This window comes from Spea bombifrons, chromosome 1 (assembly GCF_027358695.1).
Source record: "Spea bombifrons isolate aSpeBom1 chromosome 1, aSpeBom1.2.pri, whole genome shotgun sequence".
Classification (NCBI taxonomy): Eukaryota; Metazoa; Chordata; class Amphibia; order Anura; family Pelobatidae; genus Spea; species Spea bombifrons.
This window is the reverse complement of record NC_071087.1, coordinates 45,670,669-45,741,369: the sequence shown is the minus strand read 5'-3', so window position 1 is coordinate 45,741,369 and position 70,701 is coordinate 45,670,669. Positions and strand designations below refer to the sequence as shown.

The 70,701-nt window shown below is 41.2% G+C and overlaps 3 protein-coding genes across 3 annotated transcripts in view; 1 reads left to right on the top strand and 2 right to left on the bottom strand.

The window, feature by feature from the left end:
• Nucleotides 1-1,494: 1,494 nt before the first annotated feature.
• On the bottom strand, nucleotides 1,495-3,532 carry LOC128486201 (outer dense fiber protein 3-like). Its single transcript, XM_053461510.1, has 6 exons — nucleotides 3,421-3,532; nucleotides 2,962-3,165; nucleotides 2,649-2,750; nucleotides 2,272-2,393; nucleotides 2,041-2,181; nucleotides 1,495-1,736 (listed from the first exon to the last, which is right to left on the bottom strand). Exons 1-6 carry the CDS (start codon nucleotides 3,527-3,529, stop codon nucleotides 1,644-1,646), a joined length of 771 nt encoding a protein of 256 aa, XP_053317485.1. The 5' UTR covers nucleotides 3,530-3,532; the 3' UTR covers nucleotides 1,495-1,643.
• Nucleotides 3,533-20,047: 16,515 nt separating this feature from the next.
• On the top strand, nucleotides 20,048-55,277 carry MCUB (mitochondrial calcium uniporter dominant negative subunit beta). The gene is made up of 8 exons (XM_053461509.1): nucleotides 20,048-20,245; nucleotides 46,006-46,081; nucleotides 46,817-46,987; nucleotides 47,419-47,523; nucleotides 51,167-51,327; nucleotides 53,693-53,896; nucleotides 54,643-54,759; nucleotides 55,019-55,277. The coding sequence occupies exons 1-8, from the start codon at nucleotides 20,192-20,194 to the stop codon at nucleotides 55,094-55,096; spliced, it is 966 nt and encodes a 321-aa protein (XP_053317484.1). The 5' UTR covers nucleotides 20,048-20,191; the 3' UTR covers nucleotides 55,097-55,277.
• Nucleotides 55,278-64,664: 9,387 nt separating this feature from the next.
• The window catches only part of FAM241A (family with sequence similarity 241 member A), a 16,497-nt gene continuing 10,460 nt past the window's right edge, over nucleotides 64,665-70,701 (bottom strand). Inside the window, exon 2 of the mRNA XM_053461512.1 lies at nucleotides 64,665-65,636. Coding sequence (XP_053317487.1) covers nucleotides 65,391-65,636 — 246 coding nt within the window. The 3' untranslated portion in view covers nucleotides 64,665-65,390. The remainder of the gene's footprint in view (nucleotides 65,637-70,701) is intronic.

The window sequence follows — 70,701 nt, the reverse complement described above, 5'->3', positions numbered from 1 at the left end:
CCCTCTCTCTCACCCCCCTTCCCCCTCTCTCCCCTCTCAGCCCTCTCTTACCGGTGCGTCCAGCCGGGGCAGCGGGTTGACGTCGCCTTCCGCTGCAGCCGGAAGGAGGTGGAGTTGGCAGCGGGGGTTTGTATGCGTCCGTTCCGTATACTTTCCCCGGCTGTCAGAGATCAGAGTTCCCCGCACCGGTGCGGGGAACCCTGATCTCTGACAGTCGGGGAAGGTCTATGCGACGGACGCAGACAACCCCCGCTGCTAGCCACGCCTCCTTCCTGCTGCAGCGGACGTTGTCTACGCGGATCGCGTAGACGTCAACCCGCTGCACCGGCAACACAGCAGGAAGCACCGGTAAGTGTGTGTATGACGGGGAGGGGGGTGAGACAGGAGGATCCAGGTCCCCTGCAGCGGTGCGGGGGATCTGGATCTTAGTCTCCTAATCAGACCTCTATTTGAGGTCTGATTAGAAGACGACCCCGATTAGAAGACGAGGGGTATTTTTCAGAGCATTTGCTCTGAAAAAAACCTTGTCTTATAATCGAGCAAATACGGTATTTAAAATGAAATGATTTGATTCTGCAGCAGAAGAGGCAGGCACTGGCAGACAGACACATTCATATTCTGCAAGCTCTTCATTGGTGACTAAGCTACAATGAGCTTCCATTCCTGAGCTGCACCAATTTCTACTCCACTTTGGTAACACTTCCAGATGCAGAATAAGAGGTGGAATAACCATGCAAATACTGAACCAAGATGTTAGGATTACTGCGGATGGATATTGATCATTTTCTGTGGAGGGTATATAGGGGTATATAGAAAACAAATTAACAGTGTGGACTATGAGACCAGCTTGTTAAAGCCCATACATTGTCTAGGTGGCTCCATAAATGACTGCTGTTCAGGATAGAATCCAACCTTATGTTTTGGGTTTTTTTGTCCCATTTTGCTTTCTATCTGCCCCTCTCTTTCTCTTGCCTCTGCTTCCATTTTATTTCCTTTGCTTCCTCCATTGCCTGCCTCTTCTTTCAAATGCCATCAGTGTCCCCTCCAATGTGACCACTTGAAGAGGGATGAGGAAGTAGAAGGTTAGTGAGGCAAGGTTTATTTAACCAAGGGTAGGGCAGATTAATCAAATTACCGGTAAGTTTTCTAGAGCTCATGGGACCCATGTATATGCAAATATTCGTCAAGCTGTTTATCTCAAGTGAATATCAAGAGGTAATTGAGTGTATAATGTTAAAGCTGCTTCTTCCCAGGAGATGTAATCCAGAAGTGAATGTTTTCTTCTTGAATTTTGTGTGTAGCTGTACTTCTGCTCCACAATAGGAACTCACTGAACCCAAGAATGCTCTAGCACAGTTCCCAATTTAGTATTCATTTTGACAGATGGACTCAATACTTTATGTATCCACAGGTAATTTCATAAACCCACAGCTCATTCACAACTCACATTTCAGTAATTAAACAAAAATGAAATCCAAAAGTTTTACATTTTGACAGTACGATTGCATTTAATAGGGGAGATATCATCAGTACACCAGATGGTAAAGCCGTCTATTTTTTAAGTACCGCTCCTTATCTGTGCCTATCGCTCTCACACCAAGGATGGGCCATGGGGAGAGCTGTTGATCCATCATGCTTCCTTGTTAGTTTGCCGCATCCACCCATAGTGGTGCAACATAAGGAGAGTGGCGGATTCCGAAGGAGAAACGAGGTGCTTGAGGCAGGGTCAGTACCACCTACATGGAACACAGAAACAGTTGAGAGTTACAACTCCACTCTGTAGTATGAGACCAGAAGTGTAATAAATGTTTATATAATATAATAATAATATATATATTTAATAAGTTAATATACTGATCAACATTTGGACATTTATTAACCCTGTTGCTTAACTTTCCTATTCTCACCCAGTATTTAACCTCAGGAGTCTATAGTTCATTTACATCCATCCCTTGCTCCTACTACCCCTATAATGGTGGTAGTAGGAGCAGAGGATATAAATAGTGTAAGCAGTAGAGATCATATTTTCCATTCTCCTACCTTCTCGGGTTTATAGGCTCCTGGGCCAGGTTTTTGAGCATTGTCGCCAGGCAGGGTGTTTCTAGCTGTCATGCTATACTGAGGAGGCCTGTACTTATATGCGATCGGATCCACAATTCGATACGTTCCTGGTCCAGGTGTCTAAATAAAATAGAGAAACTAGTGTTGAAGTTGTAAAAATAACATCAAGAAATGCTGCCCAAACAGAAGTGGTAGGTAAAAGTTCCATACTTTTGCCAGGTCTTCATAGAAGCTGCCAATCTGGCTCCTGCCAGTTAAGGAGTAGTTTGGAGCAGATGATCTGGTAACTAAATGTGTACCCAGGACAGGAGGAAGATTATAAGCTGCTGGACCTGAGGGGGGAAATAAATGCTAAGTATGAGATTTACAAATTTTAAGGAGAAATAACATCTGCAAATACGTGTAAAAAAAAGGCCAAAATGATGTCTTCACCAAAATAACTATATACTTATATTAAGTTTTGTTGCAGATAATGCATTTGAAATAGCAAGTGTCGAAATTTAACATCAGGGTTCATATCAATAAAGTACGATTATCACACATAGTCAGCCACTATGATTGGGATCCAGACAATACCGTATATATACCTGGAGACTCGTCATTTCTATGCATCTTGGTTCTTGGTCCCAGTGAGTACCTTGGTGAAGAGGGATATAAAGATATCCCGGCATGCTCAGGGTCATAATTGCCTGTAAAAAAGAAGAACACATGGTGGGTGATTTATAAAGGCGATGCTGTAGTGAAAATGGGGATAAAACATGCAAAACTGCAATTCTGGCAATATCTTAACTATATCCAACATTTTTTAGAATGTGATAGACACATTACATTTCTATATAAATAAAAAGAAGCAAGACTGACCGTGACCTTTGCTGCCTTGCCCTAAGGATTGTACTTTACCTGGTCCAGGGGTGAGGAAAGCACTCAAGTTCTTGGTTCTACCGCAGATGGAGTAGGCAGGGATGCCATCCTTTCCCCGCACTGTGATGTTTGCTGGTATAAGATATCCTGGTCCAGGAGAGCAGTCACTCACGGGCTGGCAAGAGCGTCTACCAAAGCTAAATGCCGGGGCTTTACTTTTGCGTAAGTCATGGTTAATATAGCCTTTTTTGGGGAAAAATAGTCACACATTATTATTATTATTATTATCTTTTATTTATATAGCGCCAACAGTTTACGCAGTGCTTAATACAATACATATATTCAAGGGATATGACAAGACAAGAATTGACAGACTAAACCGAATAGACAAACCGATACGTTTGGTGGAGAGAGCCCTGCTCGCAAGCTTACAATCTAAGTTATGTATCACATGAGTAATTGGAGTGGGGGTTGGTCATAACAAGCCACATAACTCACCTGTACTCCCTGGCAGGCCATATTTAGGTCCAGGGCTGCTGTACATGGCTCCTATCGGACCTCTTGGTCTGTGGGGACTCCATGGCCCTTTCTGTACCTCAGCACTCATGGGTTAGCCCTAAACCACATAAAAGCAATTTTACAGTGTAATAATATTTACAGATTAAAACAAGCAACATAAATGTATTAGCAATCACCCTTAAGTATACACAATAGGAGCAGCCTTTATAAGAGTAGAAAGGGAAAGAAGCGAAAATACTTCAGAATATGAAATTAAATAGATAATGCTAGTTTTGCCACATACACAGAGCTATCTGATAAGTATGGTAACTACTTATGGACCTTTACCTTTCTAAGTATGTTGCTGTAAGTGTAATCGTCTTATCATATAAGCTGGGAGTCACAGTTCATGAAGTAAATCCCAGACCTTTTAACAACAGTAAAAACAGTCACATTACATCACAGCTTTGTGACATCATGCCACTCACACGCCTATTGTTTGTCACTCTCCTCTCCCTGATCCTACTTACATGAGGTTGTAAGGGACATAAAACTGCTAAATAATAAGACCATATTAAAATAAAGACACACACACTGAAATTTGGATGAATCAGGCCGTGGCTTTTATTTAGTTTCACCAGTATAACAAAAACCCATATACCGTAACTCACTCTGTAACCATATAATATAAATAAACACAAGCCCTTGGCATAAGCCCCAGAGCACCATATAAACCTTTTAACCTTGCCAACCGCCCTGAAAGCCAGCCAGCATACCAATAATTACAGTTCACCCAGAGGGCAACTTTACCCCGATAAAAGCCACGACAATAAATAAACATAAGGGTGGGTGGGAGGGAGCAACTTCATCAGCTCTTCCATGCTGACTCTTCGGTTCACCACTTCGCTACCGCTCACCAGACTCTTACGGTCAGTGCAGATAATCGCTCAGTGGATCGCCAGGTAAGTGACCGCTCCCCTCAGAGTGCGCCTATTTATAGGTGCAATTCCAGCCCTTTAGCGCGGCGCGAGGCACCCGCGCGGACACTAAAAGGCAGCACGAGCCGCTCAAAAAGAGCGGCAACACGCTAGCGCAGGCGCAAATGCAGTTAAAGTTATATAACCTATTTTTTTTTTTTTTACATAACCCATAGCCTGACCTTTCTGTGACCTATCTGACCTGCCCTACACTGTGTATCATATCCCTGTCCCCAGAACCTCATGTCAGCCTGCCCTATTTGATCAGGCTTTATCATGAGGTTGTAAGGGACATAAAACTGCTAAATAATAAGACCATATTAAAATAAAGACACACACACTGAAATTTGGATGAATCAGGCCATGGCTTTTATTTAGTTTCACCAGTATAACAAAAACCCATATACCGTAACTCACTCTGTAACCATATAATATAAATAAACACAAGCCCTTGGCATAAGCCCCAGAGCACCATATAAACCTTTTAACCTTGCCAACCGCCCTGAAAGCCAGCCAGCATACCAATAATTACAGTTCACCCCAACCGCCTCAAATGAACTATTTTTCATTTGAGGCCCTACCCCACCAAACCACGGCCTGTTCTACCATACCCTGAAGGTCCACATTAAAAATGTCATTCCCTATATCTGACAAATGAACCCCATCCTGCCTATAGAGACCCACACTACCACCCTCTAACTCCGTATGTCTAAACGATAAACCACCCTCTACCAACATAAATTTTTCCATCGCTCTATTGCATTTGCGTCTAACCCTCTCCAAAGCTTTCAATTCTGGCCTTTGAAGCCACAGAAGCCGAGGGATTATCTCTGACCATATCAATAAAACATTTTGAAAACATTCCTTAAGATACAAAATTAAACTTTTACAATAACAAATTAACTCTAATGACTTCATTTTACCCATATCGTTACCACTACAATGTATAATTATGGCACTAGGCCAAGGAAAACATGTAACACAGTCATCTAAGTATTCTTTAAGTTGCTCTACCCGCAAACCCCGTACACCCAACCAACATATAACTAAATCCTTTTCATCAAAACCTAAATTCGTGCCATATCTTCGTACCGCCGCTCTTCTCTGCGCCCAATACACGAAAGAATGCCCCACAATCCAGACTACAAAAGCCTGATGACCTGCAAAAAATTCACAAATAACATAAAACCACATATCATTATAACAGGTTAGGACGAACATATAACTTAAAACGATCCGATTGCCATCTCCCTAAACGTTTAATAACTGAGTCATCCAATCCCAATAAAGCTGCCTCCGTCGCAGCCCCAATTCGAAAAGAATGGGACGTATACCTCTCATCAGCTAAACCCAACTCCTTTAAACCTAAACTTAAAACCCTACGAAACTGGAACCTAGTTAATGGTAAACCAGACTGATGTACAAGCCAATTACCCGTAACCGCAGGCCTAACTGCATTAAAAAGCTCAGCAGCCGCCACTGGGCAGATATCAACATCCTGCAACCTATTCAACGACACCCAAAAACCTTTACGTTTCCTATCTGTTTTAGATGTTTCTATAAACAATCTTAACTGCTCAGAACAAACCACATTTCCAAACTGTAACCCAGAACCCCCTTCCTTGTTATGCGCCACCAGCTCGCTAACTCTAAATGCACCAAAGAAAGCTACAACAAAGGCTGCTCTAAACAATCTACATTCGAAACTATTCCAACAAATTTTATGCAACACACCAACTAAATCCCTTAAAACTACTGACGACAACGGCTTCCTATTATCCAAAACTCTACTCTTAAAACTATAACCTTTTAGCACTTGCCTAACCAAAAATTCCTTAAATGCACACTTCTTACCTGCCAATTTAAAAAAGAAAGTAACACCTGCCAGATGCATGTCAATACTAGACCTAGCCATCCCCTTATTGATCAAACTAAACACAAAAGCTAACGCTCCCTCAATACTACCCTCAAAGATATCCCAACTCCCCTGCTGCACAAAACCAGACCAAGCCTTCCAAGCCTTGGAATAGCAGTTCCACGTGTTTTGTGATAAAGATTTCGCCAAAAGCTCTCTTAGCTGGGTGAAGTCAAATCCCATACATATGCCGGAACTACCATTCCCACTTCGTCCGCTTGCGGAGCCAAAGATCTGAAAACCTTAAAATTGAAACGAGACAGCGAATCAGCCAGAACGTTCCTGCAACCTGGTATATGTCTGGCTTTAAGCCAAATATTACTTTGTAAACATAAATAAACCAACCTTCGTAATAAGTTGATAACTGGAATAGACTTAGCATGCAAAGTGTTAATCACCCACACCACCCCCATATTATCGCAATTTAGCAAAATCCTCTTATTCGCCCAATCCTTAGACCATAGCTCAAAAGCAACTATTACCGGAAAAAGCTCCAATAAAACCATATTTTTAACCCACCCTGACGATACCCACGAAGTAGGCCACTCCTCCGCAGCCCATTTCCCTCTCCAAAAAATCCCAAAACCCGTTGAACCAGCCGCATCTGTAAAGAATTCCATCGCATCACTATCAATAAATTCTTCCTGCCAAATAGCTGAGCCGTTAAAATCGCTCAAAAACAAATCCCAAATTTTTAAATCCTCTTTAATCTGTCTAGTCACCCTAACCCTATGATGCGGCTGCTTCTTACCCGAAATAGCTCGTGCTATATGTCTAGAGAAAATTCTACCCATCGGCATCACCCGAGCTGCAAAATTAAACATACCCAACAAAGATTGAAAATCCTTAACTCTTAACTTATCACTACCTATAACCTTTTTAATAAACAATCTTAATTTAACAATCTTATCAACCGGTAACCGAAAACACATCTTATTCGTATCTATCACTATCCCTAAAAATTGGAGTTCCGTAGTTGGGAAAACCGTCTTATCACCAGCCAACGGAACACCAAAACAGCTTGATAAACTCAAAAATGACTCCAACATAGACAAACAATCATTGGCACCAGCCTTACCAATAAATAAAAAATCATCCAAGTAATGCACTATCGAGTTAAAACCAGAAAATTCTTTTATAACCCATTCCAAAAATGAAGAGAACGCTTCAAAATAAAAACACGAAACTGCACAACCCATTGGCAAACATTTATCAAAATAAAATAAATTATCAAATTGAAACCCCAATGAACAAAAACAATCCGGGTGAATTGGTAGCAAGCGAAAAGCCGCTTCAATATCTACCTTAGCTAACAGCGCATCCTTACCCATAGCCCGAACCCATTTAAGAGCATCATCAAAAGATGCATAATGCACTGAATAGTCTGCCTTCACAATCTCGTCATTCAATGAATCACCCTTAGGAAAGGACAAATGATGAATGAGCCTAAAAGCACCCGGTTCCTTTTTAGGCACCAAACCTAGCGGAGATAAACGAAAGCAGGAAAAGGGAGGCTCTACGAAAGGCCCTTCTATTCTTCCCAAACTTAACTCCTTCCTTATTTTAACCCTAACAATATTTTCATTGTCCACAACAGACCGCAAATTATCCACCCAAACCATACCTTTCTTACCATAAATGGGAATTCTAAAACCATCATTAAAACCGTCAAAAATCAACTTAGCCATCCGACGGTTTGGGTACCTGCTTAAAAAGGGGAGCAGATTTAGTAACTTCACAGGCGTCACTGCCTTTTGATACCTCTTTTCCTGCATTGTGCAAGTTCTTCCAAAAACATCGAAATGCTGGATGATTCCCAGCACAAACTGAACATTCATGTTTAAATTTACAATTGTTGGGCCATTTGCACTGACTCTCATTAAATGCCCAGCAAAATCCTTTCTGCCTATGTTGCTGTTGCAAATTACCACTCATTCTGAAACCAGCATTCTTCTGGGGCAACATAATGCTCACCCATGAACCCATTTCAAGCTTTTATGTACTGACATTTTTTGCCTGAATGTTTCATCATAATAGAACCACGCCAGACCACCAAAATTCTTATAGGCTTCTAATACTGCATCTAGATGTTGAAACAGACCAGCGCAACTATCCTTATGCTTCTCACAATAAACGCTAGAGAAGATGCAAAACGATTGTAACCAATTGTTAAATGATCTTACTACCGGCCTGCGTCTTTCTTCATCTTTATCATTTTTCATAAGAAATTCCTTAGACGCAGGCAACAATGATAAAATGTCCACATACTCATCGTTCCAAATTTTTTCTTTGACTACTTTGCTCAGATGAAAACCCAGAGGTGACACTTCACATGACATCACTTCTTTCATGCAAGCTTCATTCACTACACTTGCTCTAACACCAGCAGAATCCTTAACCCAAGCCTGAGCTGGACCATGATTTTTTCCTTGAATGTCCTTTAAAACATTCACCAAAGCAGCAACAGCATCATTAAGACTTTTTACAGAAACACCATTAGACTCACCCACAGCATCCCCAGCTCTGCCTTCAGCTTCATATTGTTGATCTTGATCAGCAACCGGGACAGCCAGAGACTGACGCCTGTCCTGATAATTCAGCTGCTTACTGCAGCCCTCACCCGGATCTTCTTCACTCCTGGGCCGCTTTGAAGAAACCTTCACCCGAGAAGCGGGCCTTTTCTTCTTCTTGGGCAAGTCCGGGACACTTGGTGAGGGTCTGTCACGTCTATCATCCGTGACAGAGACCCTGTCCCGTAACCTGCCTGCCGTGCAGACCTCTCGCGTGACGGCTCCCTCTCGCGGGACACTTGCCGGTAGAATTATAATATTTCGCTCCTCCTCCGGCACTTCTTCTTCAGCCCCACCAGGGGTCGCTTGACTCAATTCTTCAGGAACTTCAGAAGAATAAAGGCATCTACGAAGCCACTCCTCTCCTCCCCGCTCCGAGACCCGCTCCTGTAGCAACTTCATCAGCTCTTCCATGCTGACTCTTCGGTTCACCACTTCGCTACCGCTCACCAGACTCTTACGGTCAGTGCAGATAATCGCTCAGTGGATCGCCAGGTAAGTGACCGCTCCCCTCAGAGTGCGCCTATTTATAGGTGCAATTCCCGCCCTTTAGCGCGGCGCAAGGCACCCGCGCGGACACTAAAAGGCAGCACGAGCCGCTCAAAAAGAGCGGCAACACGCTAGCGCAGGCGCAAATGCAGTTAAAGTTATATAACCTATTTTTTTTTTTTTTACATAACCCATAGCCTGACCTTTCTGTGACCTATCTGACCTGCCCTACACTGTGTATCATATCCCTGTCCCCACAACCTCATGTCAGCCTGCCCTATTTGATCAGGCTTTATCATTACTATTACCCTTTTAATTTGAAACCATGTGTCCAAAAGGAGGTTCAAGCAGTTATTAAATCCAAGGGTTCCCTTACTTTTCCACCAGCACTACGAATGTTTAATGGATGTGTTCAGTAAAGACATGAAAGATTATCATTCTTTCTGTGTTATCAGCTTTACCACAGTGTTTGTCTATACTTGTGATTTATATGTAGATCAGGTCATATTTACGAATATATGCAGAAAACCCGGTAATTTCAAAGGGTTTACATACTTTTTCTTTCCACTGTATATATATATATATATATATATATATATATACTGTGTATATATATATATATATATATATATATATTAAAGTAGCACAGCAAGGATTTCTGCTAAAGACAGGAGACAATTTATTCACAGATAATTGGTTTCATAGATGCAGACTCGATGCTTCAGCCCCTCTCTGGGGTTTTTATCAAGAGAACCCTCAATACACAACATTATGCCTATTTATAGAACACAACCACATCAAAGGAATAAACCCTCAGGCAAGAAAATAGAAAATAAAGCGGTAGATCAAAGACCACCCTTGATGAGGAGTCCCACAACGACTTTGGTATGAATGTGCACCCAGGTATTGATATATATATATATATATATATATATATATATATATATATATAAAACTACTGGAATGGAGATTGTGAGCTAGGCCTTGTGCAATATTCGTGCCTGACTTCATAAATGCTCTACTGGATGAATGGGCAAAAATTCCCACAGAAAAACACTCTGAAGAGTGGAGGCTTTTATAGCTGCAAAAGTGGGGGGACAACTACATGTTAATGTCTATGTATTTAGAATGCAATGTCATAAAAGTCCCTGTTGGTGTAATGGTCAGGTGTCCAAATACTTTTGTTCATATAGTGTATATATAAAGGGCAGACAGTAAAGGGCTCATGAAATAGGCATTTAAAAAGTCAAGAAATCCTTTTTACAAGCCCTTATTTTCAGATGTCCTTTCAAGGGGAGCAGGACACAAAGACATGTGCAATCCATCACCTCCTCTGATATTCAAAGCCAATAGTAACCATACATGGAAGCATTTTAACATACTTTAATGAGATGCGGTTTGTAAATGAACTGCATTGTAGGGGGTGCACACCATCAGAACCACTGGCATATTTAGTATTTACATTGAAGGCTGCCTTTGGACTGGTTCTGCACAGTTCTCCAAAGTGTAACTGGTCCTGTTGGGAAGATGCGAAATCTCACTTGTAACCCATTTATTCAATAGAGGCATACTGGGAGACTGACTGGATGATGGGCCCTGGGTTTTGTAGCAGTAGCAGAGGAAATTCTGTCCTCTGTACCTGCCATCCTAGTCCTAGTCAATTGACCACTGATCAAAAGTAAGGTTTCACTAGGAACAGTTGACCTTCCCCTTTGGTTGAACCTCTGTACACTCTGTACCCATATTTTGCTGCCTACTAGATCTACTAGGTCATGGAGCCTGACTGTAAGGAGGTTCTAGGGCCATATATGATAACAGTCTAAAAGCTCTGCCAATGTTTATTAGGAACATCAAAGACTAGAATGTCAAACCATAATTTTCTAAACACCACATTTCATTCTGGTACATCTCATGTCAGATCTCATATAACATTAACCTCTAATGCACCTATATTTTTAAGACATACAAATTCCCTATATATTTTTAAACAGCCCATTATTTCTTGTATTTATCAACGTTATATTAATACAGATTAATATCCGCCGCTAACCAACACATGGACCAGTTTCCATGTTTAAAACACCTGCTCAAGAAAAACATCATGATCAACATGTATCATCTGAAATTATTGAGTTGAGGGACTCTGCAGGTAAACTACATCACAAAAGATGTTCAACAGATGATAATGTGTTATGAGTGGCCACTGATAAAATTAATGAAAATAATACTATCTATAAGACACAGAAGCAGGCAAGATAACACAATCTCTGCCTTGCGCCTACAGTAAGTAGATGACTTGATACTTTTCATGGTTGGACCTTCTATTTAGGAGCTACAGGATTCAGGCTTGGGATACATGTGGCAGACCCAAAGCACAGGACAAGAAAATGGATATATAAGACCTTTCTTGCTCTGTTCCATACGGTAGAGGATTTGTGTGCAAATTCATGTGGCCACATAGACCCAAAACGTCTTGTTTTTTCTCACTCCACTAGTTACACACATCTAGTTACCCCTGTGCAAACCCAATGCCACCCAAACCCTCAAACAATCCCTCACATTCACCAAGTCAAGAAATGTATAAATAGTGTAATGGTTAAGAATTATGGTGGATACAGTGTTTTTGATAAATACAAACATGTATTGTGCATGTACAAATGCATAAATATATAAATATATTCTCCTCCTATAACCACTAGGATATACCTCTCCTCTCTTTCTTCCTTGCCTTTAGCCCTATTCTTTAGCTCAACAAATGTTCAAATGCAGCAAGATCTCAAGGGTTAATATATAGGACATTTTGAAAGGTTTTTCCATATTCTCTGTCCTGGTTTCTGGCTATAATAAGGTTTTGCTACCACAATGTGTGCATTTGTGCAATTAGAATGCTTTCTCTCATTCAATTGGACACAATGGTGTGGGATAGAAACAGCACATGTTGGGCAGTGATAACAAGACATGACTATAGGAACCACACTCCACTAATCATGATGATTCTTTGTGTGCTGCCTTTGTGTTCGTGATGCAAGACAGGGCCCATCACAAAAACAGCTCACCACGAAAACGTAACCTTCAAATATCTTGCTTAGAAGCCGTACACCAAAGATCCATGGTCAACACATCTAAGGAACGACCCAGTATTCTTAGTTGTAAAGAATTACTCCTTTAATTTCTCCTGACATTATTAGCCCAAATTTTACCAATGAAGGCGCAGTTCATTTACATGCATAGAATTAGGCAGAATATATCATCCCTCACAAACTACTTGATCAAATAGCCAATTCTGAACCCTGACTCTGATCTGGTAGGCTTTGTACTGAGCATTTAGGCTAAAAAAACAATACTCTGAGTGATTTTTCCACCAACGTGACACATGCTACTTTTATTCAAAGGCTAGGAAGAAGTGTTTCTTCAAGTATCTTTGCTCTCTGCATTATGTCCGCCACTCTACAATGTATGGGCTAGAATCCATACGAGGAAGAATAGTCACATCGGGATTTCAAGAGTTCATGTTAGCTCACTAAGCACACTCTGTGTGTTTTTATTTTTTTCAGGCTTTATTTAGGAAGCATCATCCATTAACTTGAGTGGGCCCCAATCAAATCTATAGACACCAAAGTCTATGGAGCCCCTTCAAGTCAACGGAGGATGTATTACAGCTTCCTAACACTGGAGGCCACTGGAGTACACGAGTATATATAGACATACCCCATGGGTAAATCTTTACCATATTACCCACCAAGAAAGGGATAAGCGGGAGGGGTGGTATGGTTTCTGGTTTGTGCATCCCATAAGAGTATTTTAGTTACCTTTAACCTCTCACAAGTTTCTTTAATTACCCTCCACCCCGCCGTGCACAGGTTTGGGGAAGAGGGGGCAATTGTTCACATTTAAAGAAGCATATCCTTGAATGCCTGTGCAAACAACTTACATATTAATGAACATGCGAGATGTTTTGAAAGTATTGACATGTGATTTCATAGTGAAGAGAATCAAGAGAGAGTTATAAACAGAGCCGGCCCTTACGTGGATCCTGGTGGGTCCATACGACCCCAAGGCATGTTATTATGGGTACCTGGGCATACAGCACACTGAACCATGGGCGGATCCGGGGGGTAATGAATGGGGCACAGACTTCAGTTATTATTATTAAGGAGGTGAGTCATGTACTGCTAGCTGCATTAAAGAAAGGCTGAGGCAACATCATCATGGTAGGAAATTCCAATCATAAGAATAATACCAGGGGAAGTGGAGGACAATATGGGTAAGGAGCATATCGCTCTTAGGATATTATTCTTATGATTGGAATTTCCTAGGTATTTATTGTTGATGTCTATAGTGCCTTATATACTGGTCAACTTCATAGTGAGCGATATTTACCATGTATATACTTTTTCATAGCCATAAAATGGATAGGTGCACTCTATATAGAGTAAGATACAATTTTAAGGCAAGACAGGAGGCTTCCTATTTTGCATTACTTCCTTTACTCTCACAGTAGCAGCAAAGAAAGAGTTAACATAACAAGTGGAAACAACCAATAGAAATACATAACATAAGAGGTATATAAACCCCTAAGCCCTCCTCCTCTTCCTCTTTCTTTGCTGCTCACCGTAGCTGCAGGTCAGTCCTCCTCCAATTTATACTACATTAAGTATTCTTTCACATACTTTTATACATTTATTGCCTAATTATTATTATTTCAATTTTCCACTGTTGTATTATCTGTTTTAGTACTGGGGTTGTCTTAGTGTCCGGGTCCACGGACCTTTTTTGGTTTCTTATTTCAGGTTATCCTTTTCTCCCCTCTCTCCCTCGGTCTCCGGACCCTCGGTTCCCCGGAGTTTTCCGAACCCCGGGCCTACAGGCCTTTTCCCGGAGGTGTCGTCCCGTCCCTTCCCCCCCCCCCCCCCATATCTTTCTTTCCTCCGTTTTTCGCATCTACCGGTTCTTTCCCCGTTTTTTCTCTCCGCTGTCTTTTCTCTCTTACCTTTCTTCGCTTTCCGCCTTCTCCGTCTTCCGTCCTAGTGCCTCCCTTCTGCACACCCGCGTTTCGCGGGCTTTTTCCTGCCTTCTTGCGCGATTTCGCCGCCATTGTGGCTTGGCGGCGAGGTCTCGCGTGACGAGATTTCCGCCGCCATCTTGGTTCTCCCTCTGTCTTATGGTCGTCGGCCATATTACTGCTCCCTAGCGTTTCTTATATTGCGGTCGGGTTTCACTGCCCTCTGGTGGGCTCCGGTCGCCATTTTTCTTTCGTTTCTTTCCGTTTTTTCTGTTTACAGGTTTTTTCTTTAACAGTTACCTGTTTAGCGGTATAGTTACACTATTTAGTGCTGTTTTGGGGATTTTGTCAATCGGCTATTTATCCCAGGCTGAGCACCTGTGGATGATTTATTCAGCTATATTTTATATATATATATGAGTGCCTTGGTTAACGTTATCTGCCCTTACACTGCCCTCTCTTTTTCCCCGCAGTCATGTCTCAGGACAACATGCCCTCACAAGACGCTTTTCTAGCCTGGCTGGAATCTAAATTCTCTACTTCGGTAGAGACATTCTTTAATAAAATGTCAGCTAGTTTACCTGCCCAAGGGCATCCCCCTGTCCCATCCGGCCCCCCTAATGCCCCTTCAGACTCTGAGTCTGATAAATCAGATGGGGAAGCGTCTGGTTCTAAACGACCCTGGAAGGGCAACAGTATATCTGCGGGCAAGGGCAAGGCTCCAGCCAAACGCCCTAAAACTTCTGGCACTCCTGATGACCCACTATCCATAGTGGATGAATGGCGGGCAGACTCCTCCATTGGGTCTGATGTTTCTATTAATCTGGCCTCGTCCAGAGATGTTGACTCCGGGTTCGTCCGTGAGTATTTGGTGGATGAGCCCCACCGTGCCGATCCCCCTCAATCCCATTCCGCCTCCACGTCCACGGACCTCCCGGTCCTTGACCCTACTGGGTCTTCTATGTTCGACCCCACTACTATGCGCCACCCTAGGGCCACAGAATGGGCTCCTCCCGAGCATATCGCCCTTTACCTCCATAAATGGCTCCGGAAGCCTCTTCCTAAGGAGGTGCGTAATAAGCTTAGAGCGGAATGTCCCCGCCCATCCATCCCGGATAAAGTGGCCCTCACTCCAGAATTTGACCCCAATGTGGTCGCTCTCCTGTCGGCACAAAATAAAGACCCTAGACGGGGTTTAGAACAAGGCTTAAAGTCCGCTCAGGACAAAGTCCTGGATATGGTAGGACCTGTCACCCAAATCCTTTCACTAGCAGACAGGGCTTTTCTGCACAATACTCCCCTAGACCCCAAGGTCATACGCGATTGGGCCCTTCGCGTGGTCTGCCTCCTGGGGAACGCCAATGTTTCCATCGCCACAGAGCGTCGCAAGGCGGCCTTGCTACGCATGGATCCTCGCCTAGCGGAGTTGGGCACCAAGGATTTGGGAGCAGCTGCTAACGGCTTGCTTTTTGGCGACGCTTTCGTGAAGGAGCTTAATCGCCACGTGTCCCTTATGACATCATGGAACAAGGCGAAGCTGTCCATGAAGAAGGTGTTTCAGCCGAACCTTCGTTTTTCCGGGAGGGCTGGACGACCGAGGGGCCGGGTCGCCAGCCGTACTTCAGCACAAGGTCCCCGGAACTTCCCACAGCCACAGTCTTCGTTCCGACCGTCCTACAACCAGAGGCCCTTTTCCACCCGTGGAGGTTACAGAGGCAGAGGCGCTCAGGGATTTCCCAGAGGACGCTCCAGCTTTGGTAAGTCAAACTGTTTCTTGTCCTTCTTTTCCTCTGCGGGTTGGGGGTCGCATATCCCATTTTTTCCGCAACTGGGCGTGGATTTCTTCCGACCCCTGGATCCTCCAAACGGTCCAGGGCTTCCAGATAGACTTTGTCTCTCCCCCCTTTCAGGTTCGCAGACCTCGCCCTGCCTTCCGATCCGTGGCCGATCAGGCTCTCATAACGAAGGAGCTCCGGGCCCTGCGCGACAAAGGGGCCATTCAGCGAGCCCCCGGTCCCGTAGGTTTCCTCAGCACCATTTTCCTGGTGCGCAAACGCACGGGCGACTTTCGTCCCGTAATCAATCTGCGTTCCCTAAATGCTTTCGTAGTCTATCGCCACTTCAAGATGGAGGGCATTCATCTACTCCGAGACCTTATGTCGGAGGGCGATTGGTTCACCAGGCTGGACCTTACAGACGCTTACCTTTCGGTTCCTATACACCCGGATCACAGGCGGTTTCTCCAATTCCGCTGGGACTCGCAGATTTGGCAGTTCAGGGCTCTTCCTTTCGGTCTCAGCTCAGCCCCATGGTGCTTTACCAAGCTCCTAAAGCCGGTCATGGCTTTCTTCAGATCCAGGGGCGTCAGGTGCATAATTTATCTGGACGACATCCTGCTATTTTCGAGCTGCCGAGAGACTCTACTCTCTCAGACGGGTTTTGTCGTTCGGACACTTCACGAGCTCGGATTCATTGTAAATACCCTAAAGTCAGAGCTGGTCCCGAGTCAACGGATTTTGTTTCTGGGTTTCGAGATAGACTCGCAAGCAGCTATGCTTCGTCTTCCTCGGTCCAAGGTGGTTTCCATTCGGAAGGAGATTCGGGCTCTTCTCCGCCGAGATTTTTGCTCCCTTCGTCTCCTGGCTCGGGTGGTGGGTCTCCTCTCGTCCTCCATTCAGGCAATATTTCCCGCCCCTCTCCACTATCGGGCGCTTCAACGCCTCAAGGCCCACCACTTACGAAAGTTGCCCTCTTACGACCAGGTGATTCGGCTTACACAGGAGGTTCGCATCGAGCTTCTCTGGTGGCTCCGTCACATGGAGGCGTGGAACGGTCGGGCGATCTTCGGTTCCCGACCGGACTTCGTTCTCGAATCCGACGCCAGTCTTCTAGGATGGGGTGCCGCCTCCGACTCAGAGGCGACCGGAGGTCGCTGGTCTCTGGAGGAGCGTTCGCTCCACATCAACTGTCTGGAGTTGATTGCGGGGTCCTTCGCGATCCGGAGCCTGGCCAGGGACCGCTCAGACTGCTGTCTTCTTCTACGGATGGACAACTTTTCAGCAGTCCGGTACATCAATCGCCTGGGGGGCACGCGCTCCAAGCGCCTCACGGATGTGACGAAGGATATCTTCGAGTTTTGTCTAGCTCGCAATATCACCCTCCAGGCGGAATATCTCCCGGGCACCGAGAATCTTCTGGCAGATTGGTTCTCTCGGCATTGGCGGGATGCGAGCGACTGGAGACTCCACCGGCAGGTCTTCCAGGACCTCCAGCGTCGGAGGGGACCGTTTCATCTAGACTTGTTCGCGTCCAGGACGAACCGTCAGACGAGGGATTTTTTCAGCTGGCTCCCGGACCCAGAAGCCCTGGCGACGGACGCCTTTATGCAGGTGTGGCCCCCTCGGGGTGCGTATGCATTCCCCCCATTCGCCCTCATTCCGAGAGTCGTCCATCACTTACGGCGCGGCGGCGGCTCGCTGGTCCTGGTGACCCCCCTCTGGCATGCGCAGCCGTGGTTCCCAGCTCTGTTGCAACTGTCGGTGCGGGATCCTCTGGCGCTTCCGTCTTTTCCTTCTCTCCTGTTGGGTTCGGAAGGTCAGTTGCATCCCCTCATCCAGGAGGGTCGTCTTCTCCTTGTGGCGTGGACGATCTCGGGGGAACTGGAACAGGCTCGGGCCTATCGGACGCAGCTCAGTCCTTGCTGCGAGAATCTTGGGCTCCAGGTACCCGAAAGTCGTACCGCGCAGCTTGGCGAAATTGGGCTGCTTGGTGTGTGGGACGGCAAGTGGATCCCCATTCAGCCTCTTTAGATTTTGTCCTTAATTTTCTGGCTGAGTTGTTTTCTTCGGGTAAATCCTATCGTACTATTAATGTCTTTCGGTCTGCCATTTCTGGCGGTCATGTCGGTGTGTCGGGGGAGCCGGTTGGTAAGGCTCCTTTGGTCTGCCGCTTACTCCGCGGCATTCGGTTATCTCGGCCCCCGGCACCTCGCTATACATCTCTGTGGGATGTGGCGGTGGTACTCGATTTCCTGCGGTCTTGGCCAGACAACGAGTCTCTCTCTCTGCGCCAATTGTCGGCAAAACTTACCCTCTTGTTATGTCTTCTTTCTTTTCGTAGGGTTTCAGACGTCAAGGCTCTTGATACTCACGCCATTTCTTTTTCCCCGGAGGGTCTGGTGTTCCAGATTCATAGGAGAACTAAGACCTTTTCTTCGTCAATTTCCTATCCCTATTTCAGGGATGACCCTAGGATCTGTGTGGCCCGATGTGTTCAGTCATACTTGTCACGTTCTGCTATGGTACGTCCTCCTTCGGTGTCCCAGCTTCTCATTTCTTATGTGAAGCCGTTTAAAGCCGTCTCTTCCCCGACTTTAGCTCGTTGGGTCCGTTGGCTCCTTGTTCTAGCGGGCGTGGATGCTGGTTTTGGGGCTCATTCGGTTCGTGGTGCTGCTGCATCTTGCGCCCTTCGGTCTGGGGCTGCTCTGGATGATATCCTCAAGGCGGCGGATTGGTCCCGGGCTTCCACGTTTCGGGAATTTTATTTTCGCCCTGTATCTTCAGCAGCGGTGGCTCTCCTTACGGGCGTTAAAAATGCAAAATAGGAAGCCTCCTGTCTTGCCTTAAAATTGGAAATTATTCTAGCCTCGGTGCACGAATAATTATAATTTTAATAAAGACAGGAGGCGAGTATTTTCCCTCCCATCCCTTCCCTATCCGGTAAGTGGGTACGTTTTTCTTGCTTTCATAGCTCGATGTACATGTTTTCCCTGTGTTTGGGTATGCTCATTTTCTGATGTTATAGATCTGTTGATTCGTCTTCATGTTGGTGCCTGTTCTCAGGTATATTTGGCATCTGGTCCTGTTACGTTTTCTCTCTTTATTTCAGCGTGAACTTACCGTCCGGTGTTGATGATTCAGCTCACCGTGTTTGAGCTCCGTTGGCTCCGTTGGAGGTGCTGTCGCTGATTCCTGGCGAGTGCTAGTTACTGTTCAGTCCGGTGGTGTTTTCATCGATCTGCGTTGGTCGTCCGATTTTGATGGACATTTCTTCAGTCCGGTTCACAGCGACGAAAGAGGAAGAGGAGGAGGGCTTAGGGGTTTATATACCTCTTATGTTATGTATTTCTATTGGTTGTTTCCACTTGTTATGTTAACTCTTTCTTTGCTGCTACTGTGAGAGTAAAGGAAGTAATGCAAAATACTCGCCTCCTGTCTTTATTAAAATTATAATTATTCGTGCACCGAGGCTAGAATAATTTCCAATTATACTTGAATAACTTAGCACCTTTATATCTTCATGATGGTTTACATGCACTCGAGACACTTTATGTAACATAACCATGTTTAGACAAAGATGCAGAAGGACAGCACAGCTAGAATGAGGCAGCGAACTGAGGGATAAAGTAAAATATGATATGTTTTGGTAAAATATGATACGTTATGTGAAGAGGCACACACACAGAGACTCTTATCACCCGGAGGGATAGTAAGGCCTGCTAATAATGCGGTGTCAGCTCCTCCTGAGATCGCTGCACACTTTGTTCTGATCTCTACACTCACGATATCCATGTCAATGCCCCTGCAGGCCGTGTGGCGCTGCTCCCCCTGCTGGCCGGTAACGCTCCTGCAGGCCACTGTAGTGATGGGAGGCGCGCCGTGCTCCGAAGTCACTGTAAGGAAGTGCTCCACGTTCACAAGCGAGCCTGGGAGAGCCGTGTGTGCCGGAGGGTGGAGACGCTGCCCGGGTCCGGAGCTTGGCTATGAGCATTCGGGATTTACTAAGAGGCCGGTGAAGAGGCTGCAGCGTGCCGCTAAATATGCACGTCCTGGCAGGAGTATGGAGGAGGTTGCCTTTAGCTGCTCATTCCCAGGTGAGCCCGGGAGATCCCCGCCGATCGCACACATACTTTCACTACTTTCTGGAGGCGTTATCTGGGGCTCGCCACTATCCCGTTCAACTTTCTCCTCCCCACTTTATAAAGTTGCACGGGGATTCCTCAGCTTCTGTTGCGCGGAAGCTCCCATCACGCTCGGCCAGCATCTGGCCGGGCTGATCGTGATGGGAGTTTGGGCTCAGCAACAGCTGGAGAGAAACGGCTGCCCTGCCCTTTAACTTAAAATGAGAAAGTTGACCGAGATCCTGGTGAGAATGAAGCCTCGGCTCGCACGGAAGCCTTCTTCATGCTTGTGTTTGCAATAGGGCAGATCGGTCTGGTTTTCACGGTCACCATTCTCCTCTCCCCCCCGTCCATCCCGTTTAGGGGCTGGCAGGGCTTGGTTAGATGCTGCGCTCCCTCTTGCCAGTTGTTTTGCTTTTTCCTGTCCACAGCCCCATTACATGACTCATTCAGATCATGGCAGCTTTTAGTAAGAAGCTTTGAGCTTACTCATTTCCATATCACCCAATCTATTATTATTATTATTATTAATAATAATAATAATATTTATGGTGCCACAGCCCTTTTAACGCTATTTACATTCAACGGGTATTAGAAAACTAGAATATATTTATTATTATTATTATTATTATCATATATATATATATATATATATATATAGCATTACAATAGATTTATTCCAAGGATGTTACAAAAATAGAATATATTATCTTTTATTTCTATAGCGCCAACAACTTACGCAGCCCTTCTTACATTATATACATTCAAAGGCTATTGCAAAACTAGAATATATTAATTATTATTATCATCTTTTATTTATATAGCACCAACAATTTACTCTGCGCTTCTTACAATATGTTTATTCAAAAGGGTGTAACAAAACCAGAACTGTCAGACTAAGATAAACCGATACATTGGGTAAACAGTGCCCTGCTCACAATCGCTCTCATCGCAAGTGTTTATTGTAAGCCTTCTCAGAACTAAAATTGAAACCGTACACCAGATGAAGACTCAAATGCTTATTCGCCTTAACAGGGTATATTTTGGGGCATTGGCATCTTTACCTCCCACCAGATTTAGGGTAATTGGATCAGACGAGGCTGAAATCCGTCCTGCTATTTTACTAACACTGTGTCTTGTAATGAGAACTGGCTGTGACTGCGTAGTGCATGCTATCGCTTACCCCAACGACAGGTGCATCCAGTGACAATGTGGCTGAACAGACTTGGCTGGTAGTAAAAGGGTTAATGTTTTACATGTCTATGAAAGCAAACACAGCTTGGGGTGCAATCTGTCCCCTATGTCCCGTTCACTGTCTCGCTGAGTAGATATTTTAAAGGTTATTGACTACTGGTTTTGTGAATTGTATGTATATATAGTATGTATGTGTGTATATATATATATATATATGTGTGTGTGTGTTTCGAATCACCTTGGTTATTGCTATTGCTATCTCAGCATCCAAATGGCACTCATAACATCAGATGATTTTCTGCTGTTTAATTTTCCTTTGGGGTGCGGCTGTGATGTTATTATAATGACATCTTTAGCGCTGTCCAGACCACAGAAATTGCTCGGCAGATCAGCGAAGCTGAACGAATGGTATCATATGAGCAGATCATAACATTTGTTTTCAAGCGACTTCCCACAGTGATTGAAATCATCACATGGATGTGTGATCAGAGCACGTCTTCTGTAAATAGCTTTTAAATGCAAAGCTATTAAAAAAATCTTGCTTCGCAAAGGAATATGCAAGAGCCTTGTTTCATAAAAAAAAATCTGAAAAAATATATTTTAATTAAAATTGAATAAAATCTAACATTTTAAATAATATTTTTAATTATGGTCTAGATTTAGTAGCATTTAACCCTCTGTGTCACATAAGATGTTAATTGATGTAAATTACAATGTATAGGACAACCTACCAATGTTCATAGGAAAGGGCCGTCCCGTCGCCAACATCAGATCTCCACACTGACTGTGCAACCACATGATGGAATTATTGTCATGAAAATTCTTTAGCAGGGGTATCCTATTCACCCCAATTTAGCACAAAATTCTATACACAGTTTTAGAACCTGCCTGATTTTTTGATACAGGAAAGACAGAATTCTTAGCAATTTGCGGCATTTAAAAGCGTGGTACGACTTGGGAAGGAACGTGTGTTGTGTCCATCAATTCAACTCGAATATGGAATAAAGATGTGTTATTAGTGCCAGTGTTACTGCTGTTAATACAAGGGGAGATGATCATATGTTCCCAAACACCATGCGATTTCACGGAAGCTGCAAGAAAATAATTTACGCATTGTCGGCTGCTCTCACTTGAGATTTAGTGGCAAGACCTTACTATGAAAAAGAAATTCCATCTGATGATGGGCTGAACTCATTAAGACAGATGAGTGTAGAACATATTGGAGAACACTCTATTTCTATGTATATATTGGTTGAACAGACAACACCATGCAATATACACCTGATTTCAAGCCATTGTGAACCTGTACGCTCCCGTCAGTTTCTCTATAGAGGAAGCAAATGTTTAACTGAAATGTACACCCTTCCTGTAAAGGGCTGTTGAAGGTGTAGTTGAGAATACAATACAAATCCTCCAAGAGGTGGCCTGAAATACAGTGTAACGCGGCATTATGGAATATACTTACCAGTGTGTTCTTCATCTGAACATATAACGGGAAAGGTGTCCACGCAGGTCAGTCCAAAGTGGCTAACAGGCTAAAATACCCCTGCTTTGTCGATTCCATTCATAGACATGTGCCTAATCTAAAGTATGCCAACTTAAACTGGTATGACCTTCTACACGCTGATACTTGTAAATCAAACCAAATAAAGTTTCAACAACTAAAATAGTAGATAAAGTTTTATCCATAAAGACACGGTGGTATCTATAATAAAATGAGTCTCAAGGAGTAACATGACTTGTACAGGAGATCTGGGCCAGTCTTCGCACCAGGCATCCAAAGTAACTGGAGGCAGGTGCTCAATAGGGTTATGTGGCATTCTCCACTTTGTCTCATTTGTGGCCTCTAAGCTATCACTTCTGTGGTCCCAAGTTGGCTACAGGGTGCCTGAGTATTCCTGCCTGCGGTGCCTTTTGGCCTAGGGCCAGCAATACATGGCATCTATCTGCATGATCTTATAATGTAGATGACATATAATCACTGAAGCTGTGTTGGTATATGCTCTAAAGACTGGTGCTTGCCTTCATACTATTTATACTTGTTCCCCTTTAAGAGAATCTTAGATCACGTCACAGTAATTATGAAAATTAGAGTAAAAATAGACTATGGACTCGGCAATGTCCCCTCCTCCATCACACAGTTGGCTTGCGTGGAAAGTTACTTTGCCACCTCGCTGTATCTGATAAGGGTATATAAGGTGGATGTTTCACTTCTTGCGGATTCTGCTTTGTTTGCCGAGAAGACAGATGTTCGGCTCAAAACTAGTCTCACCCTGGAAAACATTGCTAAGATATTGAGTGGGGATTCTTCAAGTAATGCATTTAATAGTGCAGGAACCTGTTTATCCCAGTACTTACTGGGCTTACTGGTTTTAGATATTTTTATATTATTACACCCCCTGACAGATTATTGTAAATTATATTTGTTACAGGATATTTTACAATGCTTGCACTTTAAACACATTTTATAGATTGTGTTTAAGCGGATAATCATCTTATTAGGGTTCTCCTGCCAGAAAGCCATCATATACTTAATACGGCAAGTGGGTTCACAGCCAAAAATTAAAATGAAAAACTTACGTAGGCAATTTTTTTTTACACAGGAAATAAAGCTGATTAAACTCTTACTGTATTTGTAATAATAACAAGCTGCGTCATGCAAGCTTCATTGCAGCAAATCTTTGACATTTCAGTTTTTTTGCACTAAAGGGGGAGTTATGTTTTATACAGGGTCAGCCAACCTTCCTGCAGAACAGGCTCACTGGTAGAGGTGAATATACTTCTGGAGCTGCCCTAGGCCTGACCCAGGGCAGTACTCGGAGCTGCCCTCTCTGCGGCCTCAATCCGCACTACATAGCAATGAGATATGACGTCATAAATCAATGCCCCGTGTCTTAAAAGTGTCAGCATTTTGAGTGCCGTCTATGGAGGCCTCTGTGGTGTAAATGGGGCAGTTGTCAGAGATCTCCCCTGCAACTGCCCCATTCAGCAGCAGCACACTGGTGGACCTGATTGCCCAAGAGGGCAATCTACCACCCCCTGGTTTTGCCGCAGGGGGCTACCACCTCCCTGGACCTGCCACCTCAGACTCAGGGCTTGTTGGCCTTGGTTTGAATATGTTGCTGCTCGCTGGGGTTGGATCTTCATCATGTAGACTCTCCTTCATCTCCCTCTTTAATGAAAAAACCCCGCTGTGTCAGAGATGTCTACACCTTGCTACAATGCCGGCTTTCATTTTGGCTCCTGGGTATGCACATTGCCCTACCTTCTATATTTTCATCTATGTAGGTTTCTGGAATCGAAACAGTTTAACGTATTAAATGCGTCATCACACTTTGCATTCACCGTGTATGAAGTTTTACCGTATTAACCCAAATCGTCCTTATGACTCGCCAGGGTTTTCTGGAAGCTGGTCAGGGTTTTCAGCGGTGTGCTGTTGTGTGAAATGTAACCGTATACTGCCTGTATGCTGTGAAGTATGTGTAACTGCCCCGGGGGGCCGTGTATCAGGCAGAATGTGAGCTCAGGTTTTTGTGTCAGTAGTGCAGAGGTTACAACGGTGCAGCTACACTTCAACAGTGATGTGTCTAAACCCGTTTGTGTAGACTCTCACCTACCCGTTCACATTGCTTATTCTAATAATTTCCGGACACCAGTCTTTCTAGTAAACAATCCGAATTAATTACCGTCAGCATCAGACTAGGCATGACTAAGTGGCACTGGCACTTTATGGCCAGCAGCCTCCAACTTACTGAGACGGCTACTCCGGCATGTATGCAAGTATTCAGCCAAAGGGCATTTACTCAGTGTGCCAGATAGCAATTCTGGGCTTGACTACAGTGCTTCCCGACTCCTTGCTTTGAAGGCCACTCTTTCAAGCTCACTGGGTTTAACTCAGAGCCTCTGTGTAAAGTCCTGCTTCCCCAAATCTCTGGGTTGGTTTCCTCCTTCTCTGGGCAGTGGAGTGACATTTGTCCATGACTACTCCTCACTCACTTCCAATTTCCCACCCACTGGAGCCTTGGCACTCATAAGAAGGGGAACTCCGAGTACTTCTCAGGAACTTCCACGGTATGGCCACAATAATATCTCAGTTTGAGCACAGGTGTCGCAATAAAAGAAAAAAAAAAGTTTCAACGTCTTGTATTCAGGCAAAGAGAATTCCTGCCCTGTTTGCAACCCTCAAGACCTGGAACCCTACTCTACTAGACTACTATCTAGCCAACTGCATGGCTTTAAGGTTATACGTGTGACACTAAGCAGGTGTACCTTGTCTAAATTGTATCCATGGGTATTGTACATGAATTACATAGATTATTACGTGGATTATTTGCCTTGGAAATTAACGTCTTGTTAAATTGACTTTTAGAAACGAGTTAGACTTTGTTCTTTTGTTCTTTAAGTAGTGTCATAGTTACCGCTACAAGCTCATGCTATGCCTTCTTGCTTCATATGCTGCAAATGCAGCCAGATTATTAAAGTGACAGTACCCTGACAGTCTCACCAAAGAAGAATGCAGGGTTAATTTATGATGTTTCTGCTACGGGACCAGAGCCATTTTCGTGTTTTTGCTATGTCTTCATTCAACTGTAATTTTGCACAGACTCGTTCAGTGCACCCCCACAAATTATATATTTCCATTTATTTTAGTAGTTACATGGGTAAATACGTGCATCAGTGTTTCCAACTAGATATATTTTTTTTATTCCAATAGCCGCTGGAAAAACCAAAACTGCTAAACAAAAGTATATCTTTTTTTTGAAGGTCGACAACCCAAAATATTTTGCTTGGGGCATTTTAGCTTTTCTATTCAACCATTTGAGCTCCAATCTGTGTCAAACATTGCAGTCAAATTGAAGTTTATTTAGACTTGCAAATTCGTTTTCATACAAAATTTATTGTTAAGAAAAAATACGTGTTTTGTGTATTCATAATCAACAAAAACGAGGGCGATCACTGAAGTTGGCTTAGCAGAGGGTGAGAACTCGGAAAAAACAAAAACACAATTACCACAGATTTGCAACATGTGCATACAATATAATATGTAATGGTTGCTTAGCCATCCCTTATGACACGGAAGACAGAAATCTGTACATGTGGATTATAGGGTTAACACTGTGGCTTTTACTGCAGACCAATGTTTGCTAAAGGTAGTGTTTTGTTTTCGTGTGGAAGACACGCAGTTGATGTGCTGTACCTTTTATCTTTATGAAACCAGGACTGGCTATGGGGCAAGCCCGGTGGCCAATGGAGCTTCTCACATCATTTTATTGCCGCTTGTTCGGCAGATCCTATTATTTATTGAGTAGCACATGTGGTCATCAGGTGACCGCACGCGTTTCAGTTTGTTGGAAATTCTTAATTCCCAGTCCGTCCCTGCTTGGCTAGGGTGAAATCCAGTTAAAATATTTGAATAGAAGGATTATGTGGAAATCATGTTGTAAAGCAGGTATGGGTGTGTACACGTGTGGTATAAAGGTGCAGCTTCTCATACTGCCGTGTAAGCAATTTAACCTCATAGAAAAATGTGCTGCAGAAATGATGCAAGCAACTACTGTTGAGAACTTCTTTTTCTATGCACTGGGATTAAAAAGAAAAGTGTTTTTGAGAAATCATCAAGACCACCCATACATTTTTGCATGGGACAGATCTGCAAATAATAAGAGCTTAGACGTGAACACTTTTAATTATAGCCTTTATTATTATTATTAATATTTATTATCATTATTATATCTGTTTCTAAAGGTGTATTGTGCATGCATTGTATTCAAATTCTGGATGTGTTTAGCTAGATGATACAATCCGTACTTCTATCAATCTGCTTTCCTCTCTCTGCATCCCATATAAAAGAAGAGAGTCCATGTTTTTCTCTTTAATTCTTTAATTCATCTTGTGAAACTGAAAGCACCATGTTTTATTTTCTGCTAAAACATGTCAGATTGAAAAATAAAGTATCTAAAATTAGCGTAAGTAACTTTAAGTGTCAGGTTTATCGTGTGTGAATGTGGCCAAACGGGAGCGGCCAGACCAGTTTTACTGTTCTGTCTGTGAAGGGTAAGCAAAAATGCAAAATCATAAAAAACATCCTTGAGATGACATCAGCAAAAGATGTGTCTATAATGCTCTGCCGGTTGAGTAACCATGATACAGGCAGACAGTGGATATTTGCAGAAGGCACAAACTGTCACTGGAGAAAGGCCAAAAAAACATGACGTACCATGTTTTTTTTTGAGGAAAAAATACATTTCCAGGCATACAGTTTGTTCAAACAATTATTACAGAAATAAGAACGCCCCTTTTTTCAATCCTATCGTAAATGTATGTTAGTTTACGTGCACATTTATAGATATATAAAACAGTCCTGGCCCGTCGAGGCATGGACTCCACTAGACCTCTGAAGGTGTGCTGTGGTATCCGGCATCAATACGTTAGCAGAAGATCCTTTACATCCTCTAAATTGCGAGGTGGATGCAACCTGGTGCCATGTGTTCTCCAGGTAAGCGACGCACCCGGCCATCCACATGATGTAAAGGAAAACGTAACTCATCAGACCAGGCGATCCTTCTTCTATTGCTCTGTGATCCAGTTCTTATGCTCATGTGCCCATTGTAGGCGCTTTCGGCAGCGGACAGAGGTCAGCATGGACACCCTGACTGTTCTGCAGCTACGCAGCCCCATATACAACAAACTGCGATGCATTGTGTGTAAAATTGTTTCCTCAGGGCCCCACTTGGCCTTGATCCACCCCTGCTTGGCACATGTGCGCTAGACTGGGAAGTGATGCTTCCTACCTGGAAGTACAGTGAGAGAAAAGAATGAGGCAAAATGCACAAGTCTACCAAATGCTGCTTCTCTGTCCAGAGAAAGATAAAACTGTCCTGGAGACTCCTGGTCAAACCCGAGAGTTTCCACATATAACTATGTATTATGAAGGGTCATGGTACATATGTCCGGCAAGAATGGCTGATCTGTCCCTGTATAATGCATCGTTAAATCCAGGAGATTTCTGAAAAGTCATCATAGGTCTGATTCTGTGCTATGGTTTGTGTGGAAGTGAGCGTCCCAAAAAAAAAACGTGATCCAGACACAAAATTACATAGACAGAGTTATATTGTAGTCGGTATACAGCGCAGGAGCAATTTATAGTAATAGCTGTAATTATGTTGAAAGGACAAAACAGAAGAAAGATCTTGTTTAAGAAACCATGTAGTTTGTGGAAAAGACAATCTTCCTGCTAGATTAACAGCCACACGTAGAGCGACAGTAAGCACCATAAAATGTCAGGGGAAAGATGCCGGAATTTGAATTGCCGATAAGAAGTGAGCTCACAGCAGGCTGACAGGAGATGTTTCATGTGGGGAATTAATGGGATTTGAATAAAGATACAAAGAAGAGATCGTGAAATCATCAGCTGTGCTCAAAAAAAGGGAAGCGTTTGCATGTGCCTTTTGCCACTGGATCTGCGAAATCCACTATGACGGTGCCCTCTCCAGGGAATATAATGAGAATCTGGCTTCCACTATAAATGGTCCCATTTTCTCTACATTTAGGACCGGCGCTGGTATTTTAATGTGAACCTTATCTATTTAATGGCTTCCAACTGCTTTCCTTTTCAAGGAAGCTGATGCTGCCCCTTTTAGTTGAATGATTGCTTGCTACACATGGGCCAGTGTTATCTGTGATCTAAAGGAAATAGGTTTTCGTGGGGGTTTTTTTTGTATTTCTCTTTTGTTTTTTTTTTCTTTTCTAGCACTTCACTTAATGTCACTTTTGTCTATATATCCCATTAAGACTTTTACTAAACTACCTTAGTAGCATCGCAGTTAAAGACATTGATAATAAATCCATCAGTCCTTTATGTTCCTGGGGCAGGACGTAGTGTAAGAGTGATTTGTAGACCAAGCTCTTTCTGTATTGATTACAACCTTCCTTCTCCAAGGCAAACAGGCTCTGCATTAGATGGCCAGACCTTGAAATATATATTATTGCTTCTGGACAAAAAGTAATTTAATTAAGTCACAACCACGCTTTAAACTTGGTTTGTGGAATTGATTGTCTATTTGGATGGACTATCTAGATGTACTTTGGGACACCATGGAAAGCCTTAGGCACTTTATATTGATTTAGTGGCTTACCTGGCATACTCCCTTTGATGAAAGCCTGATAACATACTCCAGGATTTTACCTGTGATCGTTTATTAAACGCTTGCGTTGCAAAAGTAAAAATTAGTAATTTGGGTTGGAATAGTGAACATTTGTTATAGTTGGGGGGGGGGACTAAAAACTTAAACAGTATTTTAAGCCAGATGTTGCTTGATTGCTCTTCAGGTAAGATTCCTTACTAATCCGCACCCACTGCCTCCCAAGAGCTTTAAGATTGATCCCAAACTATAATGGTTCCTGCTCTGATGCAACCCTGAAGAAACTTAAAACAGTTGAACTCTCTAAATGATTGAGGCTCTGCTCGGTTTGTTTTTTTTACTATACTTGTTTTTGTTCCGGCATATTCATACTTTATGATTTTAAACAGAAATGTAATTGATTTTTTTAAGTTCCACTTGACCTAATTATTATTTTTTTACGATTAAATCAGTGCCCCCTTATTGTTTTTTGCTTTAATGCCTGTATAGTATCTCACATAGAATCCTAAAAAAAATTAAGAAATATTTTTATCTATTACAAGGTGGATTTTTCTTTATTTAGTTATTCGATACTCGTGCTTAAAGCGATTTGTGTTAGTGTTAGTAGCATACAATGTAATTTGTTTTGGCGTGGTGTCCTAGAGGTCCCAAGAATGTAAATGTGTCCTAGAGAAATACATGTTCTGCTAATCAGCTGTGGTCAGTTAACATTTTGTATCCTTTTGTTTATTTAATTTAATTGGCCTTGGCAGCATTTTGAAATAATAATGTAAGGGAAAGCATCTTAGCTGTGTAAATTGTTGGCGCTATATAAATAAAAGATAATGATAAAATTACATTGCAAACATGTCGCCGATATCAGTTGTCATGAGTTTAAGGAGTCTCATGAGAAATTCATGAGAGTTTTTAGCTCTTCATTTAGTTGAATTTCAAGCATTTTAAATGGTCATTCCCTACAGAATCTAGTTACGATGGAATAAAACTTCAGAGTTAACTAACAAGAAAGGACATTCCCCTAATTGGAGGAAAACTATTTCCAGGACCGGATTTACATTCCAACTTCCACTTTGAAAGACTTTGAAGGAGGTTCACGAGGAGACCATGGATGGGCTATAGCAAGAAGCAGTAGAATATGGATGGGGCTTGTTGCAAGTGGGCATTTGGGCAAAATTCACCCCCCCCTTTCCTTCCCACATAGCCCCTGAAAACATGGTGATCTGGGCACATGCATATCAGAGATCTCATAATGCCTATTAATGAGCTATTTATTCACTAACCACAGCACTGACCATTTATTATATCTTTTCTGTCAGAGCCCGTGAAATAACCGAATTCACTTATGATCCTGAAAGCCTGCATTTATTTTTGTGACCATAATTATTTCAGTGTAATTAAACCTCATCGCGGAAACAATGTTTCATAAAATATTCCATCACTAACTCAGATATGGAAACATTTTGCTGGAATAATACAGAAGCATTCTCTGAATTACCCGAATGCAGTGTTCTGGGTAGGAGGGTTCTGGGGCAAATCTGGGGAGTTTTTCACAACACCTGGCTTCAAGTTGCATTTTCTGTCTAAAAATCTGCTGAATCTGCTTTGCTCTGCATCTTTATAAAAGGGTCAGGGCACATGTTGGCCAATGATAAGTAAAGGATGCATAAAGTACATATTTAATGTGCATGTTCTATGCATATAGTCAACATTAAAAATAATGCACTTACCATTTTAAGCAATTGCAAATGCAGCGTTCAGAAGATCTGTCCCCCTAGCTGCTCAGGATTCCTGAATATTTAGGCTGACAGCCTATCATCATCTAGAATACGGTTCCCGTTCAAATAGAAGAAATTATTTAAAGAGTATGCGTGCCCCAGTTACTGCCAAAAACACTTTAGGAACAGCCAAACTCACTAACAAGGTGAGGTTGCTGAAGACAGTTTAATGTCAAAAGTAATAAACCATGGCGACTGAGCACAGCAACAAGACGCAAGGTTATACGGCATCAGCAAGGCCAGGCCAAAGAAATGCCAGTTATCCTCGGTCTTCTCCACGTTTCACACCCATTAGGATTGATTTTCAGGATTTCTTTTGAGGAGTACAGGTGAGTGTTCTCAAATGCTACCCCATAGGCTAACGTCAGGAGATCAGTGACCTATGCTAAGATGATTATTGATTTACCTGAAATATGTATAAGGCATATTATCTTTAATGCACAGTATGTAAATATTTTATTATCAAAGCCCAGTTACAAATACATGCATGTGCCCCCTGTTTTGTTATTAATGGATCCCCAAGCAAAAAAAGTTGCAGTAAAAGCAGTACTCTTTTTTTTTTTTTAATGACCTTCTTCATTCATTTAAAATACATTGTTAAAAAAAGAAGTAATTTTTATCCCTTAGGCGGCTATTTGATGCGTGTCAAAGTTGCATAAAATTCATTGCTAAATATAGCAGCAATGTCCTCCATGTGTCACACATACAGATATTTCCTGCTAATAACCTTCATGCAGTGCATTCAAAAATACTTTCGGATTTCAGATTATTTAAACTTGTGTATTTGTAATGTTCTGTGTGCTTTTGTAAATATACAGTACTGTGTGAAAGTTTTAGGCAGTTCTGGAAAATTGCTGTAAAGTAAGAGTGCTCTCAAAAATAGATATGATAGTTTGCATTTTGTTAAATGACAAGAAATACACTATCATATCTATTTTTGAGAGCACTCTTACTTTAAAGCATTTTCCAGAACTGCCTAAAATGTTTGCACAATACTGTGAGTATATGTATGTATGTGTGTGTACACAAATCAGCCACAACATTATGACCACTTACCTACTATTATGTAGGTCCCCATTTACCTTTGAAGGTGTGCTGTGGTATCTGGCACCAAGACGTTAGCAGCGGATCCTTTATGTCCTGTAAGTTGCGAGGTGGGACCTCCAGGGATGCATCCTGGTGCCATGTGTTCTCCATGTAAGAGACGCAGCCACCCATCCACATGATGTAAAAGAAAACATGATTCATCAGACCAGCCACCTTCTTTCATTACTCCGTGGTCCAGTTCTTATGCTCACGTGCCCATTGTAGACATCAGCATGGGCACCCTGACTGTTCTGCCGCTACGCAGCCCCAAGTGCAACAAACTGTGATGCACTGTGTGTAAAATTGTTGCCTCAGGGCCCTACCTGACCTTGAGCCACCCCTGCTTGGCACATGTGCCTGTACCTCTGAAGTTGTGCTGTGGTATCTGGCACCAAGAAGTTGGCAGCAGATTCTATAAGTTCTGAGGTGGGGCCTCCAGGGATGCATCCTGGTGCCATGTGTTCTCCAGGTAAGCAATCCACACGCACTCGGCCATTCGCTTGATATAAAAGAAAACTTGATTCATCAGACCAGCCACCTTCTTCCAGTGCTCCGCGGTCCAGTTCTTATGCTCACATGCTCCTTGTACAGTAGATGTGTTCTGGAAAACACCTCCCCTGTCTTGTGATAAACTTATTAGCAGTCAGCTCTATGGCTGGCTCAGGGAATGTTCCAAGGGGCAAGAGTCTTACAAGACCCCCAGTAAACATGCTTAAAAAGCACTCCCGCTTATTTCAACAGGAACACTTTCCTGCCACTGATTGGTAAATTTTAGTTTTTGGAGTGCAAAGTTCTTTATAATGCATTCTTTGTTTCAGGGGGTAGCCAGTGACAATGCAATGCCAAAAACAAAAAGAGTACAATTTAAAGGTAGTTTCAACAAATAAACTTAATCATGATAGAAGCTTTCATGATTCCAAAATTTACCCTTGAAGTCTCCACTGGAACAGTCTGGGTTTCTCAAAGTAGAACTATGGCATCAATGACAAAGTATGTACTTTGAATAAATCAACCTTCCATGAGTGTCTTAGAAGTTTTTTTAAAACTAATTACATCTTCTAAAAAATACTCATTGAACAACCACCTTGAGTGTCCTACAGTTCTCCTACTTGACGTTATCCATTAATGTAGAGAAAAGTGAGAGGGCCGCTTCTTGCCTTCCAAACAGTTTCATAAAGTAGAATTATTCTATACCCTTCAGCTCAAATGCTTCTGAAGGACAACTAAACATTTAGGTCTGACATGCAGCGTGGCACACCATGGCATAACATAAGTTGTAGTTCCATAGCATGCTAGTTTAGATTTACTTTCAAATGCAATCTTATAATCTTATAACAAGCAGTGTCCCTACAGGTAAAATCCTGTACCTAAAACTACGTTCTGTTTATAGATATGACCAAGCTTATTGCTACTATTATTTTGTGTTTTTGTTTCTTTATTTTTGAATTTATTATGCACGATGCTCTGCCTACTACAGTGTAGCTAATTTGTGCCATAAATATCCCATTTTTTTTATTTAGTACATACCAGAGAAAACTTTGTGTGTGCAATTTATTTTTGGAAGCTAAATATTACTTTAAATACAATTTACAAAACTGTACGTTGGTGATTTATCGAAAGTAGTCTATGAATGTTTTCCCATTCTATTTGTATACACTTTATTATTGCTGTAAGTTTTCAGTGACAAACTGATTATATATCTTCCAGTTCTTTTTCTCTAGAAGTCTGCTACAATTTTGTGAAGCTTTGCGACATTTAATCATAGCATATTTAGCATAATCATATGAGAATAACATAGAAAACTTCCCCCCCCTTTTCTCACTGTCTTTCCCCCCCCTTTTCTCGCTGCCCCCCCTTTTCTCACTGTCTTTCTCCCCCCTTTTCTCACTGTCTTTCTCCCCCCTTTTCTCACGGTCTCTCTTTTCTCTTTATATCTCCTTGTTATTTTTCCTCCTCATTATCTCTCCCCTTTCTCACTTTCATTTCTCTCCATCTCTCACTGTCTATTTCTCTCCCCGTTCTCGCTGCCTTTTTCCCCCTCCTCTTTCTCCCTATCTCTTCTCCTCTCATTTTCTTTGTACCCTGGAGGTCTTCCTGTTTCATTGCTCCCTACTTCATTTTAGGATCTCCCCAACCAGCCCTGCTCCTCTAGTAGTCCAGTCCTTGTGACCAATGGTTCAAGGGCACCGATTTATCTATTTTATATAAACTAGCGTAATCTTTTGTTACACATAGTAGAGTCTGTTGTTGAATTGCCACAAGACCAAACTTGAGATTGTTGGAAACAAAATAAATAGAAATTTCCAAAATATAAAGTTCCAGAATTCTATGTTTTAATGTACATTTCGCATTTTAGTTAACATAGAAATCACAAGAAAGCTTCATTAAAGTCCCAGCTTTATTTCATTTACATTTAGCAGATAAGAACATTGAGTTCTCCAAATTCTTTAATTAAAACAGCTTGAAAAAAGTGACTCAGTACAAAAAAAAAGCTTGCGTCTCCGCTTCTATTTAAAATCAGCTGGCAGCATGATTTCAAGCACCTGCAGTTTGTGTGCCTCTTGTCAAAAATATAACAATTCCAGTTTAACATCCTTGGGCACTGCTTACATAAGATCAAAATGTTTTATTTATGTTCTTCATTCTATACGTAACTTTAACCGTTTTATATACTGAATTTTTTACATCTGTAAACTAAAATAAAATAGTACATGTGTGCAAATGCCAAACAGATTTGTCCTAAAAAGAGATACAAAGAGCATGCTTGCGGTGTTCCCACTTTAAAGGGCAACAATCTGTGTTTTTGATTTATACCAAAAGAGATTGTATTTAGTGCCCTTTTTCTTTGTAGAGTAGCATTATTTATTATTTTTCAAGCTTTTTTTTTTTCTTTTGTTGGTAAAATTTAACTCCAATATGTTTGCCTTTACTGATAATTCATGTTGCTTGGCTGAATGAGCTACCTGATGTGTAGCTGTATATATCATGAATTAATGATGATTAGCCATTTCCTGATTAGTGAATACGACATGGATTCTAATGAAGGAGATTGATCCAGTTACACAAATGTGATATAGAAAATGAGGTCATGAATAGTATGCAGTAATTGTGAAATAATGTAATATATGGAACGTGCATGTGAGTGTATAACTAAGCAGTATTTGTCCTGTTGTGGTGTTTTAAGCAGAAGAGAGATTATCCCAAAATTAGATTTTTTTAAGCGCAATTCAAGTGACAGAATTGTTAGTCTGTTTCCCGTATTACCGTATTGGCCCTAATATAGGCCGCACTTTTTTCCCCCACTTTAAGTCTTTAAAGTGGGGGTGCGGCCTATATTCGGGGTCTAGCGCCCGACGCCCGGGACATGCAGTCCCGGGCGCCGGGCAGGCAGCGGGGTTAGGATACAGATCCCCCGCAGCGGTGCAGGGGACCTGCATCCTTCTCCCCGATACGCTCAGAAAGCCTCCCCTGCCAGCACTTCCCAGCACTTCCGCACGATGCGTTTTACCTCTGCCCACCCCCGACTTACCGGAGCAGACTCCCGGGTGTCTTGCGGGGCCGGCGGGAGACATCTACGCAATACGCGTATGCAACTTCCAGTACCGGCACCGGAAGTTGCATACGCCTATTGCGTAGATGTCCCCCGCCAGCCCCGCAAGACAACCGGGAGTCTGCTCCGGTAAGTCGAGGAGGGGGGGCAGAGGAGGACAGTGGTAGCATATCGGGGGGGGGGAGGAGGACAGTGGTAGCATATCGGGGGGGGACAGTGGTAGCATATCGGGGGGGGGAGGAGGACAGTGGTAGCATATCGGGGGGGGACAGTGGTAGCATATCGGGGGGGGAGGACAGTGGTAGCATATCGGGGGGGAGGAGGACAGCGGTAGCATATCGGGGGGGAGGAGGACAGCGGTAGCATATGGGGGGGGAGGACAGTGGTTGCATATCGGGGGGGAGGAGGAGGACAGTGGTAGCATATCTCGGGGAGGGAGGACAGTGGCAGCGTATCTCGCGGAGGGAGGACAGTGGCAGCGTATCTCGGGGAGGGAGGACAGTGGCAGCATATCTCGGGGGGGGGGGGGGCAGAGTGGCAGCATGTTTTTTTGGTGCTTTTTTAAAGCCTATATCCGAGCCAATACGGTAATAGTTTTAGGAGTACAGCATATGGTAGCAGCTTTTTACATATTTAACTTTGGTATCTCAGTCAGCGGCAGAAGGTTTGGATGCATGTGGGACATCTTGAGTTATACATTTATTATTCACTGGACCATACTAAGTGTGCCATTTCTTTTAGGAAAGGTTCCTATTCTGTTTTACGTTTAAATTGATCCCTGTGGTGATGAACCTCTGTAAACTCAACATGAAAATACAAAGAATTAAATGCCAGTTACTGTTTAACTGTTCAGCTTTGGCTTCTCTTATGCTTGAAGTTTGTTAAACCTTTTTTTCTGTTCTGAGGCAAAAGAGCTACTTCGGCCTGGTATTGATTTCCATGAATATATATTTAACTGAGTTTACCTGAAGAATATATGACTGCAAAAACATTTGACGGTATTAAATATTATTATGTCTGGGTATGTTTGGGTTATGCAAAGCCAGCATTTAAATATAATTGTGTTGGCTGCATTGTATAGGTTTACATTGGGAAACATTGTTCTGCAGACATTTTTTCCCCAACATTCCTAGATTTTTATATTATTATGCACTAATACAGAATACATCTTAAATAGGGGCCTCTGAATCCTACCTGTCTTCATTGCTAAGCATGCCTGTTTTTGTCATAAAGGGCATTACCTATAAGCTCTTCTAATAACTCTCATCACAGAACACATTACTCAGTCACACTCGCTGGCCATCACTGTGTAAATGTTGATCACATGCATGAGCATTAAATGGTAGGTGGAAGTGGCTGCTGGTGGTCACACCGCTGTGATGTAATTCATAGCGGAGGGCTTTGGATGAATGGCAGAGCTCTGTTGCTAGGCAACTGTACTATATGATTAAAACCTTAACCACATTTTGTAAGAGACGTGGCATTAAACAGAAAAACAAAATGGCAGATAGCTTTCTTTTACTTCTCTCTACGTGATGCAGACCCTGGGGGCCCGTATGTGGAACAGTTCCTCTAATCCTAGAATACTCTCTGTTATGCCTTCATCTCATTATTGTGTAATAATAGTCTAGAAAAATATGGAGGGATTTGTGTAGAGCATGATGTGAACAAACATAATATTGATCAGGATAATGCATAGTGGGAAAAGTCTTTGTACCGGTGTCGCTATGCATTAGACAAGGCTAGCGCACCCCTTCTTCCAGAACCTGCTCATTGTGATTAGCGCTTAATCATGCATAATGGAGTCATTGAGATAAAACATCTGTAAAGTACTGGTTGTGTTTTTTACTTTTTTGGGGCAAACCCAGAGTGTTTCAAATATGTTAATGTTCAACACGGGTGATGAGTCTGGTGTATATACCTTGTAGGTGTGGAGTGGAAGAAAAGTGGGCAGGAGATGGGTCAAACGCATAGAGACTGCTAGTCAAACTAGGTAGATAGAGATAGTTCTACCTAGCCTAGATAACCGTAATAGCTGGAAAATGATGGCCTTTATCATCGTGGGGGGCGGTTAGATACTGCATATAGCGAGTCACTGGTTAAAATCATTACACTGGGTGCACATGCTATAATACTCCTGTTTGTGCCAAATGATTTGTTATTGTCAAGGCTTTCTACACAGTGTGGACCTGTTCCAAGTGGAAGCTGAAGTTAAATGAGATTTGATTGTTTCTATGTTTCAGTTTTTCCCTTAACAAATGTACAAATTTATTCCAATGAGAGAGTCTTTAGTGTTCAATAACCTGGGCCAGACAGCTGCATCAGTATGAATCTCAAACTACCGATTCCTTGAACTGTGCCTTCAGCATAACAGAAAAGGCAGCCCCTGTGGAAAAATCCAATTTACTTTTACGTGTTGTAATAACTCATTGGAATGTACTAATTGATTGCTCCGTGATTTATACAGAAACAAGATATGAGAACAAGCGTGTATTAAACTCCCAGGTTATTCCAGTATAGCTCCTGCCACTGATGAGAAACTGAATTCTCATCAATTATTGAACTAAGGAGCTTGTTTTATGCCCTCCACACCCAGTTGTAATTACTAGTGTTTGCAGCATCTGTAATAGTAATTTACTTTCCCTATGTTTCTCAATAAAAAAAAAATTGGATATAGCCATATTCGTCAAAAATCAGTAGGAATAGTAAATAATGTACAATACGTTGCAAGGTCAGAGGACACAGACAAGTTTTGCAATGCTTGTGTAACTCATTTTTTATCTGAAAGGAGCACTTTATTCACCTGCTAAGAAGGATGCCTCTAAGTGGAGCATATGTCACAGACAAAATTGTTTGAGAATGGCTAGTGTAATTTATTTAAAGATATTTGATTTAATAGTTGACCTTATAAAAGCTGAGACCTGGCATATCATTTAATTTCATATGCCAATGGTAGCTCCCTTTATTCCCCCCACAATTACAAACATTGACAGAGCAAGTCAACTGCCAGAAAAAAGGGAGTGTAACTTAACAAAGGGGTGCAAAGTTTTAGTGTGACTAATAATCATACCTGGAAACTTCTCAGCTCCGGCTACCCGGAGCCTTCCCTTGCAGGAAGTGGCCAGGACTGCACACTGACGTCGGGGAGAACACCCCCATGTAAATGAAAGAATGGACGGGGAGCGGGGCGTGTCAAGACCCCGCTCCCGCGACCCGGGAAACCCGGAGAGTTCCCAGGTATGCTAATAATCATGCAAATTACATTACATTTATTTATAAAGCACCGTCCGATTCCGCAGCACATGAATTCTCATCAATTATTGAACTAAGGAGCTTGTTTTATGCCCTCCACACCCAGTTGTAATTACTAGTGTTTGCAGCATCTGTAATAGTAATTTACTTTCCCTATGTTTCTCAATAAAAAAAAAATTGGATATAGCCATATTCGTCAAAAATCAGTAGGAATAGTAAATAATGTACAATACGTTGCAAGGTCAGAGGACACAGACAAGTTTTGCAATGCTTGTGTAACTCATTTTTTATCTGAAAGGAGCACTTTATTCACCTGCTAAGAAGGATGCCTCTAAGTGGAGCATATGTCACAGACAAAATTGTTTGAGAATGGCTAGTGTAATTTATTTAAAGATATTTGATTTAATAGTTGACCTTATAAAAGCTGAGACCTGGCATATCATTTAATTTCATATGCCAATGGTAGCTCCCTTTATTCCCCCCACAATTACAAACATTGACAGAGCAAGTCAACTGCCAGAAAAAAGGGAGTGTAACTTAACAAAGGGGTGCAAAGTTTTAGTGTGACTAATAATCATACCTGGAAACTTCTCAGCTCCGGCTACCCGGAGCCTTCCCTTGCAGGAAGTGGCCAGGACTGCACACTGACGTCGGGGAGAACACCCCCATGTAAATGAAAGAATGGACGGGGAGCGGGGCGTGTCAAGACCCCGCTCCCGCGACCCGGGAAACCCGGAGAGTTCCCAGGTATGCTAATAATCATGCAAATTACATTACATTTATTTATAAAGCACCGTCCGATTCCGCAGCTCTGTTACATTCATTAGAACGATTTATAAACACATACAATAACACAGAAAATAACAAACTGGTGCAAAGGAGAAGAGGGCTCTGCTGTTGCGAGCTTACAATGCAAATCCTAAGGACATGAAGTTAAGATGGCCGCTTCCAAGACCTCTACACTTAATCATACCTGTGTACTTCTCAAGTGTTCACCATATGTCAAGGGAAGCTGTAAAATCACCTTCTTTGCTGCTCCCACTTGCCGCTCTGAAATGTTGCTGAAGTCCCAGGGATGCTGGAAGCTCCCCCACTCTTAGGGGTGTAGGGCCAGCGCAGGTTTACTTTAAATGTTGGGGGGAAAGTGGCTGTTCGCTATTTGGGAGTGGGTGGGAAAAGGAGCTATCTGTTACTGTTTAACATGTTGCTGTTGATTTTTCCACAGTATGTCCAACCAGTCATGGAGCTAAAAGAATATCTTTTTTTAGCCAAGTGAGTTGTGAACTTGATAAATAGCTTCTAATGAGTTCATAAGAAGGTTGCTTCCAGTAGATGCCTGTGAAATTGCCCAAGTACTTATGTCTGTGCCAGCTGTCACAGCGCTCCACTAACACACACCATTTGGTATATGTTATGTGTAAGGACCGAGCAGATGTTCTTCATGCCGCTCTAGGACCTAATTGAACTTTAGATCAAAGTTGCAGTGCTTTTTACCTGTTGCAAAGGTTTGCTTTTCTGGCTTTTTTGTGTGGAAAGAATAAGTATCAGTAATACTTATTATTTCCACATAAGCATTTTAAATGAAGCTTTCAAAAAACATGCAAACATTTTTGTACTTGTAGTGTATGTTTAATACATTTTAAATACACACTTCTCAAACCCTACATACAAGCATGTTAACACAGAACTGGCATTAGAACTAGGTTTGTCTGAGCATAATAGCCAATGTTTACCAATATTAGGTTATATGCCTCTCCTCCAGTTCATATAATAGAATAAGATGTAGAACTCATCAGAAGAAGATATTCACAGATTCTCCTAGTCAGTAACCCTGTCCAGTGCTATTTTAAAAGTTCGGTATACAAGACCTCAGCATTGCCGTGCTGCTTAACCCCGCAGGAAGGGTTAGTTTGTGGGGATTAACTCACACTAGCTGATGAGCCCTTGTGTGCCAGATATCTGCCATTCACTTATCTAAGTATGCAATGACCATTATCAGGGCAGGTGTGACTGTGTGAGTGGCCACTTGTCCAAGCAGGGGGATTTCTTTCTGCAAGAAGACAACACATCCTAAAGAAAAACTGACCATAAGTGCATCCCATGGATATGGCCCCTTGCTTTTAGATTAGCATTTGGGCTGCCTCTTTGTAAAGTATTAAATAACTAGGAAATACAGGAAAATGGTCAGTGTGTTGTCGACGGCCAACTTGGAGTTGTAAATCATGTCTGGCACTTTGAGGCCAGTGGTTGATAAATCACAGCCATGTGGCTCCCTGCTGGATACATACGATTGCATGCTACAATTCTACCACATTCGGCGTCCAAAAAGCTACGCGCTAATGGCTTCAGGTTCCTTTAAGTATAAATTCCTAAAGATGGATTACAGAACGGGATAATTGTTTTATGCCATTAAACAATAAACCAAGATAAAGCACTTCTTGCATGGACGTGTATTTCTCTGGGGCATAATTATTTCCAATATCTAATTATTTAAATATAATTATGGTTAACAGAAAATGTAGCATTCAGACAGAGTTCTGTCTGTTTTTAAATCACAGATGGTTGTGTGCCATTGTTTTCATTACAGTGCAAATTAAAGAATAGTGTGTCGGTTTTATGTTTCAGTCTACTAATTAAATTCCTTCGGAGACATGACATATAACCATTGAGTCTCTTGAAGAAGAAATGTCCAGCCAAACACTTCTCCTGCTTAGAACCGCGTACACCTCAGGTACTCGCCTCCTTATCCAGGGCCGGCCCAAGACAAAATGCCACCTGGGGCGAAGTTTAAAATGCTGCCCCCCCCATTATCTACCCTTCCTCTCCCTGCCGCCCCCCCCATTATCTACCCTTCCACTCCCTGAAGCCCCCCCCCGTACTTACCTTTTAGCAGGTTTTTACCTGGAGCGGTTGCCCCAATCGGCTCCATTTTCGGGCCGGCCCTGTCCTTATCCAGCTAATGGGTGCTTGCTCCAGATTTCTAGAAGGGATAAAACAAGACTATTATTGCCCCAAAGATGTAGTGGACCTACTGCCAATTCATGATATTATCATGGTAGATAAATCGAACAGCTTTCCTTCAGAAGAGGTAGAGGCTAATACAGTGAGGGAATCTTAACATGCATGGGCACCCAGAGTTTCTCCTGGACACTCCGGGTGAATCAACGCTTCTCTGGGTCACTAAGGGAGAAACTCTGGGTTGCGGGACTGGCGTTGTGGAATGTCTCACTCCCCACCCACTACCCCAGTAAAATAATGTATGCCTCGCGACATTGGCAAGACTGCCCGCAACATCATGGGTCTGACCGACGCTGGCATCCCGCAAGGGGGGCTTCAGGTAGCCAGAGCCAGAAAGTTGCCAGGTGTGTGTTATTTGTTACTAGTGGCTCTTAACTTTTCATTTCTGTTTCGAACATGAGGTTAAATCTCGTCCGTCCAGTATCTGAAGAGTATAATGAATCGGGGTTAATTAACAGTCCTTAATGTTTTATTTTATATGTCCAGAAGGTATTATATCATTCAGGACCCATATCCCCATATATATCGAGCAGATATTTTTTGCCCTTCACTATCCGTTAGTGTTTTATCAGCGCACTCAGTAGGGGAGGCATGAAATCAGTGTGAGGCATGCAGCAATAATAATGGAACTATACTGACTGTTTATACAAACAGCTGGAACGCTTGGATACCGCAGTTTATATCCACAGTTAAACTTGGAGATTGGTCTCCGTAACTCGATTTCTCGCCATGGGCAAGGTGAACTGGTAAACCGCTAGACTATGCAGGGTATTAAGACATTTTACAAGGCTGGTTAGATTGATCTCAGATCTCCTACTAGAACAAGTCCATCAAACATCTAAGCCACAATTCTAGTGCTCACCTAGAGGTAGTTGATGTCTTACTGTGCCCCTTATGTGTTAAAGCAGTCAATGCTGCTTTAAGTGAATACAATTATGCTGTGTTTTAAAACGAGTGGGTATTTAAATATGTTGTGGTTTTGGTAACCTCATAGAACATGTGGTTATGTTGTGGTCTTATTGGCAGAGGCTAGAGGTTGTGATTGAGGATCAGTGAGAAGGTGGTGGATTAATGGAACAGCCTCCCAGCAGAAGTGTTGTGTGTTCATACAGTGAGGGAATTTTAACATGCATGGGGTGTTCATATGGCTATACTGCATCTAAGATAACAGGTGAGTCTTTACAGCAGAAATAATGGGCAGACTATATAGGCCAAATGTTTTTTTCTTCTTATACGCCATCGAATTCTGTGTTTCTATGGCACACTAAACATTTCTATTTTTTTGTACAGAATAGGAAGGATTACGTCTTTTATTTGGATTTTAACCGGCATCCTTTAACAGCCAACGCTTTGGGCTTCCATAATACATGTTAAGAACTATAGTTTAAGAATGCAATGTGCTCATTTTTAATAACCCATATGTATAGCAGTGACGTTTATGCAAGACTAATGCAAAGCTTGTGTTTAGAATGCAGTCGCAGTCTCAGCACAAAGAGATTCTGCTGAGCCGTGGTAATACAGTCAATCGAGTAGCCAGCTCAGGAACTCAAGCAAGAGTACATGTGAGATTGCATTGCTATATTCAAGATACAAGCTAGATGAAAAATCTTACAAGGGAAGTAAACTTATACATAATAGTACATGTAGAAGGCAAGAAAAAATAACCCAACTAGGCTGCCCATGTCTAGTTCATGTATATTTTTCTTGTTCATTCTTCAGGGTATCTTTATGTACGTCTTAACTGTGTTTTTATCGTGTTCACCTTTGCAAACGCCCACTGGGAAGCTGTTCTGAGCCTTTACTACATTTTCGGTATAGGATACTACTGGCGTCCAGCAATATACCCATCATACATAGAAATCAAACACCAGAATTTGGGTCCGCGACTATTAGACCAAGCACCGTTGTTGGGCGCGAAACATGTAAGGCATTCGCCTACTATGTGTTGGTTCCTCACTGAGGTTGGCCAAATGAGGTAATGAATTGAAATGCATTACCTTGTTTGAAAGTTATTTCTTCCGGACGTTGCGGACCTAAATCCTGTTTGATCTATATAAGTAAGGATGACGTTGGAAGAGCTGAGTGGTCGCACAACGTGGAAGCATCAAATTATGTGTGTTTTGGATTGAGGTGAGACCTTTCTTGTTTTGAATATACCCATCGTGACTTTAAACCTGATCTCAAAGCTTATAACACAGAGGAAAATGTAGCTTACATTTGTTCATGAATTATTTGCTGGAAGCTCTTTTTTTGTTTTCGCTTGCAAGCCTGTAGCATCAATATAACTTTATTGTAGAATCAAATGTTCCAGTGTATGGTGACATTTCAATTTCGTGCAATGTTCCTGAGTTCTCCATACGATCTCCACAGATGGATGTTTTCTGTCTTGATGTTCTGGTTATAGATTTAAAAAATGGCATTTAACAGATTTCAGAAACTGTTACGTGCTTGAATTTTGATGTAAGAAAAAAACACTGGCTCCTTTACCCCCCCAATTCCAGTATCTCATTTGTAATAAAAAATGTCTTGTTTATCAGAGACATAAGGCATTTGTAAAAATTAAGCATCTTAACTTCTGTTAAATAAATTAATATTATTACTTTTTTTCAACTACAATGTTTAAGGTCAACCATTTCTCATTGGTTCTACTTCGTTTTTTTGGTTTTTTTTCTTCTCTACTCCACTATGGAATACGCACACAAATTATATGGATAGTGAGTCAGTTTAAGTAAAATAAGCAAATTAATACACATACTTTTCCTAAAGAATAATGAGCTTGAGAATTTGCAGGTGTATGAAACATTGCAGCTGACTCTGTATGTAAGAATAACTATTGAGTTGGATACTTAAACAAGGCGTTAAATCAGCAGGGGCTATTCCATTAGTTCCAGTGACATTTGCTTCTTGTTTGGCATGCTACCCAAGTATTTTTTTTCTTTTCCTTTTCTAAATATGGAAAAAATATCACTTGAAGGCTTGTGATTATGGCTTGTTCACCCACAACGCCTGGGTCATTTGTCTGTATGGATGAATCGATGTACAAAGTGGGTTGGTGGTTTGGAGGTCCAGTACCCACCTTGACATCACATCCACTTCTGGAACAGAGAGCCATTGCCACAAAGTGGTTCAAGCGCTTCTCATCTTTTGGCTCGTGGGCAAGCTACACCCTTTGCCCCATGGAAGTTGAGGCCCTGTTCACAGGGATTTGGGGCTCCTGGCCATATTACTAGACTGAATAATGAGTTGATTAGATGTAGACTCTTGAGTAGTGCCCTCAACCTGTTGTGATCGCATTCTGGTTCCCCCACGAATGTTCTTTACTTTCTGGTTGTTGCTGAAATGGGCATTCCGGAGAATAGCAGTGTAAGACAGACAACTTTGTCAACTTTGAAATACCCAGTGTGCATAGTCTAAAGATACACGTCAAAACTCAAACATTTGCCAAAGGCTCAGCTCAGTTGTATAGCATGCTAAAGGTAATGGTTGAACAATTACTGTAGTATGATGATACTGTCCATCATGTCGGATGACTATAAAGCATGAATTAGGATATCTGTTACACCACCAGCATTAAAAGAGTGAAGAGGGAACCTATAACTATCAACAACTGCTAGCATTCACTTGAAGATTTAGCCTTGACTTGCTTAATTTGTCAATAAAAATGATGGCTTCCTCCAGGCAAACTGAATTTTTATTACCCTCTGCTTGTCTCTTTCACAGATCAAAGGCATAAGACACACTCGGGGACTAAGGCTCAGCACCGTGTTCTTATACAGCACACAGGTACCCTCTAGTGGTAAGTATAACATGAAAAGCATGAATGTGAAAATGAATAAAGTGTTATGTTCTATATGTATCGCTGGTTTTAGCTTTTTCTTAATGTGGTAATTGTCATTGAGCAAAATTCAACTGCAGTACTGTCTCCCAAATCTCTTCGTTTTGTCTCCTATAACTGCATATTATTAATGCCCAATAACCCTGATAATCCAAGCCATGAAGGTGTTCTAAATATTTTCAATACATAATACAGTATGTAATACTGTTTATAAAAGCTATAGGAAACACTGTAGTAGCAAGTCTGAGTGCCTGCATCACTGCAAGGGGAAAATGTCATCAGTATATGTAGTGACGTATTTTCCTCGGAAGCTGTCCTAGGTCTGACTCTCGAAGATTATGCAGCTTTATAAGGGCCGATCGCTTCTTTTTTTATTTTGAGAAATCCAGCTTTTGGAACACATTTGTATAGATAATTAAATAATACAATGATTTATGTGTTTTATGTTTTGATCTTACAGTGCTGATGTATTGGTCTGTTTCAATTGTTACATAAATTAAAAATTCACTTAAAGATGTACTGTTTCTCTCAAAATGTAAACTAGCACCATGTCTCTAACGGGTTCTGTGGGATTTGGAAACAGTGGCAACCCGTTGTTGTGCAAATGCTCACTCAATATCGATAAATTTTACTTGTTGAAATGTTGTATTGGTCTTGATGAAACAGAATAACTCATTCCAACATCTTGTTGTATAGATGTCTCTGTCCATTACAATCACGGACTACCAGTGATTACCCTTCCACTCCCCTCTCGTAAGGAACGCTGCCAGTTTACCGTAAAACCACTGACAACCTCTGTGGGAAAATTCTTGAAAGATATCCAGAATGAAGACAGAGGCATCGACATTGTTTCTGCCGTTTCAGCAGGTATTTGTTGCTATGTACATTTAGGAGCTCCAGCTTTACGTTTTAGGGAAATAGTTTCTTGTAAAAACCTTTTGGGGGGTTTTTGTTAGTAAATTTTGTTTTCCTTGTTATTTTTTATTTTATTTTTTTATTTTGATAAGTGTCTACTGAACCTGCATGTGCTGCTATTTAAAGGGACATTCCAGAGTCCCAGGCAGCCCCTGAACAATGAATGCATAATAAAGTACTTACTAACGCTGCCTCAAGCAGCCAATCAGTGGCAGAAAAGTGCTCTGGTTGAAATTATTGGGAAAATCTTCCACGCATGCATACAAAGGTCTTGTCAAACCCCCGCCTACAACGTTCACTGGTGCGGCATTGGAGCTGACACAAGGGAATTTTATATTTTCATTGTTATATTCTGAGGTCCACATTTTTTTTTCCACCTACAGATGGAACCAAGTTCTCCAGCTCAACATTAATGGACGTCTTACTAAGAAATGAGTTCCAACTGGTCATTAACAACTCAACATATCATGTCCAGCCACCACCCAGAGGTAAGAAAAAGTGTACATCTGTGGTAGAGATTTTAAAATACTTCACCTCAACCACTTGAAGTGGCTGTTATTGGTCATTCATACATTTATCAGACATACATGTGTCCAAGTATTATTGTTGTGCTGATATAAGAATAATAGGATTAAAAAGTAAATCCTTGTGAATTTTTAATTTCTTTATTCAATAAACCAGGATTCTGGATGTTAACATTTGAGGATCATTAATTTCTGTATTCTGAACGTTCTGCGAGAAGATCTTATTTGGGACTACATAATGCATAGCTAATCTAGGGAGATATCTTGCAAGTCATCTCTCTCATTTGACTATATAATATACAGGCCCAGCTCAGCTGAGATTGGCCTTCATAATGCCTAGTGATAACAAGGAACTAAAATGTTAAACTGTTGAACTCCTGGGTTTTTTTTTTACTGTAACTTAATGTTTCTTTTTCAAAAGTTTATGAAATGAAAAACAACCTGTTTTTTCTTCAAGATTCAGCACGCACAAAGGAAGTAAGGAAATGGGGAGGGGGAGGAAATAAACATTCATACAAAAAAATGAGGTAGTGGTAGTCTCCGAGCTTGAGAAGAAAATAACATTTAATTGAATATTTTTAATTAATTATAGGAAACCCCTAAGCCACCGATGGCATGCTGAGCTGGTCACACAAAACGTACAGTTGAGGACTGACAAAGATAGCTTTCTTTGCTTAGCCTGTGTTACCGCAACTCCTCGAAATCGAGGCATTCAGCAACACCAAAACAATATGCACCGTAGTGAAAATGGCAGCGCCCTGAACGATTACAAGCACCAAAGTGAGACATAGAATGCCTCTCACAAGGTGGTGACACTAGAAACAAAGTGAAAAGACCCCTGAGCTCCCTTTACAGATTGATCACTGTGGGACAATGTGCCTTATCAAATAATAAAATAATAAAATAGGAATTCTTGTACTCATTGCCCTATAATCTGAAAAAAAGGAGAGTTTCTAAACCCGGGACAAATATTAAAATCTATTTAGCTAGCTTTTTTCATTAGCTGTTGTAGATGATTAAATTATTTTTCAAATAAAAGTCGGAAAATGCGGGTTTGTTTTTCGTTTTCACCATATTTGTTTTTATAGTACATTAAATGATATTATCAAAATAATAGTGTTTAAAGAAGGCCCTTCTTGTACTGAAAAAAAACCAATGTAATTTGTGTCGGTACACTAGATGAAAATGAACGAAGAAAATTGCAGCTAAACACCCAGTCCTAACAAGGTTAAACTTTGTGCTTAGGGTATCTAGGGTTGTATACATGGCAGACCCCCACTCAATGGTATTGAACTCAAACATATGGAGAAAATTGTTGTATTATAGTTGGAAAACTCCGACTGATCTTGTTCTGCATGCTACTAACTATAGATATTACATCTGATTCAAAGCAATACCTTTTGGTAAGTCTACTAAGAGAGCCCGTTGCTAGCTGTTTTCCAATAGTTTGAGAGCCAAGGGCCTATGGCTTGGTGTTCTTTGTCCTGCTCTGCAGGATTCTCTATTTATTTAAGAACATATTCTTGTGTAAGAGCTTTATGCTTTTTGCTTTATTTAGTTCAATTGTTTCACTGGTTAGTCTTACACTGCTGTTATTACATTTATAAATCAACTGCAATTGTGTATTTATGTTGCAGCTGCCAGAGACCAAGCTGGAAATAGATTCATGAAATACAACCCCCCCACACACACACAAATACACATGCTAATGTTTCTGAACAGTATGAGAATGGATGGTATCTGCATTTGTTTGAACTCATTTGTTGTTTTAGTAAGCATGCGTTTCTTCCAATTATAGCAATAACATTTTGCAATTTGAACTGTGGAATTAGTGGGTAAGCCAACAGGTAACTAACTAGGCATTTCTGAACTATATATCCTATGATCCTCACGTAAGACTTAGCTGATGAAATAGCCAGGAATCATGGATATTGTAGTTCATCAACAGCCGGACAATACCTCCTAGGAAACCTTGCTTCTGTGTTTTTTTTTATATGTATTAGATGGTGCATGTTGTTGTTTTCCTCGATCATTTCTTAATGCCTTTAAGGTCAACAGTGATCACCTTTTGCCACCATAACTTTTGTTATTGGTATTTCCTGTGCTCCTCCTGAAATGCCTTATACCTCCCTATATGCCACTTAGCCCCATAATATGCATTTTAACCCCCAAAATGCCTATAGGCATATAGAGGCATAAGGCCTTTCTGGAGGCAGAGTGGCACATAGGGGGTCAAAAGGCATATCATGGGGCACACTGGCATTTAGAGGGTTAAAAGGCATATCATGGGGCACAGTGGCATATAGGGGGTATAAGGCATTTCTGGGGCAGAGTGGCAAGCCTGGGAGAAGATGTGCATAACTGGGGGGGGGCAGGTTGGAAAATAAAAGGAAATAAAAACAAAATATTTTTCTCAACCATAGCTTTTATTTTAAAAAAATAGTTTACATGAATTAACATTTACTGGTAAAACTTTTTACTATATGGTTGTCTTATATTCAGGCTTTTTCTCTTTTTCCTAAATTAATATTCAGATTTTGGGGGATCGTCTTTTAATCGAGCAAATACGGTATTAAGCCAATATCACAACCTCATGCTGACGAGTCCCATTAAGGACGAAACAGCTGTCCATGAGTGGTGATCTGGCTAGCGAAGTTTTGTCTAAAGGCTGTCCTGTACAGCGTGCAATTACTTTCAAGGGATCCATGTATAAAGTGGATATAGAGGCAAAAGGTGATCATTGTTTACCTTATTTGCATGTGCCTACCCAGAATCCCTTGTGGTTGTGGCAGCACCATGAGATTTCTGAGGAAAAAAACAAGCCTTCTGGCTTGTCTGGTGTCTGTAGATGAGTGTTTAATAATGCTTCTACTACCCCCTTAATTTTAAGTGGAAGGGTGTTCCATCACCTTTACCCTCCATAACTTTTGTTATTGGTATTTTTAATGCCTTTAGTAAGAGATTCTCTCAGTCCAGTACACCTCAACATCAGCTTTCTTAAATAAGTTCAACTTATAATATGTTTCCTTCAAAAAACTGGCAAATTCTGAAATTCTATAGATTTGCAGTTGATCCTACGACTTACTGTACATGAGCCACAGCTAATTTGAATAGAAGTTTACAGAATCCTAGTCTACTATTTCAGCAGCTTCTGAAGTCTTACAGCGCCTTCTCTGAACCGGTAAACAATGAGTTGCTGTTCTTCACGTTTCTGTTAGCACTTAGAATTCACACTGATCTTGGCAGATCTAGAAGGGCTCCGTGCTTTGTTCTCCACAACACTTGGCTGTGGTTATATGCAAATGTTTCATCTCCGTGCTGGTTTTCTGACACATGTCATTTGAGCTTACAGCTCTGCATTGTCTGATTTCTATTATTTCTGCTTGTTTTGTTATACTATATTTATCCCTTGGGCACACTCACAACTAACCATTCACTTTACCAAGAAAGACCCTGAATAATGCAATTTTTATTTGCTCTTTAGCCAAGTGCAACATCACCCTAAGCATGATGACCAGTGTCTCTGCCGTTCGTACCTGCAAAAGTTCTTGAAGTTAGGGATGCTTCATGTATTAAGTCTTTCTACAGTTTTGTGCTTTTATTCCAGAAACTCCGCTTGTTGAGAACTCTAATGAGATGAACTCCATTAAGTCCCTAGTCCACAGTCTCTATGCGACCCTGCACTCAGAAGAACATTGCCTCAAAAAAGAGCAGGAACTCCTGCAGAAGCTTGATGACCTAAAGGAAGAGCTGCAGCCTCTGGAGGAGGTTAGTGACTGTGCCACAAAGACACATTCTAAATGCCAACCACATTTAGAACTTTCAACCTGAACTGCTCTTTACTTGTATGATCCGCAGCATTCAAACATGTAGCAGGCTGTGGTTATTCATCCTGGAAGACATGCAATGCTGCCATCAGGGGGTACACCCGGTGCTGTGCCTAGCTGGTTCACGTAATGTGTGTAACGTGACCCTGTAGTAGTAGTAGTAGAGACACTGGTGTAAAGGAGGACCCTGTGCCCCCTAACACTAGCTACAACAACCCACCCCTCCCTTTGGACATACCAATAGGCTGGCGCTGCGGCCGTGCTTTCCTCAGGCACAACACACTGAATCTAAATTCATGTCCTGGTGCTCATGCAGAAGAGCTGGCACCGGCCCACCCTCTTCTGAGCCTACGCTAGGTAGGTTGTGTGTAAGTGTAAGTAAGTATGTGATTGTGTGTAAGTATTTCGGTGTATATGTGTCACGGTATACCTGTGTTAGTATGTTACTGTGTGTGTGTAGGTATGTTGCTATATGTCAGTGTAAGTATGTTAGTGTTTTGTATGTGTACGTATGTTGACATGTTACTGCAGGTGTGTCAGTATGATACTATGTGTAGGTATGGTATTGTATATGTGTGTAAATACGTTATTTTGTGTGTGTAAGTATGTTAGTGTGCATAGGTATTTTACTGTGCGTGTAAGTATGTTTGTGTGTGTGTATGTACGTTTCCGTTTGTGTGTGTGTAGGAGGAGCTTGGGGTCGCAAGGGGGCTCTAGCATTTTTTGTTACAGCACTAAGTAGAGAGGCAGCAGCCTGCACAGAGCGTCCCATAACACTATCGTTCCTCCACCATACTGTACACTTGGCAATGTAGTCAGGCAGGCAACGTTGTACTGGATTTTGCCAGACCCCTTCATATGACTACCAAATGAGAAGCGTGATTTGACACCCCATGAAACACCTTTCCACTGCTCCAGAGCCTAGTGGCTCAATCTGATGTTTGGCATTGTACTTGATGTGAGGCTTGCACACAGCTGTTCGACCATGGAAACCCATTCCATGAAGCTCCCGCCGCACAGTTTTTGTGCTCATATTAATGCCAGTGGGGCTTCGGAACTCTTCAGATATGGAATTAGGAGAGCGGTGTTCGCACCATGAGCTTCAGCGCTCAGTGACCTGCACTGTGATCTTACATGGTCTTCCGCTTCATGGCTACATTGCTGCAGTTCCTAAACGCCTCCACTTTCCAATAATACCACTTACACTGACTTATTGCAAAGGTTGCATCCTATCACGGTACCACGCTTGAATTCACTTAGCACTTCAGAATGACCCTTGTTTCAAAAATGTTTGTAAATGCAGTTTCTGTAAGGTATTAATGTTTGTGAGCATATGTCTGTTACAGTATGGTGTTAGAGGGTGTAAGTGTGTGTCAGTGTATGGTGTTGGCATGAGTGCATCTGTGTTAATATTTGGCGTAATCATGTGCTCTTCACCTTTTTCACGCGTTTACTTGTGCTGGAAAAATGCTGAAGGAGATAAAAGTATGGTGACTAAGCAGGTTTACAGATTAATCATCCAAATGTATCCTTGAAAATTAAATGACAATTGTCAATAATATTTGACACAACTTTATTTCAAAGATACTGCAAAAGTAAACGCTCTGTCAGGAACCCCACATAAACCTTGGACATAAAATGTTTTGCATACTTAAAGGTTGCTGTTCCTCCTACTCTTCCCAATTTTATACTTTTGTTCAGTACAAAATTTACAATTCCTAGTGCAGTTGAATTCTCCAAACATTCCTAGAAATAATTATTCATGTAAAATGCTGTCTTATTCTGACTTTTTGCGGGGAACATTTAATTGTTATGTGACACAAAAGCAGAGTTTTTATGATTGTTGTGAAGCTTCTTAAACGTTCCTGTGTGGTGAAACCTTCAGGGAAAAGAAAAAATGACCTGCTATGGTTTGTTTGCTCAACATACTGGGGAGTGTCATTAGTGAGTTACCTTTTAAGTAGCTCTGCTTAAATTTTGTTCATTTATAAGACAAATTAATTTATGCTCAGCAGGGACCTGGCACGCAATCACATGCCTTGTTACATACCTACTACGGGTCCGCTATATTAAATATTGAACTGCAATATTTTGTGTTCTACAGTATGTGGCTGCCAAAGAAATTATCACAGGCTCTGTGTGATGGCAATACAGTTTTATTAGCCATGAGAGAAAGGCTGTGCCAAAATTATCTTTTGCCTAAGGACATACTTTTATAAAAGGAAAAACATTTGCACAACATAAGTTTTATGTGAACACAAAATAAAAAAATTGATTGCTGTATTTTTTTTTTTACTTTCTTTTAGATGAAAGCCAATATAATGGCTAAATCGGATGCCAAGACCACAAGACTCATGTGGATTGGGCTAGCGCTCCTGTCTACGCAGGGTGGGGCACTAGCCTGGCTCACATGGTGGGTCTATTCCTGGGATATCATGGAGCCAGTCACGTACTTCATTACGTATGGAAGTGCCATAGCCTTTTACGCATACTTCGCTCTAACCAAAGAAGTAAGTGATGTTTTCAGTTCGTTTTTGAGAACTTCCATGTTATCAAAGCTATTGTGTTAAATCACCGGAATTGCCTTATTTACTTTAGGCAGGATATAGTATATCTTTTCAGTCTGTTCACATAATCTTTCCTTTAACCAACCAGATGATCTTTTTGGCCAATGCCAATGAATAGCCCATTTTGTGTTCACATTGCACAATGAGCAAAAAAAAAAGATTTTGTGTCTTAACCCCTTAATGACAAAGCCCGTACATGTGCGGGCTCAAAATGCATTGTTTTCAATGGGTTTAGGGACCGCCCATTGTCTTTAAGGGGTCAATTTCCATTGTGAATAAATTGGATGTTGGATCCTACACGTTCCTGTATCTATTATTGGTGAGTACCCATGTGACCAGTGCTAAGGCCTTCTATTTAATTGATGCACCTCAGTACTTAATGTACATTGTTCCTTCTACCTTTTTGGATGCAATAATTAATATTGTGTATGAGGAACATATTTTTTCTTTTTTTGCAAGTTTTGATGTGCATTGTGTAATCTTTCAGCATTCTATAAAAATTGTCTCAATTGCTAATTTTAGAATTATCCCCAGAATCCCCAGTACAACCTGGACTTTTATCAGAGTTCTTCTACCTATTCTCTCTCATACTGGTTGGGAGGTAGTAAAGTGAATACATTATATTGCTTATTAATTTCTCACAGGTCTGAAAAACAAAGTTGAAATCTGTACCCTTTGTCGTTCTGTAGGATTACGTTTACCCAGTTATTCGAGACCGACAGTTCCTACACTACTTCTACAGGAGAGCAAAAAGCCAGCGTTTTGATGTGGAGAAGTACAATAAGCTGAGGGACGAGTTTGCAGAGGTATCAACTTTTAGTAAAGGGGCCTTTGAAAAGTAGCCACGTAAAGATGAGACCTGTTCACGATTCCTGAGCACTGCTTGTCATCTGAGTAAAACCAAGGCCTACATTCCCCATGTTAGGCCTAAATTTGATGGGGACAGTCACAGTCTGATATAGTTGAATTGTGTTGTGCGCTAAAAGGGCTCACACCATTACATTAGCTGACAGATGCCTCCTAAGGTATTCTACAATTTAACGCAAGATTTATTTTTTATTGTAGACTGAAGAACACCTAAAACGTTTACGAAATCCTCTGCAGCTGAAGCTCCCCATTGAGCAGCTACGTGAGAAGGAATAATCTACAAGTCTTTTGTAAAATAGATTATGGGAAAGGGGTATTATTGGGAGGGAGGAGGGGATGATTTTTAACATTACAGTAAATGATTATAATAAACCCCAAAAAGACTAGAGGAATTTGTAATTTTGTTCACATCATGTTCACGTTTTCTGTGTAAAATACAATTTGTTTAGAAAACAAATGCCAGGGTTTTCCCTGTTGAATCTTTTTTGGTCTTTTATTGTTTCCATCTTACCAGTTGTGTGAAGACGGTGAACATGCCCCATTGGTATAGTCACATTGGAAAAATATCCACAGTCTTCCTCTACTAGGACTGGATATCCCCACCTAATGGAAGGCTGGAACTGCTAAGTCCACCTCTGTGGAGTGGGGGGACTAAAAGGCACCAAAACTAAGTCTTCAAGGGCCAGGCTCCACTGTGGCATTTCCAGTAAGCAAAAAAAAACCCACACACACACATTTTGTGAATTCCATATCAAAATAACATACACAAAACAACAAAAAAGTACCTGTGTGTTCCATATAAAAACAATAGACAGTTTCTGGCCTTTTACATTTCTAGTTCATGTTTTTAACTAGATCCTCTGTACCCATCATGGTAAAAATGTAATTGCTCATTCTGCAGTGATTAGTAGTCCATATGTAATGTTCCCCATAGGGAAAAGATACCAACTTACAAATAATAAACTTTGTGGATTCACATCTGCATTCTGTTCTGTGAATATCAAAATCTGAAGCAATAAAATTGCTAAAAAAAACATCATAGCATGAATTTTTGTATCCTATTGGTGTGTATCTACTATTGAGGCCCGGCGCAGGAGAGGTAGGGGAACATACCATGGAAATTTGTATAACCCAGAGAGATGAGCATAAGTATTTCTTTTTTTATATATAATTAATACATATAAACCCACCAGGACATTTTCGAGAGGTACAATTACTTTTTCACCTTCTTGTTCTATAGGGATTTTAAGGTTCTCTCATTTTCAGCATCATTCTGTCAGGGTAAGTTGACGCAAGTAAGTAATGATTGAAATGTTCTGAAGACCCACGTCCATAGAGGAAGGTATAGCATGGTGCAAATGGTGCTTTGATTATATGCACCTAGGATGTAAGTAAGGCTCTATTTCAGTCATTTTGTGGCACTGTAACAGAGATTGGAAGAGTGCTGTTTATGGAAGACCCAAATGCTGAGATGGGGAGCTATAATTTTGGATAAACTAATAAAGCTGTAAGTCCATTTTTTCTGTTATGTAAATGTAAATTATTTATAAAACTAGATGTGCTTGTATTTTGATTATTTAGTTTGAGTCCTTGGCCTACTTATGTGCCACAATACACAGTACCATATGACAAGTTCTGATCCAAATGAACTCCAACATGAATGAAAACTAGACTTTCCTTGAATGACATTAATACTTTTTATGTTAAAGGCATTAAATAATAGTCTAGTCTCCAAAATTGTCAGAGTGAATAGAGCTGGCTGACTTGGTTAAAGGCTCTACCATTGGGGTTAACAGCAAGTCTTCTGGTTGTGGCCAAAATCTTTACACGAGAGCAGCCCAGATTGTAATAGCCTTGTGTCCCTCTTGCCAGCCCTACCCTGATCAGGCCCTGGCAGTTTACAGTTCTTATGTTCTAAACTGTTTTGATTTTGATAAATGCATACATAATACCAAGAGACGACAAAATTAAACACCAGTAGTTATTTCTCTCTGAAGTTATTACAGTTTAAATGTGTTCATTAATGGACAGTTATCTCAGGGACCGCTTCACCTTGGTCGGTTGTGGAGATCAGAGATCCACCCTGTACTCAACCCAAACACACTATGGAACCATGGTCCTAACCTGCATAGCCTCCATAGAGCTCTTACTCCTTGTCTCATATGCAGTGAGATTGTGTATGACATCATATCCTGGCGATTAACATAGTAGATGGTCGTGGAGGTTAGCAGTATGTGACAGCTGGGGCGCTGTCCCGCGCCAGGCCTAGGGCAATATCTACCCAACATATTCCACTATAAGTAGCTACATAAATACACAAAATAAGACATTACATTTTTTAATAAAGATTTATAATGCTACAACAAAATAATTATTTGCAATTTGCACCACGATGCTAATATATTCTGGCCATTGGCCAAGAAGGAAAATCTCAACACTTGCTGGACAGAACAAATGATTCTAATCCCTTGGCCCAATTCAGTAGATATTCTCCTATACTCATTTATGCAATCTACTTTCCAAATAAATGCAAGCCAGTAGTACACAAAACATAATGTATGAACTTTTTATACACGTTTATCGGCCAATTGCATCTATATAAGTATGTGCTGTATAAAAATATACATAGCACTTTCTAAGATAAGTGGCATATACAATGGTTCCTCTAAAGAAGCCACGGAGTACATTATTACCATACCTGGGAAATCTCTGGGTCTTACCAGGAGTCTCCGGGTAAAACCCTGCCTACCCGGGTCTCAGATTCCTCTATTGTTTTCTATTTGTTTCAGGCGGGGAAGCATTAGGCCGTGCAGACTCCTTGCATCCTAAAGGATTAACCAAATTACCCTGACATCCATCAGCTGATGCCCGAGTTTCATTGCATAAAAAACTGTCAGTCACAACCTCAGAACATATGTATAAAATGATTACCCCTAAAAAAGCAATGTTGAGCATGTTGTGCCAATACAGAAAAGCGTTTTCCCCTACGCCAATGCTGACATGCAAGATTAGACCTACACCAATTCTCGGAACTTTAAGATAAAGTATTTTGTCCATTTCCAGTCTGAGACATCTTATAGCTAAAGTGAATTTTAGAGCACCTACGCTATAAATACAGCACGGCAAATGTAGTTTTAATTTTTAAATTTCCAGATCTGGATACCCATCATTGTCCCTGCCAGAAGGTATAATACATTTGAATTTTCAACTTTATGCTGAGAATACATCATTGTCATGTTTGATATATTGAATGCACCACTGTCATATTTGATATATTGTTGAGAGAGAAGATGCTTCGACTGAATAATTTATTCATTTAGCATTAAGAATAAAATTGCCCTTCAAGTAGAGAGTGAATTCCGGACTGCCGCATGTTTTTATAAAGTAAGAGGAAAAACATTTCTGGCTACTCATAAACAATGTACAAACAATGCATATAAGAATACTTTGTCATATGCTTTGTTCAAAAAATAGACTTACCTTAGATAGAAGCTGCAGCTTCACAGTCCCTCAATGTCCTAGATTCCCCCATGCATTTCCAAAGTGGACACCGTGTGAGTTTAAATAGATCTTTCAGGTTCTCAGTTTCAGCTTTCATGTGCATTTAAGTGAATATGACGGCTTAAGTGTCTAATTGTTTGTGCAATGTTTGTGTTATTATATGTATTGACCAGCAGGTGGAGACATGGCACTATATTCTCTTCTACAAACTTGTCCTTTGGTAGAAATCGCTTGAAATCTTAGCAGTTGCCCCAAAACACACTTGAAAAATTTAATAAGTCATCTAAAGGGAGGATGGACAACAATGAACCCAGACGGTAAGCCAAGCCAAGGGGCCAAGTAATAAAGCACCTTAAACCGTATTTAGCAGGCAACATGCTTGATGTGTATTGTAAAAATAATAAATATTAGAGCTACAGCATATTTAGAAGTTGTGTAGAGGAGTCCTTATTTGATACAACAATAAATCATACAGCATGTTGGAAAACATAGAAACATATAATTTGAAGGCAGATAAGAACCATTCGACCCATCTAGTTTGCCCATTTTTCCTGATATGAGACCTTAATCACAAATAATGGAACTTTTGTCTCGATAAAGACCATATGGTTGAAATGTTGCCCTTGTTGCTGAATTAAATACACCTCACTTAACTACTGGAGTGCTGAGCAACTTTATTTGTGCTATTTTGGGGTGCCGGTGGAACCCAGTTCGAGCACCAGAAATATTGGAGTGCTGTTCTACTATTTCTACATTGGTATATCACACCTTAATCAGTCATTAGTCTTGTCTTAGATTCATGATAGCTTCATGTCTGACAAATCTGTTCCCTTACTGCGGTTACCTTCCAGAAGAAGCTAAATGTGTCTAACTTAAACCTCTAAGTAAAACTTGAGTTATGTGAACAAATGTAATGTCACCAAGGTGCCTTCTACATAGCCACCATTCAGTTACTGCCCATACTGGAGGCTACAGTGGACAGGTGGTCACACGAGCATTGAGATGTCGGGCTCCTTTAAATAACTAGACCCCATCTGGCAAACTAGAGCTGCTAAACCTCCATTTCACTTACTGGACAAATAAAGGGAAATAAAAATGACAATGACCTGGGATTTACAATTAGCAAACAGCCTTCGACTCATTAAGCAAGTGTGAGGACCAGTGCGTTCCAGTACATAAAACATCTTTCAAATCGGTTTCAAATAATTTTCTGCTCCAGTAATCCTGCCAGTTCTCAGTTTGACCTCAAGTAGTGTGCATAGTGAGAGACATTTAACCAACTACAAGGCCCTATCTTCTTTTCCAGTAATAACATGCTATTTTAAGGATAGCATATTGTCAGGGCCCGGGTAATCAGGTTGGGTAGGAGCCTCATTGCAGGGGATACCTGGGGTTCTGTCTGCACATGGCAATGCATGGTAATCGAAGGCAAAAAGGAATACACCGCAGGCAGAATTCCAGGTAATGCTATGTATTGTATATTACGGCAGGACAAGCAGATACAGGTTAAACAGTCTCTTAGTAGGAAAATGGACGTATGGCAGGAAGCCATCTGGAGGGGCGCGCGGCAGGAAGCCCACTGGACAGGGCACAAGGTAGGAAGCCCACTTGGAAGGGCTGAAGGCAGGAAGCCCACTTGGCAGGGCTCAAGGCAGGAAGCCCACTTGAAAGGGCACAAGGTAGGAAGCCCACTTGGAAGGGCTGAAGGCTGGAACAATTCAGGATCAGGTACAAGTCAGGATCAGATACAGGGCCAGAGCAAAACGGTCCTATAACTTCAATATTAAGGCCCTGACTGGAGGGCAGAGCAGGATAAAATAGGCAGGCTCAGTCCAGGAAACAAGACTCAGCTGGTTGCAATAATTAGGGCTGGGTGCTCCAGAGTGATAAGGGTTAAACCCAGGTAAGCAGAGGCAGCTTGTTGGCTCTACGGGCTGCTGCTGATATGACACTAAGAAAATAAATACAGAGTCCTGGCTGACAGGGTGTAATCCTGACACATACACTGTATGTGTACACACATGTATAATATTTATTATCCTCCTCAATTGGTTGATGCTAGAGGAGACCCCTGCCGGCAACCAATAAAGTCGTTCTTATGGACATGGATTTTAAAAGTCTGTAAAAGTCTGTACGAGCGACTCTATTGGTCACCGGCAGGGGGCTCCTCTGCCATTAACCAATGGCTCCCTGCCGGTGACCAATAGAGTCGCTCGTACAGACCTTTAACTCTTGAAGCGGGGAGACCGATGGTTAAAGGGCCATGCGACCGACTCTATTGGTCATCTGCAGGGGACCTGCCGGCGACCAATAGAGTCGTTCTTATGGCCCTTTAAGTTAAAGACCTTTAACCCTTGGGGAAACAGGCCAAGTTCCCTGTCAGGAGTTAAAGGGCCATGCAAGCGACTCTATTGGACCAATAGACTCACTCGCACGGCCCTTAACTCCTGACAGCGCAACTTGGCCTGGGGAGACTCCACTTCAAGAGTCACAAGTAGGGGGCTCGTCTGCCATCAAATGATAAAGTACAGGTGCACTTCATTGGTTGATGGCAGAGGAGGCCCCTGCTGGCGACCAATAGAGTTGCTCGTATGGACATTTAAAATCCTGGTGCCAAAGCTGGTGAGTACCGCGTTAACCCTGTGTTAACCCCTTCTACAAAAAAACGAACACGAAGAATGTACACTAATATTCGCCCAAACCGAACGCAGAAACGTCTCATTTTCTCAATCCAATAACTAAATAATGTCTGCAGTCAAAGCAGTGAGTTCATTGAAAATAGATTCCATTATGCATTAAAAATAATGCTTCCTCCATTCTTCATTTTGTTCCCCTTTAGAGACAAATGATGCTGGTGCCTTGACAGCTCTGTTTAAAAAAAATAAAATAATCAGTTTTGATTATTGTCAACCTGATAATGTAGGCATAATGTTTTTTAAGGGCAGGTTTAATTTGTACAGTTGATTACCACCAGGTTCAAATTAGATGCTAACCATTATGCTTTAGATTTAGGTTTATGGTAATTCAAAAAATCTTAGCATGTTCTAATAAAACTGACATCTTTTTTACAATGACGCATTTGACCTTAAGATCCCTGGAAACTCATTGCAATACCCTTAACTAGAACAGCAACAATAAAACTAAACACACCTTGATTGCAAAAGAAAAAAAAAATCTTTATCCTGGACTGACCAATGGGAACATAGTTCTGAGGACGTATTAACTTTCTTTTATAGATTTATTTTAAAAGCCTTTCTGGGAGCCTGGGGTGCAAGTGAAGAGGTGGGGATGATGTTCCAAAGGCGCCATAGTGCATTTTTTCCCTGATCTGATTTTCCTAGATCTGTGCCTATCCTATGCATTTTAAAAAGCCCCCACTGTACTCGCCTCTACCACTGATAGGAGGGTGTTTCATTATCTACCACCCTCTCAGTAAAATAAAACTTACATTATTTATAGCCTTCTTCATGTTCTGCAGAGCCCCAGCATCTTCTGTGCCCAACCAGCCACCTTTGCCTAAACCCAGAATGCTGTATGTTCTGCACATACTGTGGCTCCTAGAAACCAGAACCACACTGGGAATATGGATGTTTAATAAACAATGCTAAGAAGGAGTGAAAACATTGTTAACCTTTAGAAGTGGCAGATCAAGTTTCATTTATATACGTACACTACTCTGCAGGTTCTCTCTTGGGCAGCGAATGACTCCTTTCCCACCTACACTCACCCTTCTCTTGTTAAGAGAGCACTTCTCCGGTGTAGGTCAAGTGGCCTCAAGAGTAGTGTGGTGTCACAGGGCCAGCTGCAGTCAGGACACCTGAAGTGTTTTTATAGAAAAGCTGGACTTGTGTCTAAATTAAGCACAGCCTTGTGAACATTTGAACAGGTGCCAACCATATACAGTGGTGTGAAAAAGAAAGTATACCTGCTTTGAATTCTATGGTGCTACATATCAGGACATAATGACATCATCTGTTCCTTTGCAGGTCTAAAAATTAAGTAAATACAACCTCAGATGAATAACAACACATGACATATTACACTGTGCCATTTTATTCAACAAAAATAAAGACATTGTGGAAAAACGAAGTAGAACTAACTTGTAGGACTACATTTAGCAGCTATAACTTGAAGTAATTGCTGTGGAGACATTTGTCCCACTCTTCTTTACAACACTGCTTCAGTTCATTGATCTTTGTGGGCATTTGTTTATGCACAGCTCTCTTAAGGTCCTGCCATAGTATTTCAATCAGGTTGATGTATGGACTTTGACTGGACCATTGGAACACCTTGATTCTTTTCTTTTTCAGCCATTCTGTAATAGATTTGCTGATGTTCTTGGGATCATTGTCCTGATGCATGACCCAATTTAGGCCAAGCTTTAGCTGTCGGACAGATGGTCTCACATTTTACTCTGGAATACTTTAGTAATCAGAGGAGTTCGTGTTTAACTCAATGGCAGCAAGGTTCCAAGGTCCTGCAGCTACAAAAATACCCTAAATCACTACCCCTCCCCCACTGTGCTTGATGGTTGGTATGTGGTGTTTGTGCTGATATGTAGTTTTATTTTATGTCTATCCAAAGGATGTTGTTCCAGAAGTCTTGTGGTTTGTTCAAATGCAACTTTGCAATCCTAATTCTCCAAGCAACCCTTTCAAACAAACCATACTTGTTCAGTCTTTCTCAAATTGTACCGTAATGAACTTTGACATTTAACAGGCTAATTAAGGCCTGTAGAGTATGAGAAGTAACTTTGGGGTGAATTTTGAACTGTCTTGAATGTTTTTCACTTTTAAGTAATCTTTCTCACTGTAGAATGATGGACTTTAATTTTTTTGGAAATGGGCTTATATCCATTCCCAGGTCGATGGGCAGCAACAATTGCTTCTCTAAGATCAGTGCTGTTGTCTGTCCTCCTTGGCATTCTGTGAACACACACCTGAATGCTCCAGACCAGCAAACTGCTAAAACTTCACACTTGCTGATGATTAATTAATCAAGGGCATTTGATTAGCAGCACCTGTCTGCTACTTAATTCCTATGGAAGCAGTAAGGGTGTGCTTCGTTTTTCAAACATTGTTTCTTCATTTTGGCTTTATTGTTGCTGAATAAATCATGACACTGTATAATATTTAATCTGGTGTAGGACAATGGAGTCTTTCAGTTAACACACAGACAGCCAAAACACACTTCCTGTGCTTTTTATGTAAAAGGTTTTTAAGACTGGACATGAGATTGTTTTCATTAGTGTTCTTTCTTTGTAAAGCTGTCACAATACAGCTAATAATCACAAACATTTTTAGCTAGCAATTCAAAACGTGATTTTTCAGCAAGATAGTAGCTTCCACATCAGACGATGACAGGTGTAATTTTTATAACATTTAAAGAGATAGTTTAATGTCACTGACAGCCTCATCACAAATGTATTTTAAAGTATTTAATGAGTAATTTAATATACATTGTTTTAAAACAAAAAAGTACTTGTGGAGAAGCTGGAACCAGAGAGCTGCAGGTCCCTGCCTCCTCCATAGTCCGTTTTTTGTCAGATTGGATGCTTCAAGCAGCCAATCTGTGGCAGGAACTCACTCTTTTTTAAATCAGTTGGAACTCTTTCTGCGCACGGGGGTTTTGTCAGATGCTCTTCACAATGTTCACCAAGCCAGCACTGGAGCTGACTGGTGGTAAGTATATCATGTGCAAGGATTATGTGTTATGTAAGAATTAACATCCTGTCCACTGTGTCTCTGGTACAGCAGGTTTAATTATCTAGTAATAAAAATAATGCATTAGTGCATGTTATATGCGGTCATTACTGGTTCTTGACACTTTTTGACCTCTGCCTTTAGATTTAATTAAGCTTGCACTTGACCTTTTCTATCCCATAACAGTTGTGACATTTAACCCAATTCCTGCTGCCTGCTATCAAGGGTTAATCAAATGCATAGCTTTTGTTCTCTCTTTGTAGCTGGGTACATTTCAGACTAGTAATTATGCTTTTTTCTGTTTTAGTCACAGCAATATGAAATAATCATTCTAAACAATCAAGTCACACTAGAATTCTAAACATGTTTACCTCCTCCATTGTAGTGATATCTCCCAAATGGCCTTAACAATGCAATTACATGACAAACCTACAATTTCTTCTACTTAATGATTAACACACATACTTATTGCAGATGACCCTCCTCCCTGTAATATGTATTACTCATCTAATTATAATGTCAAATAAACATACTTACCTATCACCTTGTGTCACAGTGCTCACACAGCTTTTCCATGAGATGACTGCCTTCCATAACGTGGATTATTGTGAATATGCCAAGGTGATGGCATGAGAAACATAGATACAGCCATTTTTATTATTACATTTATTTCCATTTTAGCTAAAATCAGTCACTCCAAAACACAACGTGGGAATTTGTAGACTTATTAGGCATGGCTTCCCACACGTATCCAGCCGGTAGCCACACAATGCAGGGTAATTATGAGGTGCATTTCCCCGGTGTAGCAGATGGCCAGCCCGGGCCCGATACAAAGACTCAAAGTTATATAGCGTACAAAGCTGCAATACTTCTTTGGGTATTATATGTAAACTTCTCTCCTGGTAGAATTAAAAGGGACAAATAAAAAAGCCAAATAAATCTCATTGTCAAGCATAAAAAAAGGTGTTTGATGAAAGAGTGTTCCGTAAAACATGCATTTATCGGTGCAACCCAAACACAGTGGCAAATGTATATATTCATCCATTAAAACAGCATGTTGTTCAATGGTCTAGAAGCACTTGTTATAGCTGTAAGTGAAATGTACAGGGTAACAATCAAAGATGACCAAATATCAAGTACAAAATGAAAAGCACCATAGCCTTAGCTCTCATTTTAAACATTTTTTTTCAAAATAGCTTTAATATATATATTTTTTTACCAGTGCAAATCTGTTACTGGACATTAGGTTTAACATGACATTTTTAAACAATTTACAATATTGCTTGTGCCATTTGTTTAATATATTTTAAATAAAATATTTTCACATAAAACAATACTTCTGACACAAAATGAAGTGTCGTATTAGGTTATTGTATATGAATAATAACAAGGAAGAGTATAGAAACCAGTCCTACAGCTTGCAAGCCCAGGAACCATAGCATGACTACAAAAAATATCAGTAGCACCGGCTCCACAGTCCTTTCGCCAAAATTCATCCGGCAGAAACCTACTCCTATCAGGATTTTATTGAGTTCACCAAAAAATGTCCCCATTTTTTTATAGTCATCTGTGACAAGCTCTACTGAGGCATTATCCTGGTTTGTTGTTGGAGTCTGCAAAGAAAGAACACAATGTATTAGATTTTTTTAAAGCTAACCACATTAAAAGATCTTATCCGACATTTGAAAAGCGATCTTCTCTTCTTAGCAATATTCAGGGGAGGAACCCACTATTGGTTCTTATAGTGATCAGACCACTTTCCAAACTTTCTGCCTGAACCATGTTTTGTACATAACCCAAATGTGTACAGAATTACACACATATATATAATTTGAACTTTTTAATCCTGGGGTTACAGTTAATCAGAAGACAAATACTAATAGTCACACAGACATTCACATCTGAAATAAAAGTGATTAGGATACTACTACTACGAGTCTCTTAAACATCAAAGTGTTTGTTATGGATGCTCTGGTGAAAACTGTACTGTTAAGTACAACACAGATTCTCATCAGCAAAGCCTTTGAGTAAAGCTGTTGGTGTAACAGGGTTCTGAAGACACGATTTCCGGAAGGCAAACTGAACAGAGGCCGTTTGACAACATCCTGTGCTATGTAATGGCAGGTGTGCACGTGTGACAAACAAAGGTTCCCCAGTAACCATAAAAGCTTTGCTAGAATAACGTAGACGAGAGCAGGAATAAACAAGGAAATTACAGCTTGATTAATGTCAGAGCAATCACTCTTTAATTGTAGGCACTGACCTCCATGGACTATGCCTCTTACTGCTGACACACACGCTATGATAGGGTAGGGCATCCAACACCTTACAGGTATCTTGAAGCTTCTGGTGCCAGTGACTTGAGAAGTAATAAACTATACGAAAACCATTCATATTGCGTAGTGCCCCAGAATACTCATGCTGGTCAATAGTATAGTAGAAGAACGCCTTGTGCACAATCACATGCTCTGTAGCACTCCCATTGAAGTCAATGAATCCCACCGAAATCAGCTGTGCATTCCGCTAGCGTATGTGTGACTGGCTGCCACTCATGCAAGACAATATCATCAGACAGAACACATTTGTAATACTGTTTTTAAAAAAATGTACGCGATAGTGACGGAAAAACCAAGATGTACTTGTTTGCATAACAGTGTATACACAGGTCTGCTAAGTAAACATCACCTTTGCATACTCATTTCTTTATATTTTGCTTGAGTGGTTTGTGTGCTATTAAGCGAGCACTTAATAAAACCAGTGTTTACTGTACACAGGCAGACATTCTTCACATGTTTGACATTACCAACTACTGGTCTAACTTGCACCGGTTGATAAGTACCACTGATACCATATCAAGGGTAGGGCATATGCTAAATGTGCTATTTAAATTTGGTGTTTATCATTATTCTTTTTACAAAGCACGAGCAAACGTACAGAAATGTACATGAGCCTAGATGCAGTTCTTTAAGGACAGGGTTAAGATCCTGAGTGTCATAATGCATGGGTGACATCTCTGTTTAACAAGATGTAAAGTTACATAACCTAGGACCCCGGAGGACTCTTCTCTATGGCTTAACATTTTCCATCTGAAGAGTAGACCTCAGAGGTCCTAGAAGCTTAAGTAACTAGATATTTCACGCTAGTGTAAAGCTCTTAAGAAAAGCATCTTCTGGATTTCTTGCAGGAAAAATAAAAACCCACATAATCTTTCTTTAGCCGCAGCCAAGAGTATAACGCTGTCCATCATGCATAGGTTGTTTCTGCTTCTGTTCAGCCAAAGCACTGATGTAGTTGAGAACAAAACAATCCAACAGGAAGGAACGTGCTCTGCTCATATAGCTGGTAGACTACACCTTCCCTGACAAGAAAAACACATCGACAACACCCTTCATTTACTAACAACACTAAGTACAGCCAGCAGAACCTAGATATGGTAATGTATTATCAACATTACTAAAACAACTGAGCACCAAGTTTACATTCCCAGAAAGCGGAAATTTCACGCATTTCCTTAAACATTTTGGGTCATTTTTTTCTAGGGTTTACTGAAAGTTTCAGCCTGGGTCTCCGGATTAGATGTTTAAAACAGGACACCTATGAATTCAACCTTCTGCCAGCTGCATAACAATTACTACAGTTCAGCAGAATGAATGCACAGCTTCTGTTAAGGGAATTAATTAAGCAGATTAAGAGGAGCCATAGGAACTACTATGGTTAACTAATTAATTCCCTTAATGCCAACTGCATGCGATTTCTAGGTATCATTTCGCTAATGTTGCTAAATATAACTCATACGGCAATTGTTTGCTTCGGGCTTATCTGGCAAACCAAGTCCCTTGGGTTACCTATTCAGGAAATAAAGCATGAAAATAACTATTGGCCTCAAGATTTTAAATAAATATGTTCTAGGTGACTACCCTACCACATGAATGGACATGGGGTCATTCTAACCCAATTGTGTAGATATCAATGGTGGTCAGCTTGTGTCTCCCTCGCGGTTAGGTAGACTATAACACCAGTGTCTGAAGAGAATGGGATAAGAATGTGTTTTAGTATCACAATGTGAAAAAGTAAAGACTGGCTTCCCTTGATATTTTCATATGGCCAGCTCTAAAGCCTAACACCTCGCTAAGAATAAAGTGGCAGAAGGAAGCATGTTGCATATCACCATGCCAACAACTAACACGGGAAAATCCTTGAGAGGGGGATGGTCGACATTTCTACGTCAATACGCTGTAAATGTGCGAAGGCCAAGATCCTGTACACAAACACTTAACTCATCTATTGTCAGAGAAAGCCGGTGATTATGTTTTGTTTCCGAAAGGCAACAGCGATTCAGATTAATGCAGAAGTCAAATAGGTGCGACCCTACTGGTACGTACAAAGTTAACAATCAGCGTCCAGTGAGCCTATCAATCGCATAACATGTATATATAATTTATATGATAAAACATAATTTTGTTTAAAAATTGTTTTATTAAAGCTTGGTTTGTGACATGGTGACCAAAAGGATAGAATAACATAATGGACTGGAACATGAATTCTCATTGGCATACATTGCGGAGTAGCCTAATACCTACATACACTGCATAAGTTTTATTAAGGGTCTTGGATATGTTAAAGAGCCAGAGATTTCTCAATGGTCAACGACAACAATAATAATGTCAGAATGCTACTGAAATATTCATTAGTCATGGCGTTAAAGGGACTGTTCCATCCACTCTGCTGAATTGTACACTTTTGTATCTAAATGCGGCATTAGAAATACAATTCCTAGTGCTGCTGGATGTCTAGACATTTCCCAGAAATAATTCTTTAATCAGGTGAAATTATTCCTCATTCATGTTTCAAGGGATGCTTAATTATCATGTGACAAAAGAAGGCATTGGTGAGTTGTGGTGAATAATGAAATGGCACACCCAGCAACATATTCTGACCTAAAATGACTAGGCCTTGGGGCGGCAGTCCTTTGCCTCAAAACAGGCGGTGCAGATCGCCATTTTGAGTGATTATCCTCCCCCAACCAGCCGTGTGCAGTGGCATAATGGGGCAGTTACAAGGATGCCTTGGCACAGCCCCATAGACCCTTATGACATCAAAGGTTTGTTAGCGTTAATTGGTAGAGAGTATAATTCATGTTTGGCTTACGTGTAACAGCAAGGGAATCATTTGAAAGACTGTAGAATGCAACATTGTCCAGAACAGGAAAAACCATTAGATTTTGGCTTATTAGGGATATTTTACTTCCAAGGAAGGAACACACGAGAAGCAAAAGTTTCCAGACACGGGCTCAGCGTACGGTAACTGCTAATTATGTTCCCTAAAAGGCTCCATCACCAGCACCCCTGGGTGTACTTGTGGTTATCATGTTTCCATTATTATACATTTTTTCAAGGAAATAGGTTTACTTTGCCAAGTTTGTGAACTGTGTTGCTACTGGAAAACCTGACTCCTCTTTGATTAACTCCAGACTTTAATGTTATAAATATTTGTTCTCTGATTTAAAAGCAAAGTAACGTTTTTGTAAATATTTATTAAATACTTAAGAAGTATGAGATGGCACACTTACACCCCCCCTGAAACAAACATTCTTTAAGAGAAGTGGGATCAATGATTATTAGTCTTTTCTCTTATGCAGAATCAGAAGTGGAAGTAGTTGACTGGTAGGTTAACATTTAGAGAGTGCGAGAGAGCGAATATGGGCACTGGGCAACACATTTCGTTCCCAAATTAAAAATGCCCCTGAAGTTTCGGCCGAAACCAAATAGAAAGGGAACATAATTTGTTGACCAAAAAGAAAAAAAATTTGAATAATTTTTGGCCCGTTGGCACATGTTATAATTATATATATATATATATATATATATATATATATATATATATATATATATATATATATATATATATATATATATATATACACACATAACATGTGCAAAGACAAAAAAAAAACAAACAACTTACTGAGATATAATAGATCGCTGCTTCCACTGGCATACTCACGGACAAAGTATCTATAAAGTACAGTATTCTAGCCAGTCCCTTTTTATCTAATCTCATGCATTCCACGCGGCGCTCGTTGAAGTATCAGGAGCGTTTGTAAAAGCAGCATTCATACATCAAGAAGTCGAGAGAGACACACCTATTGTATGACTAGGGAAAATCTGACAGGTCTACAGCACATGAAACGATCAGAGATTATACTTTATTGATGTGCTCACGCATGCCAATTAACATACGCCCATAAAAAAAAAAACATTCTGGGAATATTTGTGATTGTCAAATGTCACTTTAATAGTACAGCATACTAAGAAAAACAGGTATGAATACAAGGTATAATAAAACTCATGGAATCAGGCTTCCTATTTATTCTAAGCCGAATGACATTGTGCCATGCTAGGTCTGCCAATTCACCCATGTATAGGGTCCAATTCAGCATCAGTACTGCAAAAACACAGTTACTGTTTCCTGCATAGCAGCAACTATACACTATCTCACAAAAGTGAGTACACCCCTCACATTTTTGTAAATATTTTATTATTTATCTTTTTATGTGACAACACTGAAGAAATGACACTCTGCTACAATGTAAAGTAGTGAGTGTACAGCCTGTCTAACAGTGTAACTTTACTGTCCCCTCAAAATAACTCAACACACAGCCATTAATGTCTAAACCTT

Coding starts and splice junctions, on each gene's coding strand:
- LOC128486201 (XM_053461510.1), bottom strand. CDS start 3,529: ATGAGTGCTGAGGTACAGAAAGGGCCATGGAGTCCCCACAGACCAAGA. Junction 2,394..2,648: donor TAGAAATGACGAGTCTCCAG/GTATATATACGG, acceptor TTCCCCCCTCAG/GTCCAGCAGCTTATAATCTT. Junction 2,182..2,271: donor TCTATGAAGACCTGGCAAAA/GTATGGAACTTT, acceptor TATTTTATTTAG/ACACCTGGACCAGGAACGTA.
- MCUB (XM_053461509.1), top strand. CDS start 20,192: ATGCACGTCCTGGCAGGAGTATGGAGGAGGTTGCCTTTAGCTGCTCAT. Junction 20,246..46,005: donor CTTTAGCTGCTCATTCCCAG/GTGAGCCCGGGA, acceptor TCTCTTTCACAG/ATCAAAGGCATAAGACACAC. Junction 46,988..47,418: donor TGTTTCTGCCGTTTCAGCAG/GTATTTGTTGCT, acceptor TTCCACCTACAG/ATGGAACCAAGTTCTCCAGC.